The 66,241-nt window shown below is 44.5% G+C and overlaps 1 protein-coding gene across 1 annotated transcript; it reads left to right on the forward strand.

Annotated features, from left to right (window-relative positions):
• Positions 1-251: 251 nt before the first annotated feature.
• LOC142497663 (paired box protein Pax-6-like) lies at positions 252-41,170 on the forward strand. Its single transcript, XM_075605759.1, has 8 exons — positions 252-496; positions 16,538-16,699; positions 22,720-22,878; positions 31,898-31,980; positions 32,626-32,776; positions 34,262-34,359; positions 35,540-35,687; positions 35,981-41,170. Exons 2-8 carry the CDS (start codon positions 16,585-16,587, stop codon positions 36,064-36,066), a joined length of 840 nt encoding a protein of 279 aa, XP_075461874.1. The 5' UTR covers positions 252-496; positions 16,538-16,584; the 3' UTR covers positions 36,067-41,170.
• Positions 41,171-66,241: the final 25,071 nt, after the last annotated feature.

The raw sequence follows: 66,241 nt of genomic DNA on the forward strand, positions 1-66,241 counted from the left end.
GCACTGATGCTTTGCCTGATACTGCTGTGTGTCAGAAACAAGCTCAGTTTAGTTACGTATGTATTTGCTGCCCATTTCGAACCCTGACTGGAGTTGACAGGCCTGCCACAAACCTCAGCAGCTATCTCTTCAGCCAACAGACCATGGCTGATACTCGGGGACTGCTGTTATCTTTCCTCCCCTTTTTCCCATCCCTTCATTACTCTTATCCCTTCCCCTCCCTTTCGCTATGCATTCCCCTACTCCCCTCCTTTTCGCTCTCTCCCACCCTTCCCCCAACCATTCTGTAGAATTAAGTTCAAACATGACATTAATGGTTAGTACAAGTGTCACCAAGAGGAACCATCCTGTTGGTTTTCATAGCTCCGAGAACGTATTTATTCATTACTGCTTCAGAGTGGCACAGTCATTTGGAGCGGCTGCCAGCTGTGGTTGAGGAAGACCCGTAAGTGTGGAGATGTGCCCGGGTTCGCAGAAGAGCTCCTGCCTCTGAAAGGTGATAGAACAAACTTCCCTCTTCCCTACTTCCTTCTCTGCTTTTAGTTTATAGCCAAAGGGCTGGTGAACAGAAGATTGAACGGTGCATTGGTTAACGTGCCATGGTAATGAAGTGACTGTACTTTTATGAAATATGCAGTTTAAATTTTTTAGAGAATAAAATAACTTTGATAAATTATTTTGAAATGTATCCCTTGCTTCCCCCCCCCCCCCTCCCAATATAGCTTAATCCTTTTGATAATATTCCTTATGGCCTAATTATACTCTGCTGCATTCTGTATTATTACTTTTTTTTAGCACTTTAACCAAGTACGTAAAATACCAAATTCCATGCTATACGTGCGTGTATGTGTGTGTGTGTTAAGTTTGTAGAATCAAGTCTGTTCTCAAGTGTTCAGGAAAGGCTTAGAAAGTTTTGGTGGGATCCTTGTATATGCTGAGTGACTAGCAAGCTGTTTTCCAGGTAGGAACAAAATATATAATTGCTTAGTCCCTATAGCACAGGAGGGTCACACACTGCATTGGGTTATTAGTCCTGTTTTTCTTCTATGCGCCGCAACTCTCTGTGACAGTGTTTTGACACCTTTTCACCTTTCCACCTTTCTCCCTTACACCGCCCTTTAAATAGCAACATTAGACTTTTATGAAAATAAAAATTTATAATCATGTATATTCACATCACACGGTCAGCGTTTTCATCCCTCTACATATATTAAAACAGGCACTTTGAATCTCTGTTCCAAACAGTTGAAAATATACAGGCAGTATAGTTGTGCTGGTGCAACAGGCAGCAGGTTAAGTGACTTTGCAGGCTCACATGGACCTGAGACCTTTTAAGAGAGCTGTGAAGCTATTGATATTCCCCCTGTGTACAAGAATGTGTTAAAGGGTTTGCCTGGCTGCCCTGCTCCCTGCTGTAGCTGTATGTAAACTCATTGACCCTGGAATATACTGGGTGAACGCTGATGGTAACACCTGCTTTTTAGGAGCTACAGTATGTGAATATTTGTTGAGTCACTGCAGTAGTTTAATTACCAACAGATAATCCTCTTTTTTTCGAAGCAAAAATAAAGTGCGCCAAGCCCAATTCCTGCAGTGTAATAGGTGATTGCGATGAAAGGATTCATAATAACTCAGTGGTAATATTGTCAATGCCTTTGAAGCAGGTGGACATGGTTAAAACCCAAGTGTTCTCTCCTTGAGACCTAGAACAAGTCGCTTTAAGGTTGCTGCCTCAGGCACCAAAATAATCCATAAACTCCCAGTGGAATCAGAGTTATTGTGTCTGCAAATTTCCATGTTCAGCACTGTGTACATTTTCAGTGCCATGGAAGAAAATATATATTTATTAATACGGAAATAATTCTACAATTCTTCTCATCTGTTACCAGCTTCTATTCTTGTGCCTCTTCTTTCCATGCCCCCCCCCCCCCACTTATTTGAATCTTCTTGTTCCTTTTCCTTCTCTCTGTTTTAATGCTTCTTAAGTCCCTACCCCTCATTCCCCTCATTCCTTTGCATAGAACGTATAATTCAATGCAAGGAACTTTCACGGTTTTGAAGGCTGCGTGAATATCTTGTGACATACAGATTTTGAAACCAACTTCGTAAAAAAAATTTTTTACGCTTGGAGATATTTTCTTTAAATGCACCGATCTCTTATAATGAAGCAGAACCAAAAAGTAACACATTGTAATTAAGAAAAATAATAAATACGAAAATGGTACCAACAAGTATCAATACGCTTCCAGCACTGGATTTCAGTACAAACGGAGTATGTAGAGAGCAAATAGTGTATATGCAATAAATAATCACTCGAATGATAGAACCTTTCTGGCAGGTGCAGGTTAAGAGGCATGTTTAATACTCAGGAGGAAATACCCTAATGGAACTGGTTGATTAATACTGCAATTGCATAGTAATTTTTCATAAGCATGGTATGAGTCTCAGGAAAAAGAAAACAAGAATTATTCATACAGGGTGCTTTGTAATTGTTCTAATAGCACGAATAAAAATGAGAAGAAGGGTAGTTAATATGATTCATACGTTAAAACATATGTCAATGCTATTATTAATGGAAGCGCACGGCAAAAAGTACAGTACCTAATTCTCCAAATAATACAGTGTAAGGTTATTAACTTACTTTTAGTTTAAAGTGAACAAGTGACCCATACTATCTTCATCAGTTTGTGCACCAAAATATCTCTCTCTCTTGTGAGTTGTCCAGGTAATTCCTAATGTATACACCCAAAACGTCCTTTTCTACATTACCGGATATATGGCTTTGTTTACCATTCCAGTAGTTTCTTATACAAAAGTATACGTCTTTCTCATAGTGGCTTGTAATGTACATTGATTTTTTTTTTTTAAACTTGTATTTTTATTAGATTTTTTAAACAAATGGGGAAGGAAGGGGTACAAAAAAGAAAAAAAAGGGAAGGGGGGGAACAACAATTTTGTATCACATTTCTTACAAACACAACAGTCACATAAAATATATTACAACATTTGATAAACACCATATTTTACACTCAGCACTCCCAAACCCTCTCTCCTTCCGGGGTCATACCCCTATCCAGCATCCCAGGGCTCCCAGACCCTATCATACTTCCTTGTGGTATGATTCAAGAATGAGGTGAGTTTCTCCATTAATTGAACATCATTGACCCTTCTAATAACCTTCCTTCTGCAGGGCGGGTGTGTCTTTTCCACGCTGTTGCTACAGCGCATCTAGCCGCCGTTAAATGTACATTGAATTTTATAAGTGTAAGGTCCTCTGGTCGTAATATTATTCCGGTTGAAACAGTTAAATCCTTTTTCATTATATTTTCGGCACAGGAGGGTTCTTTAAAACATTGTTTTTTTCCATGCAAAGTGTGATATTTAATTTAAGACCGTTTTCCAGAGTTTTGGTTTAAAATGCGTTGATCATGGTTTTTTCCCCACCAATGATCCATCATTAATTCTACTTTACCTGTCAATCCTAACCCAGCGTCATTAGTACACGCAAAGCGTATTTTCTGGTATGGAAAGTGGAAGTGCATATTGGTTACTCCATTAAATTGAGATCATTTAAGTATTGCAGTATCCCACATTCAGCAGTTTGTGCTACTTATTGCTAGGAATAAATGACCCAGACTGACTCTTCCTCTTTCCATTCTCTCAGTTCCTCCTTTGCACACCTTCTACCTGACAAAGTGCACCGTCCCGTATTTTCTATCCCACACTTACTTTTCCACTTTCTTTATTTTGGAAAGATTCCCCTTTTCTGTTCCCTTGTCATAATTACTGTATACATTTTCCTCAAATAAAGCCCGAAGAGAATGATCCCAATGCATCAGAAATGTAGATTGGTTTTTAAATCAGACCCAATTACAGCCACATTGACCAGTGATGCGGTTTCTTGACCTTTTATACAGTCTGTGTATGTTGATCACCGTCTGGGTTGATGCAGAGAAAGTTGCAACTGCAGTCACATCAATACAGCAACACAACAACACAGCAACACAACAACACAGCAACACAACATGTTTAAGAGGAAAATACATGTATCCATCTGGTTCCGCAGATATATGTCAGACTTCACCTGCCTGTTTATGCCTCACATTCACAGCTGTGGAACAGTGTAATTAGTAATACTGTACTTCATTTTACTCACCAAGCTACTGCAGGTCGTACCTATTTCTTTCAAAGAAATGGCTGTTTCACGAGGCGTCTCCTCCTAGCTGTTACAATGATGCAGAATAGTCACGCTGGCCTTGTCACATTATACATACATTTAGTGCTTCTGCAATCAAACAGGATCACTACTGGTACTTGTGACATGCAGACCACTGTGTGTGTATGTTCAGGACTAGCATAATATATAACCACACGATGAGCAAGGGTTATCGGAGATTGAACACGTTTTCATAAGGAACAGACAATAAAGGACATTAGAAATACTGGTGTAGGCTCTCCGTGGTAAGCAGTAAAGATGGCTGACATAGCTCTGCAGTCGCCAATTTCATTTTGCAGTTGTGAGCCGCTTGAAGCAGTTTATTACTACAGTATTGGTATACTAATTAAATCTATCATCCTCAATATTCTATTCAAGTCATGGACTGCTGGGTTTATATGGTTGACGCAAATGACTATGTTTGTTACCTTCCATCTGCTTTCTGTTTTGTGTGCATACGCTGAGGATGTATGCTAAATATATGTGACATCGCTGCATGCGGAACTAGTGTGACGTCAACTTGCTGTGGCGACAAAAAGATGGCGAGGAGGGTTTGTGTGTAAGAGGGTATTTATTTCACTGGGTCACAATATTCGGGTTGATCCTGCGTTGTCCCCTGAAACGCTGTGCCTCCATCTTGTCACTTGCAATAAAGATACTTACTGGTGAAGATACCAGTATCACTTCCTGATTTCGCGCTGGGATTTAAATGGGCGCCCAATGGAAAGGCACCATGGATAATGGTGCAATTCCCATTGGCCCGCGTGATGTGAGACATTTGAACACCCATTTTGTTTCCCCTGGAGGGGATTGAAATGCTAGTATCTTCACCAGTAAATATCTCGGGAACCTAGGGGGTCCAGGAGCTATAAAAACAGGACCGTTCCCCTCCGGGGACCTCCTGGGTACCATCCTCTAAAGAAAAAACAGAGCAGCCGGAAATGCTACTTCAATGCTTTCATTGTTCTCAAAGTTTATAAAAAAGGGGCAACAGGATATAAAAATATATTTGAATGGAGTCATTACAATTTCCAAAAGCCTCGAGCCAATAAAATGTATGTTGGCATTAATACTGGTAATGATTGGGATGGGAATGCCTTCCAATGAGCCTGCCTTTAAGGTAGGGGTGGCCAACTCCAGTGCTCGAGTGCCACCAACAGGTCAGGTTCTAAGGATATCCCTTCTTCAGCACAGGTGGCTCAATCAGAGGCTCAGACAATTATTGAGCCACGTGTGCTGAAGCAGGGATATTCTTAAAACCTGACCTGTTGGTGGCCCTTAAGTACTGGAGTTGACCACTCCTACTTTAAACCCTTTGCTGGCAGAGAGCCTTTCAGCACTGGTCAGGGCCCACAGGAAGCCAACGGGTGAAGTGAATCAGAGAATAGAAATTGGGAAGAATAGGCATATTGAGAAGGAGCGGCTCAGTGAGTAAAGACACTGGGTGCTATGCACTAAGCAGTGATAAGTGCTTTTAAGTGAGATACATGCCTTTATATCGTGATACTGCCTGTTGTGAGAGTCACAAAGCAGTGATAACTGCAGTATCGTGCTATAATGTCTTTTTAGCCCACTTAAAAGCACTTATCACTGCTTTGTGAATCTCACAGCAGACAGTATCACGCTATAAAGGCATTTATCTCACTTAAAAGACTTATCACTGCTTTGTGAATATCACAGCAGGCAATATCATGCTATTATGGCTTTTTATCTCACTTAAAAGCAATTATCACTGCTTAGTGCATAACCCCCACTGACTCTTAAAAACAATGACACTGAGTTTGGATCAGGGCAGCCTGGTTTAATTCCCGGTGACAGCACCTTGTGACCCTGGGCCAGTCACTTTATCTCCCTGTGCCTCAACCACCACAATCATAGATTGTGTCTGTACTAACTAACGTATAGCGCCCTGGATAAGGACGCTATATAAATGTTGTTATAAATAATATATGCTTTATTACCTATACATACAGTGCACATGAGTTTCAGTGTATTACAGTATTTCTATGCACACGTGCTCTCTATTATCGGGGACCTTTTTCACACTAAAGCACCTCTGGTGTTGAGAGGGACTTTCCTGATTGCCCGTTCCTTGCCACTATTAGAATAGAGGCCCAGCACTAAAAGGATGTGTCTGAAAAGGAACCATTGCTCTGTACAGTCCGTAGGAGAGTGGTGTGATAAAGCTTAAGTTTTACTTAAAACATCAGTCTGCCAATATTTCCAACAAACTACTTGTCGATATTTTGGCAAATAGAATAATCCCAGCATTTATATTTGGCTGTAATTACAACCTCTATTATTCCAAACAGCAATTTTTTTTGTTTCCAGTTCTATTTTTACTGCAGTCAGCACACTACTGGGTGCTGGAAGAACAAGTGCGCTCCTCTTTGGTTTCAACATGTGGGTGCTGAGTTTACCTTGCTGCCCTCGGCATTATCAACTAAAGCCATCGGCATATAGCAAACGCGTGCCATGTGCAAGTCTGCCCTGACTCTGAGACAATGGGACATTAGCCAGGTTCCCAAGATATTCCACACTTTCCATGATAACTCTACTACTGAGTATGATGCCAGAGGGCAGATCCCCAATGCATACCATAGATCCAGCCGTCCAGGTCATAGCTTTTGTGCCCCATTGACAAGGTGGTTTTAAATACCTTTTCCATATTGGAGGCTTGCCAGGTAATAGGGATTGCCAGACATATCACATTCCACCGCAGAAGTATCTATATGATTGGTTGGTTCTGCAGTATACTGCAGTATAAACTGTAAACAACGGTGGACCTGAAAGTCCTTACATACACACAATGGAATTTACACATCAAAGCAACGCAAAGTGTATTTTGATGCACTGTACCACTTTATGCTTCTTCTGGGCGTTTGTAAAAAAAAAAAAAAAACATGGGTGATGTTACTACTTTTCACTCGCATTGTTTGGCGGGGAGACTTACACCATTAAAAACCTGGCAGACATACAGAAACGCTGAGACAGAAATACAGAGGCTCTGACAAAACATATATTTTCAGCTGCCAAAAATTAAAATTGCGAGTCACTGGAAGCAGGTGAATCCACCGTCAATTAAGACTGTCAGGGATAAGGTTAATGATATTATGATTATGGAGACGCTCACACGCTTTCTGGAGGATAAACAGTCTGGCTTTACAGACATATGTTAACCATGGATTTTCCACAATACCCAATCGAGGTTAGTAGCTAGTAATATGCTGTTAATGACGGATTCACTCAAGTATGCCACTAGTCCTAATGAACCCCTGTAATGTAGCAGTCTAAACCATGTACATGTGCATTATGAAACGGTAAACTATACATTGGATTGTAAATGCACCTAACCCCCTATCCCACGCCCTCTTTTTTTTTTTTAAATTTCTGTATCCATAAATTCCTTACCCCTATGAAAATGAAAAAACTTTGAGTTACAAAAAAAAAACAAAAAAAAACAAAAAACAGGCAGACATGATAACTTAGGGTAAAGGAGAAAAAAAAAGGCGCCGAATTTGATGCATCCCATTACATCCTGTGTGTCAGCATGTAACTTCCACCTATCTCCTACCACTGACAGACCCTAAATCACAAGCAGAAACTCTGCAACATTGGAGTCATTTGATGCATTTACACCTTGTCGGGATTAATTTTGTTCCTAATTTTTGCTACACAAAGACCCCCATATATTTTATTAATAAATGCTTTTTTTTTTTTTACTGTGTTTTAAAAAGTTAAGGACAATGGGCAGGTAATTCTCAGGACTTGGGAGTGCGTAGTTTGAGCAGATCAGGGAGAACTACGCCATTCCGAAAGATGGCAAAGATGGTTTCTGTGGGAGAAGGAAGGAATGTGCTTTGTACTACTATGTACGTGAAGAGGAATCTAACCTCCATGGCTGTGATTTCCAACTCCAGACCTCAAGAGCGTGCCACTGGTCGGGGTTTAAGAATATCCCTGCTTGATCACAGATAGTTCAGTCAAAAGGACTGAGCCACTGACTGTGCCACCTGTGCTGAAGAAGGGATATGATTAAAACCTGGCCTCTTGGGGGTTCTTGAGGACTGACGTTGGGAACCACTACCCATGGGTTAAAGTGTACTCAAGATTGAAATAGACATTGTTATGTCCCTTTTTAAGACGCCTTTGTAAACTTTCTCGTAATCATTTCCATTTATTCTTATATAGGAATATCCTTTAAATAGCTGGTTTAGATTCGTTTTGGCCACTTTTACATTGTATGCCTTATCCTTTTATAGTTATATTTGGGAGAAAGGACCTTGTAATAAAAATGCAGTTATATATATATATATATATATATATATATACATATATATATATATATATATATATATATATATATATATATATATATATATATATATATTATAGGGGTGCCAGGTGTCAAGTATTAAACCGGACTGTCCTGTATTTGGACACTATGTCCAGTAAACAAATAGAGGTAATTGTGCATACTGGACATGTATGTGTATACCATTATCACCTCTCTGGACATAGTGACCTAACCGGCTTGGGGGGCCGCAGGATTTCCCCAATTAGGCAGAGAGCAGGGCTGTTGCTAGGGGGCCGGACAGCTTCCTCCATCCTGATTGGCTACTGCTGGGTAATGTAGCCAATCAGGAGGAGATGTCAGGAGCCTCAGGGTGGGGCCAAGGAGAGGAGGAAATAGCATGGAGCGGAGAGGTGTGTGTGATGTGTCTTGAGTGCGTTGCATCTTTCACCATTGTGTCCACTATTTTTGGAGAAGCCACCTGGCAAACCTACATACACAATGTGTTTTTTTTTTTTTTTAATAAATCAGTTGTGTAGTATTAGATAAACCTTACGGTCTTTCTGTATTTTTATACATATATTTGTATATATTTTTTTCACTCTTTATGCCCTTTTTAATTAGTTAAGTGTCCTTGGGTAACTATAGCAACCATTTAGAAAAGCACAGCACTTTCTCTTTTGAAATAGGCAGACATATTGGGTGTCCGGGGGAAGCAGGATCCTCGCCGATCGATCACGGGAGAACAGATCGATTGGCAGCTTACATAATTACGTTGCCTTAAAAAGGTATAGAACTGTTGCATTTATTAAAGCAAAACAAAAAAGATGGCAACAGAGAACGCCCCTTTAATGAGAACTGGAATGAAAAATAAAGTGAATGGTGTATATTCTTAATAATGCTTGGATGTGCTGTGTTTCCTAATACAGGCATACCCCACATTAACGTACGCAATGGGACCGGAGCATGTATGTAAAGCGAAAATGTACTTAAAGTGAAGCACTACCTTTTCCCCACTTATCGATGCATGTACTGTACTGCAATCATCATATACGTGCATAACTGATGTAAATAAGGCATTTGTAACAGGCTCTATAGTCTCCCCGCTTGCGCACAGCATCCGTACAGACAGGGAGCCGATATTGCTGTTCAGGATGTGCTGACAGGCGCATGCGTGAGTTGCCATTTGCCTATTGGGCGATATGTCCTTACTCGCGAGTGTACTTAAAGTGAATGTCCTTAAACCGGGGTATGCCTGTACATCTTCGGAGAGTCTGTTCCTTAGGCTAAGTCCCCGCTAGCGCTGAGCGGGCGGCGCTTGCGGAGGAGACTTACATATATAGATATATGTAAGTCCCCACTCACGCGGTGCGCGCGGCGCTCGTGCGCATGCACACACGCTCAGCCGCGATCAGCGTTAAGATAAACAAAAAATCTATACTTACTCGCGCGCTCAACTCACCGCAATGCCGCCCCCCCTCCCCCGCGCCCAACAGGACACCTGGCGCTGATGCTTGGAGCGCTCTCCAAGCATGAGCGCGCTCAGCGCCAGCGGGGACTTAGCCTCAAACATGATGTGGTAAGAGACAGCGTATGAAGGTTGTAACTTGTATCCAATATATTGTACAGAACTGCAGCCTTGGCCACCCTGATAACACAGCGTATCATAGACGATTCAAACAATATTGGCACAATGTATTTCAGTATGACCCAATATTATACCAAAATTACCACTGGCATTAGCTGTATCTGTAGGTGTGGCTGGTTTATCTTACCCTTAGGAGCTTGAAGGACAGCAGATCACTTGGTCAAGGGGTGATGCAGGTAGACACGAAGAGGGGGGGGATGTATAAAAGACTTCTGGCTGCAAAATTGGAGGAAAGAAACTGCTCCACATTTATCAAACCCCCCAACAATATCGAAAGCAGCGGGAGTGTTTACTTTAATAAATATATATAGTGCATTTTTTATCTGCTCAATATTTCCCTTGTTTGCACTTGGAAGACTTTCATATATTATACCCAACTTGTGCAGTGGCAAGAAGGGTACTGGGGTTTAGAGGAGCTACTAACCATAAAACCACTAGTAGGATGTGCTAAATTGGAATATGAATGAGCTTTCATTATAAATAAAAACTATTTTCTTGTAACTACTGGACTTTTCTTGTATGTCATTCCTTTTGCTATTTTTTTTTTTATATAATAGAAATTGCATGATATTGGCTATTGACTATAATACTAATCCAAGCCTACATTGCTCTGTTCACAGCAAACACAGGGAACTGGACTTCCAGCTCTCCGGGACAGAGATTTTACTGAAATATTTACTGTAATATCTGTAGTCATTATTCCACCTTATTGTAGGCTTCTGTGTGCATGGGCATGCTGTATAAAATCGTACCTTATTCATCATAAACAAGGACTACTGGATGCATTACATAGTATGAGTGACCAATCTTACATGTGTATGTTTATGACAAGACTGTAACAATGGTATTTGGGACCAAGACTACATTTTTTAAGATGCCAGCGACTGAGCTCCAGATTAGAACCAACACTAACACCACCCTAACCCCTGTCACTAGTTTTAAATACCTGGGCATATGGTTTGACTCCCACTTAACATTCGGGATGCACTTTGATACACTGACAACCGAGACCTATGTCAAACTAGGTGTACTTTACAGGAACAAATCCTCCCTAAGTCTCCTGGTCAGAAAACGTATCGCACAGCAGATGCTAATGCCAATTATTGACTATGGAGACATAGTACATGGCTCAGCACCTCAAACCCACCTTAGCAAACTTGACACCCTATACAATTCAATTTGTCGTTTTGTTCTCCAATGCAACTACAACACACATCACTGCGAAATGTTCAAAGAACTAGATTGGTCATCACTAGAGTCTAGGCGCAAAGTTCACCTTTCCTGTCTTGCCTTTAAATTCTTTATGGGCAAGCTACCCAGCTATCTGAACAAGCTCCTCACCCTTACCACTTGCAGCACTATTCACCTGAGATCAGACTCCAAAAGACTGTTCATGGTCCCAAGGCTCAACAAAGTATCCGGACGTTCATCCTTCTCTTACCGTGCACCCCAAAACTGGAACATCCTACCAGAGACTCTCACATCCACCACCAGTTTAAGTTCTTTCAAATCTAAGGCTGTCACACATTTTAATCTGGTCTGTAACTGTTTCATTCGCCCATAACATATACAGTATTTTCTTTAACTGTGCACGCAATGTCTTGTATATAATGTATACCCTGCTCATTTATGTAACTGTATTTGTAACCATGTATTATTTGTCGTAACTCTGTGCCCGGGACATACTTGAAAACGAGAGGTAACTCTCAATGTATTACTTCCTGGTAAAATATTTTATAAATAAATAAAATAAATGTTTAATCATGTTCTGTACTTAATGCACCACAGGATGCATCTGTATTACATCTCCAAGTGTTGGCCAGCTCTCCCACGGCCCCTAAAAACACATGTCATCTTTTGGGAATCATTTTACCCCAGATGGGATTTGTTCTGTTGTGTAAATAAAGTGGGGTCTCTAAGGTCCAAGTTGAAAGAGACAATCCAAAGAGGTGATTGTGTGCAATTTTTTTTAAACATAGGTTTGAAGCATGGGGTCTTTGGCGCTGAACCCTATTGATTTCAGCTCCCGGGGTCCCCTGCTTCCGGAGATATTTACGTAGGGGGTGCCGGTAGCTGCTCCGCTCAGTGGATCACGTAATTGACGCTTTTCAAAGCTCCGGAGAGCTGCGGGCCAATAGGAAGTCGTGACGTCATCCGGTCGTGATGTCATCCGGTCGTGACGTCAAAGGTCCACATGACGCGGGAGCTTTAAACTTGCAGGAGATACCGGCACCCCCTTGGGATGTAAGTATCTCTGGAAGCAGGTGGTCCCCGGAGCTGAAATTAATGGGGTTTAGCTCCGGAGACCCACTGCTTCAATCCTCTGTTAAAAATGAAGAAAAAAATAATAATCACAAAACAAATCGCCGGCTTGGATTGCTCCTTCTAAAGTAACGCGGCGAGTGACAAAAAGCGCACAAAATTCCAAAGACAACAAAGTGTGTTAAATCTCACAAACACAAAAATAACCACCGTTTGGGTCTGAATGGGCCTTGGTTATTTTTGTGTTCGCAAGATGTAATTTCATATATTTTCTTTTCTTTGCAATTTCATGCGCTCTGGATCTTTTCACTGTGGTAACCCGATCAGCGTCGTTCTTATCATACATGTATTGCAAGTATTCTCTGTGATGTGGTAAGGCAGCGGTACGCAAAGTGAGGAGCGCGACCCCCAGGGGGGGTGCGAGACTGACTGTGGGGGGGGCGTGGGGTTTACAGAGGCCCCGCACGCTTCACGAAGGCATTTCAATTAAATGACGCCGCGAGATCATGTGATGTCACGTTCCCATCGTGCCGTCGGAGCCGAGGTAAGCGGGGGTGGAGGGTGGGGAGGGCGCGGAGAGAGGGGAACCGCCGGCAGGGGGGCGCAGGGAAAAAAGTTTGCGCCCCCCTGTGGTAAGGGTGCGCAATGCATTGCTGATTTTTCTGTTCAAAGTGATGCAATGGACATTTTTATTGCAAAATGAACGCTTAGAGGTCTTAAGGAAATGTGTCTCTTAGCAACTATGTATCAGTAAGCTATTTTTATTTGACCTCTTTTGCCCTGTTTGCATCAGCTTGTGCAAGGATGCTCAAATCCAGTCCTCAAGCCTGAGGTCAGGGTTTCAGGATATCCCTGCTTCAGCACAGGTGGCTCAATCAGTCCCTGCTTTAGCAGAAGTGGCTCAATCACAAGCTCAGTATTCAATATTTGTTTTTGTGCTGTTCATTAAGTTAAGCCTTTTAATACGTTTATACATAGCCCACTTTAAGTAACTCCACTAAGTATCAAGGTAAAAAGGGTGAAATTATGGGACAAAAACACTACAAGTGTATCGAAGAAAATGTGCATTCAAAGCACTAGTATTTTTTCTTTAATAAATCGGGTGCAATTTCTGCCCCATAACGTATCACTTTTGCCTTGATACATGTTTTCGAGATCTCTCTGCAATGAGGTTTATTGCAAACAGTCATCTAAACTAACTAAGTACTGCATGAGTAATTATGGCTGTCAATTCTTAATTACTGTCGTACAAAGTGCGTTGGGGCACATTGCCTTAGCGCAATAATTTTCTACTTTTTACATACAGTAGACCAGGGGATGCCAACCTTTTTTCAGGCCCACACAAATATTTGGTGGGACACTGTCCTACTGCCCCCCCCTCCCCTTCTCATTCGCTCATTCAATTCTCCCCCTCCTCCTCTCACTCAATTCTCCTCTCACTCAATCCTCCTCCTCTCACTCAATTCCCCCTCCTTTCACTCAATTTCCCCCTCTCTCACTCAATCCTCCTCCTCCTCTCACTTAATTCCCCTCCCTCACTCAATCCTCCACCCCCTCCTCCTCCTCTCACTCATTTCCCCCATTCTCTTACTCAATTCCCCCCTCTCTCACTCAATCATCCTCCCCCTCCTCTCTCACTCAATCTTCCTCCCCCTCCTCTTCCTCTCACTCATTCCCCCTCCTGTCACTCAATTCCCCCCTCTCTCACCCAATCCTCCTCCCCCTCCTCCTCTCACTCATCCCCCCCTCCGCTCACGCAATCCCCCCTCCCCTCACTCATTCCCCCCTCCTCTCACTTAATTCCCCCCTCTCTCACTCAATCCTCCCCCCCTCCTCCTCTCACTCATCCCCCCGTCCTGACACTCAATTCCCCCTTCCTCTTACTCAATTCCGACTCAATTAGTGTCATTCCCCCTAAGGCTGGGTCCATGGTGGGTCCTGGCATGCGCACGATAGTGCGAGGGGCTTCACGCTTGGCTCTAGCTGGAACAATGTGTGCCCTGTAGTTGGACGTGACAACGGGGGGCGTGTCGTGGCCGTGACATCACAGAGCTGGTTCGCCCTCATTGGGCAGATCGCTCACGTGCAAGGCATCGCGCGAGGAAACAAATGTATTTGTTTCCTCGCGCATCACGAGCGCCGGCGCCGCTGGTCACACGCACGGCCCCGCGCTCTAAAGACAGCCTCATAGAGACACGTCAATCTGATCGCAATAACAATAACCATAGACGCGGCCTAACATTGCATATCCTCTAACTAAGGTCTGTTCTGGTTAACGCAGGGACTCTACTTTACGTTAGTTAGATCAACTTCAGGCTCTGACTGGGTCATGCGAAGAGGTATTTAACGACTCTCTGTTGGAAGAGAATGCCACGTTGAACTCCGATAACGTGATGTTACGCCTAGGTTCATGAGACATACAGCGGAATTTGTTTTTGCATATAATTAGTGTAATTAGCGTGGATATGCATTAACCACTGGAAAATAACGTCAGTTTGGAGTAATGGCGCTCGCTGATTTAACAGAGCTTTGTGTATCTGGCTGTTAGTATTAAAATGAGAAAATTAAAAAGGAGTCTACTGAAGGTGTTAATCTGAAGTGGGTTATATATTGCCGGTTATATTGGATTGCAATTGCTGCCATCATTGATGTCATTTTATTATTATATATATATATATATATATATATATATATATATATATATATATATATATATATATAGACACACACACACACACACACACACACACCTCTTCTTAATACCAAAGCGCTTCATTCAGTAGTTACCCTCTATTAAACATGCAGCCCCTTTGGGTTGGATACCCTAAGGCGGAAATGTAAACCTGACCCTGGGAAGCTCATGTCCAAGCCATCCTGCCTCCAGCAGGCATGTTACCCTTCAGATCCAGTGCTGAAAGGACATTATATGAAGGTTAACAACTGAGACCACTCTCTGTGTTCAGACACACTTTAACCTTATCCTGTACAGACTTATACTTCTTGGCTCTTGCACCACTTTCTGATCCTCAGGTACTGCATTACTATGAAGAAACGTTTTACATTCTGTCTTTCCTTCACACTAATATGTATTTAGGCAACATTCCCCACGGTTGAATATACTGTATTGGCGACAATTGAAAAAAAAAAAAATCAACATTGAAAATAACACGTGCATGCTCACAAAAAAATAATAATATTGTAATTATTACTTTATAAACTGTCACCTTATCGTTATGTTATTGCACAGTAGATAGTCCTCTGGTGAGTGCTTCCACTTTAATGCATCTTTGGTAAACCATGTTAAATGGAATGGGTGTTACACATTGTTTTTATTCTTCTGCATCTTGATATGTGCATAATACTTTAGTGCAGGGGTTCTTAATTTCAGTCCTCAAGAAAGGTCACATTTTTCAAATATCCCTGCTTTAGCACAGGTGGCTAAATCAGTAGCTCATTCGAAGACTGAGCGACTGCTTGAGCCACCTGTGCTGAAGCAGGGAGATCCTGAACATCTGACTAGTTTAGTAAATAAAGTGCAACGTTTTATCATTGAGGTTGGAGTAGATGGACTAACATTGGTGGAAAAGCTACAGAAAACTTCCCTTCAGCAGATTACTTGGGAGGTCAGATGTGTGAGGACAAATTCCAAATCCACAGTAAGATGAATGCTGAAGATTGGAGATCAATTTCAGAATTTGCCTTCCCAGCCTTTGCTCTTGATATTTAGTAACTCTGCTGTTTGACAAATGCTCACTTAACCCCTTAACCACCAGAAGGGCCAGCAGGGTGTTCCTCGCCATCATTGCAGGAAAAGAGATTACACTTTCATCTGTGATTTATTTGATTCAAAATACACCTATTGACTGACAGGATGCTGTAATGAAGCAGTGGATAACCTACACATATTGTGTTTGAAATAAATACTGTAGGTTTCAAATAATGGGGGTTTGATACATTTCTGTTTGACATCGGGGAAGTCCCTTTATCTGTGTGCACACAAACAGGTATTCATTTCCATTATTGCATTCTACCTTGTGCATATGCCCGTAGAGGTATATTGATGATGTATGACTAAATGACACTATCCTTTGTTTTACCTTCCTGCCTCTCATTGCAGGTTCTTTTGATGTACCTCCTCCTGTTTTGAGCACAGTGGGGCATTCCATGGGGGCTGATGGCACTGACCACAAGATCAGAATGCTAAACATACAGAACAGTGCTTGGGGAGCCAGACAGGACTGGTACCAGGACAGTTTAGTGACCGGACAGCCCAACCCAGGTATTTGTGCATCTTGTGGAGGGAAAAAATACATGCTGATGTTGCTTTACTGAAGGTCTCAATATATTATTGTTTATTTTACCAACACATTCCGCAATGCGGTACAATAGAGGTACAGTGTGATATAAATTACATAAACAGGATGACATACAAGTAAGGACAAACAAGTGCAAACAGATACAGAAGGTAAAAAGGTCCTGCTCATGAGAGCTTACAGTCTAGAGGGAATAAGGGGCAATGATGAAACAAAAGGAACAGTGGCTGCTCATTGTGGGACAGAGTATGCCTCAGGGTGAAGTTTGGTCCAGCCGCACAGCTGGTCCCATTAAGGTTTGGGGGTGTGAATGTTAGGGTGTGTTAGATAGCGTAAAGTTTGGTCCAGTCGCACAGCTGGTTCCAATAGGGTCGGGGAGGGGGGTGGTGGGGATGATAGGGGTATGCCTAATAGGCTTCCTTAAAACAAGGTGAGTTTTGAGGGTGTTATTCAAGGTCTGAAAGTTGGGGGAAAGTCTGATAGTACGTGATAGGGAGTTCCAGAGAAAGAGTGCAGTATGGGAGGAGTCTTGTAGGTGGAAGTGAGAGGAGGTAATAAAGCAGGAGGAGAGGAGGATGTCATGGACAGAACAGAGGGGGCATTTAAGGGTATATGTGGGGTTGAGTGATGAGATGCAAGGGGGGTGGCAGCATAGTTGAGAGCGTTGTAAGACAGACCTAGGGCTTTAAAATGAATTCTAGAGGAAGCCAGTGTAGGGATATGAGTAGTGGATCATTAGAAGTGGAGTGCGATGTGTCCAGGGAAATCCAAGGGTCCCAGAAGTAGCCAGTAAGCAAACAGGAGGCAGGGACACGGACTTAATCAAGAATATTTTAATGTGCCATATGTTCCGACGTTTTGGCTGTACTGTACTGCCTTTTACTAGGTGAGTATTGTACTGCCGAAACTTTGAAACATATGGCACATTCAAATATTCTTGATTAAGTCCGTGTGCCTGCCTCCTGTTTGCTTACTAATATGTGCTCTACTCATCCTGGCATTTCCATAATAATAGTATGGCCTGAGTCGGTGGATAAGGAAAAAGTTACTAGTCTTTAGTCACTGGCTCGTTGCAATGAATGAGGCTGTTGTGCCCACACTACCCTTCCAACAATAGCAGAATAACAGAGGGAGACGTCGGCTATACCAGTGGTATCCCATCTGTAAGACGTTTGCATAGGCATATTTAAGGAAACTTCCCATGTCGGGCTTTATAAAAAGGAATACATCTCCAGCAGTGTTGGTTACTTCTTGGATGTAACTGTACAATACGAAGGGGGTACAGGGGGTTGGGGCAACTCCAGCCATCAAGGGCCATCAATAGGTCATATTTTCAGGATACCCCTGCTTCAGCACAGGTGGCTTAATCATAATGACTGAGTCACTGACTGAGCCACCTGTGCTGAAGCAGGGATATCCTGAAAACATGACCTGTTGGTGGCCCTTGAGGACAGGATGGAGTTGCCCACCCATGGTATAAAGCATTAGTCCAATGATACGTGCTACAGTTGTCAATGGAAGTGTTTCCACCAGAGAGTTACAATATAAGCAGTGGTGCCCAAACTGGGGGGCGCGAGATTAACTGCGGGGTGGGGGGGGGGGGTTACAGAGGCCCTGCGCTTCCTGAAGGCACTTAAATTAAGTGCCGGGGAAGCAGCGAAGGCCTCTGTAAACCTTGCTTACCGTGGTTCAGCCGGCATCTGGAGACGCGTCGCCATGGCAACCCGGCATCATGTGACGTCACGTTGCTATGGCCACGTGACGTCATGACGCCCAGACGCCGGCAACCAAGGTACGGAGGAGGGAGGGGGGTGCGCGGAGAGCTGGACAGCCGGCAGGGGAGCGCAGGGAAAAAAGATTGCGCTCCCCTATTGTAGGAGATAAAAACACACAACGAATACACTTTCATGAGGTAAATTCATATGAAGGTTGTAGCATTTTAGGAACATCAGTTGCAGGGAAGAGACGGGCTGAAGTGCAACAGGTGTACCAGGAGTAAGAGCTGCCTCCCACCAACGTACAATACTGGGGGCTTTTCAACGGACAAATAAGAACAGGAACATTGGCTCCGCACAAACGCTGCCCCCTCTTCAATATGCCAGAGAGTCATCTAGCCTAAGGGAAAGCTGGGAATAATTGTAATAATGAGCTCAAATCTCCCTGCACAAAGGGAAATGGCTTCACAGCGTATATACCTGCTTGGGAATCTTTGGACTGGGCCATTCGCATATGAATGTGGCAACAGCAAAGCCGATTGCTCTGTCGTACATTGCTGGCCCATCTGGCAGCAGAGGGGTTAATGTAATAATGCCACAGTCCTGCTGAACGCAGGAGCCAGGCGCTTCACACCCTGTTATTGCCCTTTCTGTTTTCTTGTTGAGCAGCTGCCTGACACGTTTCTCTTTTTTTGCATATTGTCCCTGGCCGGGTAGATCTCTAACATTTTCCCTTCATACGTCTAGCAATCCCCTGCATGGCCCGGCTGCAGCGAAGGCATTAATAAGCAGCTGTATAGCATACATGAGGTTGGCCGTATCTTGTTATCTCGCGTTTCACAGGAAGCAGGAACACGCACAGTATCTTTTCATCTGTGTTGCACTAGTGAACACGGTGTTAACACTTGAACATACCTGTACATAGCTGCAACCCCCTCGGTTTTGTTGTGGTGCTGTGGTTCTGGCAGGAAGCTGCGAGGCTCACTTTGCAGCCGGCAGACATGCACACGTACTCTGGACGCTGCACAGCTCCCTTTGTCTATCGAAGAACTTGTTGTTTTTTTTAACCTGAACACGTTTGGTATTTTAGTTATTTTTTTTCTTTGACTATCTAGTTTCAGGCAGCAAACCGCTTGCACATTTACACCTTCTGCAATAAAAGACCAGCTGAATCCTGTTTTTAACAAATGAGCTCTTTTCTCTGGTAATTTTTTTTCTTGCATGAAAGTGCAAACGCGGATCTTCGAAGAGGAGGGCGTGAAAGCGGATAAAAACTCATGCTCGCCTTGGGCAGATCTTCCTAATGCATTCCCTTCTAAGGCCTGTAATATAGTGCGTGCGGGTGAATTATAATTGGCTGTGTTAGCCAGACGTTTCTATACTAGGGACGCGCACGGCGGTGAGCGGTGGTGCGGCAGACCAGGGAAAGCACAAGAGAATTGTATTTTTGCGCTGTCGCTGCGCCACGTGACGCTGTGAACCAATCACAGTGCGGTCTAGCGCTGTGATGCCCCCTAGCCGTGCGCGTTACTGCTCACCCTCTACACAGAGAACGCCCGCGCCACGTGCACGTGCAACGCCGTGCACGCACCCGCACACGCACCAGCGCGCACTATATTACAAGCCCAACTTGGCAACCCCCCCATTCTTATTTTGTTAAATACTTATTTGTTAAAATGTTTCTATGTGAACCGAGGGTTCCCCCCGGGATACACAGCTGCCCTGTCTTAACACCAGAGAACCCCAGCTCAGCTGCTATTTTACCCCATCTTTCTTTTTTAATGAAAAGGAACGTACCTCTGAGTTTGCAAATGGAAATCTTTTTTTTTTTTTTTTGCCAAAGTGGAAGTTTGAAAATTTCCCAAACATGTTTTAATAAAAAAAATAAAATATCCCACTTATTTTGAGGGTTTTTTTTTTATCAGTTTCTAAAAAACAAACAAATCCAAAGCCAATCGACTTCTGGCAAAACCAAAACATGATTTTGTTATAGAACCAAAACTATAACACCAGTGACCCACCTTTAATACATTTTAATGTTGCATAAATTAGAGCAGTGACATATTGTGCACCTCCTGCTAGAAAAGATTTGTCCCGCGAACCCCTAATACATAAATCTTATTCCCTATTCCTCACACTATTGGTAACAAAACTGTGTGACCGGTCCCAAGTCGTATTGTGCCCTGTGCTCGTGTGGGAGAACACACTGTTAATAAGGCTGCAAACTGCCTCTCAGGGTCTGTAGACAGTATGGTATAGATTTCAATAACTTCGGGAGCTTCCAAAGTCACACCCCACAAGGCCATGCTGCTGCAGATGCAAAGCATTGTGGGGAGCGACTTTGGAAGCTCCTGCTGTAGTTGACATATACTAACCACGCCAAGGTGCAGTTTGGGACCTTGCTAAGATGCGCTGTTCCATTTATTATCTTGACCTCAGAGCCTGCAATGTTTCTCCCCCATGACCCCCTCCCACCCTCAATATCCCGCAAATAAAGCACATACACAAAGGTCTGGAGGTACAATGGCTGCAGCTTTTATTCAAATACATCAAAAACAGGTAAGGCCAATAATGCTTAAATCTTGGCCCGTTAGCTGGGTCTGTACAAGTCCCAGCCACTCAGCTGACCCCACGTCAGCCACGGGATGGGCCCCAAATACTCTAAGCACAATGAGCCCTGCCCACTCGGCAACCGTGCCACCACCCGGCATTACCGTAACTGAGCCCCATCTGGCAAGGTTACCCTGCACTTACCCCCCTACCAGCTGCCACGACAGAGGAAACATAACCCCAACAGATACCTCAAATATAAATATATGGAATACAAGTATAACGCAGACAAAACTAAATGTAACCACAAGAGGAGGGAGGGAAAACAGTGAGTGGTGCGGCATGATCTCCCGCCCCTCACTGCCTGCCTTTATTTCCGCCAGCCCACCCTATGGAGTGTTGACGGGGAGGGAGGGAGTAGGAGGAAAGGTGGGGGTGAGCCTGGGTCTTGCGGTCATGCCGCACTTTGCCTAAGGCTCCGCGCTTTCTTGATCTCACTCTTTTGCCAGAATATATTTTTTAAATATTGGGGTTGTTGAGTTCAGCATAGTACCACAACTGTTTTATTGACTTTGACCATTGGGTAACTCCACTCATGCAGGAGGAGTTGAGCCACTTGTTTGAGCAGTACAGGTTACTATAGTTGAGGTTATTGCAGCACTATGTGATGAGTAGCAGTGACTGCTGATTGATGGATTTTAACACTAAGAGTGACTGACCTTGCAGCATTCTGTGTTGGGGGGGGGGGGGGGGGGGGGCAGGGGGGTGGTGACTTGTGCCCAGAGAAATCTTTATCCAACGTGAGCCTAGTGTTGGAGGCACAGCATGCCTTGCAGTCACTAATATCAACATGTGTCCAGCAGGTACTGATGCCTGTACAATTGCACGTCCAGCAACCATTTCTGCCCACAGCATGTTACGGCCATCAGGGGAGATGCGTGTTCCCAGCATGTACTGGCTATTATAATGGTGCGTGTAGCTGAGCCCGCAAGTTATGTAAATGAGTTAGACACCACTGAGCAGTGATTTTGATATATTTATGGCTATACACAGTATTGCCTACGTAACTTTTACTAATAAAACAATGGTTATAATGATACTGCTCCTTTACATATTTTCCCATAACGGCCTAGAGTGCCTACTGCGTGGTTTGCTTACCCCACCCTACAAACTTAGACGACACAGTTTTTTGTGGAAGTAAAAATGGTCACAGCTTTATTGTTTAACAATACTATCAAATAACTGTCAGCCATAAACTTAGTCCTTTGTCGTCCCTATTCTCGGTATCTTCCAGCGGGAGGAGCCCTCCTCCGCCCGCCCTATTCTACCGTCAACCGGGAGACACACTCTCCGCCGTGATGGACACTCTCGCCCCTTACTCACGGCCCCGTCATCCGTTCACCCTAGGTCCCCCTTTTCATGGCCGCCTGGGCCTACCCGCATAGGATAGAGCCCAGCTACCTAAGATTGGTGCCAGGGGTGCCGCGACCGACCGCCTGCGTCGGCGCCTCCAGCCCGAACGATCTTCTCCAAGTGTGTAAGAAGCAAAGATTCCAGTCCATGTGATTGGTGTAGCCAGCTGATTGCTCCGTTCCTTCATAAGGACAAGGAGATGTATGTACCGTATAAGGGGCTTAAAAAGTAGCTTGTCATTTTTCCAATCTATATATTTTGGGGTTTGTTACTTTTTTTTCTATCTGCATTTTCTGTGCACTTCGCAGACAGCTGTCAGCAGCTGGATAGCGGTCTAGACTCAGAACACCAGCCTGGAACGGCCAACGATGACCTGGACGAGTCGCAGATCCGCCTGCAGCTGAAGCGGAAACTGCAGCGGAACCGCACGTCCTTCACTCAGGAGCAGATCGAGGCTCTGGAGAAAGGTGAGCTCTTCTCATAGGCTGCAAGGTGATCATTATCTCAGAGGCAGGGCCGGGCTGGGAAAGCAAAGCTGTTGCGCTATGAATACACAAGCGGATGTCTTAGGCTGCGGTCCCAGTGCATGCGCGCCCGGTGGGGGGGGAGAGGGGGGGGCGCGTGCACAGCGCTACACGCGATCTGCGGTCTCCAGGACCAGGTCTCCAGAGGGAGCTTGCGACGGGAGGGGGCATGGTCGTGGATTTGCGGGGGCGTGGCCATCACGTCACGCGGCTGGTTTGCCCTCATTGGGTGAACCGCCGGTGGGGTGTGGCCACGCCTCCGTCGCAAGGTTTAAACTCAATTTCATTGAGTTGTAAAAAACCCTGCAGTACGGCGCGGCTGCACCTTCAGCGTGACGGTGACTACTGGGCCCAGCCCCATTGAGGGGCGGTGCTTACACGCACAGCGCACGCCGTGCGCTGTGGCAGTTACTGGGACCGCAGCCTTACACATTCCCACTCTGGTCCCTGTTCAATACGTACGTATAATTATATTTATATGGCGCCAACCATGGACGCTCAACAACATTATACAGTACTAGGTGGTAAATAATGTACATTACAAACAATAGGAATAAGTGCAACAGGTAAATGAGAACATAAGGCTAAAGGAGACCCTATCCCGAAGAGCTTGCAATCTAAATGCTGTGAGGCCGTGTCTCTAGACTGGCGATTCTCATTCATTTGAATGGTGCTGAGCTCTTTTCCAGCACCGGGAAGTCGCCTCACAGTTTATGGAATAGGGACAAAAATCAGTTGTATGTTTCATTATACAGCGGTAACTGGTTAACACTAGGAACAGTTACCACCGCAGCGATGACGTGAATCTGAAATAACACTGGAATTGGACAGGTGCTATTTAAATACAAGTTGTTATTATTATAAGAATCTCGTGTTATCATGAGATATCATTCTGATTGAATTTAGGGATAACCATGGTATATTTTCACAATACATTTTCTGTATGTATACCTGTATTTATGTATTTATATATTTATATTGTGCCAAACACATAAATATTAGAGTCCAGTATGAAGTCTCCCAGCTGAAAAACTGGGGCAAAACCAATGCAAAAAGAAAAACCCAGCACCAGATTTTGCCCCAGTTTGGTAACTGGGTCACCTTAAGTCCAGAGCGAGATCATGTTACTTTTTAACTCATAATTAAATGGTTTTTTTTAGGCTGGTAGTTAGGTATTACCCTGTAATAAGACCTGGTGTGCTTACAAGCCTCCCGTTGCATTTACTACTAACAGGCTATTTTTACATTTTTGTTTTATTAGTGTAAATTAAGTTTTAGAACCAAAACCCTTTGCCTCAGGTTGCTAATTTGATGACAGGGGGTGCCCCAAGACTTAGAAAAAATCCTCCAGGGGGGTCTGTGCTCACAAAATGTTGGGTACCAGCACTCTAGTGAAGCAGCACTCTCACTCATAGGACAGGGAGTCCCAGGCTAATTATACTGCCACTTTATTAGGTCATTGTGAGTCCCTGGCGACAGCTGCATGTGTTCAGTATCCCGCGAGGTGAGGTTGTTGTGCTCTTCTCCGTTTGGCTTTTGGCTCACAGTTGCCAAAGCTATTAAACATTAGCCCCATAATGGCAGAAGGGGCAAGCAACGCATGCATTGCTTATCCCTCCTGTCCTGATGGGGTTAAGTCGAAGACAAGGTGATATATGGCGGTGCTGTCACTTTACTGCAGCTTCAATATATGTTGCTGAATAGGATTTTACTTTTAGCAAAAGGACTGTGGCAGTGGCCAACTGCAGTCCTCCAGGGTCACCAACAGATCTGGTTTTAATGATATCCCTGCTTCAGCACAGGTGGCTCAATCAGTGGCTTGGTCATTATGACTGAGCCACCTGTGCTGAAGCTTGGATATCCATAAAACCCGACCTGTTTGTGGCCGTTGAGGACTGAACTTGGCCACTCCTAGACTGGGATCCTCCAAACCTGTAACATATTTGGTGATATCTGCGGCCCGAGCTAATGAAGCAGACACTGAAAGTACCAGCCCTGCTTGCAAAGATGTAAGGCGACCTATTAGCATTGGCAGTATATAGCTCCAGGTAAGCTGAGCATTTTACTTGGGTGGAAACAATAATTGCATCGTCTCAGTTTGCATTCACTGCAACCCAGGCTTGCGAAAGGAAGAAGCCTGTAGAGCAGCGAGCAGCAGAGACCGCAGTGCACCTGAGGGAAACCTACTTCTGCTGTGAAACCAACACTCCATCCGCTGAGTAGCAAGGCAGCTGGGAGCTGTGCTTTTACTCAGCAATCAAACAGAAGACGCTGCAGAAAGGGGCAGCTGGAAAGGACAAGCATTATTTACTGTGCATTTAATTAGGACAGACAGAGATATATGCAGCCATACAGATGTGCACTTACATACAGTACATAGCTGCATATACACAATATTAAGGAAAAAAGGGACCCCTTTCTTTCCCCCCGCTCCATCCCCATGAGAATGTGCACAATTGTAGGTTTATTATGTAGATTAACACTATATATAAACACTATATATGAAGCACAATGTGGACAATCAACTGATTAATTGTCTAAATTGATGTCACTGTATTGTGTCAATAAGCACCAGATACACTGCAGTAGATTCATGTTTGTTAAACGAGAAATAGGAGTTTTTCCTTTGTTGCTCGTAAATGTGTTAAACTGTTGTAATTTAATCTGACACATTAAAATAACGTTTGAGTTCAAATTATGGTTCAAAATGTCCTCCTGAAACGCACGTCTGAAGACGAGAACGCGCTGATTTCCCGCTAGGCCCGGGCCTTGGGGGCCTGATGGGAAGGCCCTTACATGTGGTGGATTTCCCACTAGGCCCAGGCCTCGGGGGCCTGATGTGAAGGCCCTTACATGTGGTGGATTTCCCGCTAGGCCCAGGCCTCGGGGGCCTGATGTGAAGGCCCTTACATGCAGTGGATTTCCTGCTAGGCCCGGGCCTCTGGTGCCTGATGGGAAGGCCCTTACATGCGGTGGGTTTCCCACTAGGCCCAGGCCTCGGGGGTCTGATGTGCAGGCCCTAACATGCGGTGGGTTTCCCACGAGGTCCGGGCCTCGGGGGTCTGATGGGAAGGCCCTTACGTGCGGTGGATTTCCCACTAGGCCCGGGCCTTGGGGGAAGTCCCTTACGTGCTGTGGATTTCCCGCTAGGCCCAGGCCTCGGGGGTCTGATGTGCAGGCCCTTACATGCAGTGGGTTTCCCACGAGGTCCAGGCCTCGGGGGTCTGATGGGAAGGCCCTTACGTGCGGTGGGTTTCCCACGAGGTCCGGGCCTCGGGGGTCTGATGGGAAGGCCCTTACGTGCTGTGGATTTCCTGCTAGGCCCGGGCCTCAGGTGCCTGATGGGAAGGCCCTTACATGCGGTGAATTTCCCACGAGGTCCAGGCCTCTGGGTCTGATGGGAAGGCCCTTACATGCGGTGGATTTCCTGCTAGGCCCGGGCCTCAGGGTGCCTGATGGGAAGGCCCTTACATGCGGTGGGTTTCCCGCTAGGCCCGGGCCTCGGGTGCCTGATGGGAAGGCCCTTACATGCAGTGGAGTTCCCGCTAGGCCCGGGCCCCGGGGGCCTGATGGGAAGGCCCTTACATGCAGTGGCCGCTTCCTTGCTTGCACTATCCTTTTCAAAAAAAAAAATCTATTGTGAGTGCTCATTTGCATGTCATTACCCAGAATCCCTAGCTGTAGTGGAAGCATTACATGCTAAGAGTTAATGGGGAAAAGCAGGGTTGCAGACCTGTCTGAGACATGGGAATGGGCTCACACGTGACTATTTTTAGTTGCTGTTTAGGTTAAAATGCCAATTTAATGGAGAAATTCGGAACAGGCTTTTTTTAGTGTTGATATAGCAATTAGTAAGGAAGTTTGCCCTCATTCTGCACATTTGCACCAACGAGCAACATGAGGAGTGGTGGTCTGATGCATGCGGAAAAATTAGGCAGAAGCTACTTTAGACATTGGGAATATTAGGGTGCATCACTCCCTGCATCACTCCCTGCATCCCCTCCTGCATCACCCGTGTCCATCTTTTGCCCACCAATAAATACCACCAGGTCGGGCATAGAGTAAAATGACGTAGGAACTTAAATCAAATGCCTGAAACCTGAGAAACCTGACATGGGTTATACAGGACATGCACACAGTCCTCGTATGTTATATTCTAAGGCCTCCCCTTAAAGTAACAATCAATCCAAGCTATATCCTTCCTACGTGTGTGTGTTTTTTTAAAATAAATTAGTTCTGTAGTACTAGATAATACTTACTACATTTTTATTTTAAAATTCAACTCTTAATCCCATTTTTAATGAGTTTTAATATACTGAGTATCTTTTGATTTCTATAGCAGGTTTTCGCACACTTCCCGAGCACTGCAACATCTTTGCAACACTTTCCTGTTTGTGATAATTTGTTGCCAATATTCCCAGCAGTTTGAGCTGCAACAAACAAGTGATAACCCACTACAAGCGCTAACCTACACTAAAATAATTAAATATGTGAATAAACGTAATTATCAACCATATAGTGAATTGTGATGAGAAAGCAGCCAAGGGGAACTACAAATAACAGATCATTCAAAACCTGATAAACTACATACAAACACAAAATAAGTGTCCCCGGCGCTAGTGTAAACAGTCCAAGATACCGTGATCCAAAAAAGACAGTCTGAGATACAGGACCTCTCCGAATGGATGGATGGACTGGTGGATAAAGTTCCAGATGGGGAAGGGTGTCCTTAAGGTGAAGTCCTCACTGATTCTGTAATAACAGAAACAAAAGGGCATACCAATTGCGCAGTATGTAAAAACCACAAGTCCCTATCTAAAACTAAAAAACCCTACTTACAAGATAGTATCTTGTTGGTACAGAGGAGAGAATCTGTACTTGCGTCCCGTCTACACACGATGATCCACGGACCCCACGTGGTCTGGCGTCTTGCTCCTTCCCTCAGTATGGCGATGGTACTCACAGATATAACCGGTGCAGCACCCCCCTGGATAAGGGAATAGGGAATAGGACACAATAGTGTAGTACGCAATAAACTTTTAATAAAACAATTAAAACACACAAATACCCCACACTTACAATGTAAGGGGGTGAGTGAATGACTCACGGATGCCGTCCGCAACTTGATAGCAACCCGATCAGCAGCAGAGAAACTCACTGAACGCAACACCCGCTGCCGGCGAGTCGGGTGACGTCAGCGATACAGGAGATCCTCCTAGCGTCAGGAAACTAAGGATGCTGAACCGACTCAAAACACTAAGCTCCTCCTCCCTACGCGTTTCATGACTGCGTCACTTCCTCAGGGGATATCGGAGCATAGTGGCTACAGAATTTAAATACAGGCCCAAATGAAAAGGCCTTCCTCCAAAGGGGAGGTACTTAAGATTAATTGGCAGCTATTATTGTATACATGAATCGGCGCTCTAATGATAGAAGGCTAATGGGGTCAAACTATGTAACAATAAATGAACTGAACAAGCTAAATGCCAAACAAATAAAATACAATAAAATGATATATGTAAATGATGTTAAAAGGAGATACGAAGTATACTAGAAGTAGACTTATCAAACAATTTAGACATACGTAATGAACTTATTAGGAATCTTTCAAAAAAGCTGCTAGATTGAATTCAATGTTGAGACCTAGGGGAGACAGAGTTTTTAACACATATATCCAGTAGCTTTCGCGTCTGGAAACTGTGTTCAATCTGTCCCCCCCACGCCAACTGCCCTTGGGATTATCAATTCCCATGCATAATAAGCCTTCTGGGTTTTGATCATGTTTAAGTTTAAAATGATTAGAGACACTATGAGTCTCAAAGCCCCTTTTTATATTATAAACATGTTCGGCGAAACGTCACTTAAGGGGCCTCCCAGTGCGGCCCACATATTGTAGCCCGCACGGGCATTCTAGCAGATATACACAGAAATTGGTTCTGCAGTTTATAAAAGTTCAAATTTCAAAGCTCACCCCTGTAACATTAGATTTGAATGATTTACTCTTTCTACTATATTTGCATCCAATACATTTATGGCATGTATAGTAACCTTTGAGATCGTTAAGCCAAGTTACATGGCGATCCCTAAGACCATCAATTGGACAACTAGGGGATAAGGTGGACTTCAGATTCCTAGCCCTTCTATACACAATTTTTGGTTTATCAGGAAGACAGGTTTTAAGAATCGGATCTCTTAGGAGAATACTCCAATGTTTATTAATCGTCTGGGATATGACAGGAGCCAAACCACTATACTGGGTAATGAAGAAAGGAAACTGGGCCTGTGCTGGAGGAACAGGAACAGTGTCCTTCTTAGAAATTAAAGTGGCTCTGTCAATTATATATGTGTTAAAAACTCTGTCTCCCCTACGTCTCAACATTGAATTCAATCTAGCAGCTTTTTTGAAAGATTCCTAATAAGTTCATTATGTATGTCTAAATTGTTTGATAAGTCTACTTCTAGTATACTTCGTATCTCCTTTTAACATCCTTTATATATATAATTTTATTGTATTTTATTTGTTTGGCATTTAGCTTGTTCAGTTCATTTATTGTTACATAGTTTGACCCCATTAGCCTTCTATCATTAGAGCGCCGATTCATGTATACAATAATAGCTGCCAATTAATCTTAAGTACCTCCCCTTAGGAGGAAGGCCTTTTCATTTGGGCCTGTATTTAAATTCTGTAGCCACTAAGCTCCGATATCCCCTGAGGAAGTGACGCAGTCATGAAACGCGTAGGGAGGAGGAGCTTAGTGTTTTGAGCCGGTTCAGCATCCTTAGTTTCCTGACGCTAGGAGGACTTCCTGTATCGCTGACGTCACCCGACTCGCCGGCAGCGGGTGTTGCGTTCAGTGAGTTTCTCTGCTGCTGATCGGGTTGCTATCAAGTTGCGGACGGCATCCGTGAGTCATTCACTCACCCCCTTACATTGTAAGTGTGGGGTATTTGTGTGTTTTAATTGTTTTATTAAAAGTGTATTACGTACTACACTATTGTGTCCTATTCCCTATTCCCTTATCCATGGGGGTGCTGCACCGGTTATATCTGTGAGTACCATCGCCATACTGAGGGAAGGAGCAAGACGCCAGACCACGTGGGGTCCGTGGATCATCGTGTGTAGACGGGACACAAGTACAGATTCTCTTCTCTGTACCAACAAGATACTATCTTGTAAGTAGGGTTTTTTAGCTTTAGATAGGGACTTGTGGTTTTTACATACTGCGCAATTGGTATGCCCTTTTGTTTCTGTTATTACAGAATCAGTGAGGACTTCACCTTAAGGACACCCTTCCCCATCTGGAACTTTATCCACCAGTCCATCCATCCATTCGGAGAGGTCCTGTATCTCAGACTGTCCTTTTTGGATCACGGTATCTTAGACTGTTTACACTAGCGCCAGGGACACTTATTTTGTATTTGTATGTAGTTTGAGCTGCAAACTGCAACAATAGATAATGTTACCTTAGTAATATAAGAATACATTGTAGCTGCTGAGTTACACTGATTGAAGGGTTGATTTGAAAGGGAAAGGAAGCCATTTAGTGAACCCTGGGAAACAGGATTTTGCTGATTGATCACTGGAGAACCAATCGATTGGCAGCTTAGGTAATTAGTTTTCAATAAAGTTAATCAAAGGCTGAATATATTAAAACAAAAAAATATATAATTTTTTTAAAGATGTTTGGATTGTCTTTTAATAGCCAGATTGGCACTATCGCAGTTTACAGAATAAACCCCAATGACTTATTGCTGCAGTATCTGAGAACGATTTGATGGAGAATGTAGAAACTGTACTCGAGCTGAAAAACTGCAACATGGGGACACACACGTTTGGCATTCTCTGTCCGACCTTTCTTCTGCTGCTCAGTGACTACTAGCGAATGTAGCACAGCACTTCCTTCTCGGGTTCACCTTTCTGGCAGTGTTACTTCTTTTGCATCTCACCTGATAATCTTTACACTGGGGAGATGAGCTCTGCTGCGTGGAGCTCAGGCGTGAAAAATCTGCTGGTGAAAGAGGAAGTGTGAGCTGGGCACCTGCCACAGGATGTCTCAATCAGCTTCCTCCCTTTGTGTAAAGTCTAAAGCATCTAGAAATGCTACAGTCATTGGATGATTGGAAAGTAGATATCGAATGAACCCACTTGCGGTGCGGTCAGCCGCTTTGGGGTATATTGAATTAGCCCCTAAGAGTTATGTGAAAGGTCGTTTAGACTGCAGTGCGCCTCAAAGAAGCAACAAAGGTCTCCTCCCAGGTCAAAACCAACAATTTTAATGACATGGGTAGCTCTGCTGGCTGATGCTATACAGCTCAGATGCACTGACCCCTTGCAGACTCACTCACCATAACAACCTCCTCCTGTCTCTGTAAGTTCTCCCTAATTACCACTTAGATTGTAAACTCTTCAGGGCAAGGACCCCCTTTCTTATTGTTACTTCATGTCTGAAGCGCTTATTCCCACTATGTGTTATATTATTATGTCACGTGTATTACTGCTACGTACATAAATGGCGCCATATAAAGATATACTTACATAATTCATTCAGATTTATTGTCATTTGCCACTGACTGAATCATATAAAAAAAATCGGAAAATTAAAGCACCGGTTGTAAATGACTGCGGGTCACATATAATATTTAAGGCCCCACAGCTTAACCCCTCCTGCCAGAAACCGCACTTTCCATGCGGCAGCAAAACCTACTCCCCAGCTGCATTCTGTACCTGCAGGAGCCTGAGCGGGGACTCTGGGAGACTAGGGAGGAGCAGGGAAAATATGGGAAAACATTTTCATATATTATTTGACGGTCATAAAAATAACTAGGAGCATGATCGGTCCCTGGGTCTGGAGGTGTGAAATAAAGAATTAGCAATGGAACAAGATACTTCCTTTTGTCTGAAATGCGACTTATGAAAGGCTGCATGTTTAGTGGCTCAAACTTGTTCTTCTGTGTTTTGCAGAATTCGAGAGGACTCATTACCCCGATGTTTTTGCCAGAGAGAGATTAGCAGCAAAGATTGATCTGCCTGAAGCCCGGATTCAGGTAAACCCTGCCGTTCCTGCTGTGTAAAAGTATACGGAGGAATAAATAATCAATTCACTGCTAATTCAGCTTTTCATTAGGAAATGATGCAGTTATATGTAAAATATCTGGGAGAAGGAGGGGGAAAAAACCAGGATCATTGTAATGCTGCATTGTCACTTGTGGATCCTTTATCTGACAGTACCACTAGTGCAGGAGTGGCCAACTTCAGTCCCTGTGCTGAAGCAGGGATATCCTTAAAACCTGACCTGTTGGTGGCCCTTGAGAACAGGAGCTGGCCACTCCTGAATTAACACCTCTGCCCAGCTTCTCTGAAGGACACCACTATAAACCTTCCTCTTATTTAAGTCCCGCTCTTACCTGCTGGCACATCGGCCTGTACAGTGAGCCTGGTGAAACTTTGTGATAACTGTGCACACTGTAACTTCATGCTGTAGGGCTCTATAAGTTGGCTTCTTTGTATTAGCTTTCTGCTTCTGGATCCTGACGAGGTAAAACAGAATTGCATTGATGAATGAGGGGAGGAGGAAGTTTTTTGACGCATACATTTTAGTCTTTCTTGGATCGAGTCCCGTTAAAGTGTTTGATGTAAATGGGAGTTCTCCACACCAGATGCATGGTCTTACAGCTTGCTACATCTTACAGGTTTGGTTCTCTAACCGGCGGGCGAAGTGGAGGAGGGAAGAAAAGCTGCGCAACCAGCGACGCCAAGCAAGTAACACCTCCAGTCACCTCTCCATCAACAGCTCGTTCTCCAGCAGTATGTACCAGTCCATTCCACAACACAGCAGCTCAGGTAAGAGCTAAAGCAGTGGTCTTGAAACGGAATACATGCAGACATAACTGGCAGTCGCAAAGAATTCTGGGTATTGGGTATGGGATCTTAATACAAAGAGCAGAACAGCAATTCCCAAAATAATTTACCAAAACACACAATCTTCCCTCTTCCTACTGTAAGTGCAGGGAGGCTTCGTATTAACACCAAAAGGGTTGTGTTGGTGCAGTGCTCCGTTTTTTGCTCTCAGTTGCATCTTATGCTTGTTTGTCCGGCTTCTTACATCTGGGGCAGATTGTTTAGCACAAATGTTTACGAAATCCCGTACTATTTACAAAATTCTCCTCCTCACTTTGAAGTATTTACATTCTTCTGCCCCTCCTTACCTCTCAGCCCTAATTTCTCACTATACACCGTCCTGACTCTTGCGTTCTGCTCAAGGATGTCTTCTGTCTACCTCCTTTTGTATCTTAAGCCCTCTCCCACCTAAAAATTCCCTGCCCCACACCTCTGGAATGCCCTTCCCCTCAATATCCGACTGGCACCCTCTCTCTCCATTAGGACTTTCTTAAAATACACCTCTTTAATGAAGTATATGGGTAGCTTCGTGGCTGATACTATACATCTCCTTCATTGACTCCTTGCCGATGCACACTTACCAGAACACATTCCTACTATCTCAAAGTTCTCCCCACTTACCACTTATAATGTAAGCTCTTCGGGGCAGGGGCTCCTTTTCTTATTGATTTATGTCTGAAGCGCTTATTCCCATTATGGGTTATAATATTATGTCAAGTGTATTGTAAATTGCTGTGTACGTGGATGGCGCTATATAAACAAAGACATACATACATACATACATACATGCATGCATGCATACATACATGCCTACATGCATGCATGCATACATACATGCATGCATGCATGCATACATACATACATGCATACATACATACAACACTTCAACCCTTTTGGATGGTTTGGTGCAAAGAAATGGGAGAAAATGTATACATTGTGTCAATGTGCGCGGTGTATCGTTTCCTACATTAACTCAGTCACAAGAATACAAAGTGTCTCTGATTAAGCTCTGGAGATTCTATAATGAACCTACTGAGCGCTGTTATACAATAGGATTTATATCACCCTTTTATTCACCTACTGTACTATGCACAAGCTTTGCCTGGCTAGTATTTTCTGAAATGTTTTATTCTCCCTACACACATTATAAACAAATATTTAATTTGCATGAATATATATGAATTCAACATATTGTAGGACCGCCATAAAAAAACAACAACGTTTACCGACAGTCAAATGAACACAGTACATAAGGTTACAAAATACAGATGTTCTTTGAGTTCCAACAGGTGTTTAATACACGTCTAGTGGATGTTATATTGATCAAAAGGAAGTTTTAAAAAAAAAAACCAGTGTATCATGTGCCTATTATGGTTTGAAATAAGCGTGTACATATAAGAATGAACCCTCATGTTCTGTATCTTCTAGGTGCAATGCTGGGCCGGAATGAGGCCGCCATAACAAACAGCTATGGCTCCCTCCCTCCTCTTCCAGGCTTCACCATGACGAACAGCCTCCCCATCCAGGTGTGTTCTTGTACAACTTCCGTGTTACGTTAATTGTTAACATCAGAAATCAGGGCTCGCCAAGCTCAGTTCTTGAGAGCAAACAACAAGCCGATTTCTCTAATTAAGGCGTAGTTGACCAATTCACCAAGACCACTTGCTTAGGTATGTATGACCCTGTAAACCTGGCCTGTCAGTGACTCCTGAGGACTGAACATGCTATACAGTACATTTAATGCCTTGATACAATAAAGATACTCGTGACTTGTTTTGCGAGAGACAAGGAGCCTTATGGTTTAAAGGGGTAATCAAAGATATAGAAACAAGGAGAGGTAACCGCACTCATAGGGGCTTATTCTGTAAGCTACGTTAGCGCCGCACAGAGGGATTGAGCAGGGTTGTTGCTAGGGGGCTGGGCAGCTTCCCCCATCCTGATTGGTTACATTACCCAGCAGCATCCAATCAGGAGGTGGTGTCAGGAGCCTGAGGGTGGGACCAAGGAGAGGAGGAAACGACATGGAGCAGAGAGGTGTGTGTGTGTCTCGAGTGCGTCTCTTGAGCGTGTGTGTGTGTGTGTGTGTGCATGTGTCAAGTACGTCGTTCCTTTCACTATTGCGTCCAGTATTTTTGGAGAAGCCGTCTGGCAACCCTAAAAGAGATGCAAGAGGAAAGTGATACAATTTGCATCCATTTTGCTCCAATACATCATATGATTGTACTATACATTCACTGGCAATACAATGCCAATGTATAATAGTATTAGGAAATGATTAGGAAATATTTTCTAATTAGAGCTTAAGTTTGGAATATTTCTCAGTATGAGAGATTTCCTGTGTCCGAGAAACCTTTTTGATGGGATTACTTTGTTGTTGTTATTATTATTATTATCATCGTTATTATTTGTAAAGCGCCAACATATTGCACAGCGCGGTAGAATGGGGAACAAGAGTTATGTATATTATAAAACAGTTACATACAAGTGAGGACAAACATGCAGACACAGATACAGAGAGGTAATGAGGGCCCTGCTCGTGGGAGCTTTCACTCTACAGGGAATGAGGGACAATGTTGAAAGAAGAAGGTAAGGTGGCTGCTCATTGTAGGGTAAGGTGTGGCTCAGGTTTGTTAAAGCCTTTGCTTTTGAATCCTACATCAAGAGCTTATTTCCTTATAGTGACATTTCTTATATATACCTTTCCAGCCAGTGGCCAGCCAGACGTCCTCTTATTCCTGCATGATACCGCCTAACTCTTCAGTGGGCGTGCGCAGTTATGATGCGTACGCTCCTCCTCAACTACAGACGCATATGAACAGCCAGAACCTGGGATCCAGTGCTCCAGGTTCTACGGGTGAGTGCACGTTCAGGGATCAAAGCAGACTTAACAGCATGCAAGGGGTTAAAACATATTGGGGGGCTTCAGTACCATCGCTTAACTTTAGACTAGGTGGCCTTATCCCCTTGCAGAGTAGCATTTACATGGTAAGTCATCACAAATGGACCCCTTCATTTGGAAATTAAGAAGCGTTTTTGACTCCACGGTGCTCTTTCACCAGTATGGAAGTAGTTCCAACTAGTATAATGTGTAAGAAGCACATATGTTCTGCATCTTTCTCCCTTTGTAATCCTCCTTTCTGGCTGCAGGGTTAATTTCTCCTGGAGTTTCTGTTCCTGTCCAAGTCCCGGGAGCTGAGCCGGACCTCACCCAGTACTGGCCAAGGCTGCAGTGAAGCAAAGAGGACACTGTCTTGGTGGAAGACAAGGAACTGAGGACCATATCATGTAGGCTTATGTAATGAAACATGTAACACCCCTATCAGAAAACGAAGGACTTTGTGAAGGTCAGAAAGAGCAAGGCGATATCTTACATCTCCCTTCATAGCCAATGTCAGAGGCTTTGCTTTCATTTGTTACGTAGACTTACAGTACATATTCTTCCTGGATTCTGTATACAACCAAAATGCCCAAAACCCAACCTTAGCGGGGTACTGAGAAGCGGCATCTGAAGGTGAATGAGAAGCAGAACATTCAGAATGAAGATTTCCACCACGCAGTTTATTCTACCATATTAGTTGGGAAACAACGCTACATCCCATCTGATTTGTGTTCTGTACTAATCAACATTTCCTAATTACCAAGCTGCAAAAGTGCAGGCCCAGCATAACCTATGGCTGCAAACAATTGTCTTCCTGCTGCACAAGACCCAACAGTGGGAGTTTTTCTAAGCACCTGCTACTGATGTATTATCAAATAGGGGGTAAGATATAGGATTTGATGCAGGTGCAAGGCATACACTCTGCTTAGAAGACCCTCTGTGACTAGAAGAATATTAGATAGTCTTAATTGCAAAAACAGTGATCCATTGCAGCTGTAGTGTAAGTAAGATTGACACTTTAAAAGGCACTAACATGAAAATAAACACATCTTGTTTTTTTATTGCTGGAGAGCTCCACCATGTATGTCAAAATAATGCTTTCCAAATAGATCTGGTAGTGTAGGATTTAATTATCTCGAAGTGCTTCAGGCGTATACAAGCATTTAAGCCCACCTGGAACCAAAAGAGTTAACATACTCTATAGAAACATTTCTGGAAGTTCAAGTCACCATTGTTCATTGTTCTACCCCAGTTGTTGAGCTGCATTAATACCCTTTCTCCCTATGTGCTTTTTTATGTTTTGAGCCCTGTTCTATATCACAGTAGTCCCCGCACTTTAATGATCTCATAAATAAAACCTCACACACTCTCTGTGTAGCAGGTTTATGTCATGTCAGCAGCATTGAGGAATCTGACACTGCTACTCAGGCAATTAAATTAAAGCTGGATGATCCAGGACTTCATTCCAAGGCTTTAAATCAAAATATGAGCCCCCAGTGACACGTCAATGACTATGACATCACAGAAACGGGTATTTTTTTGGTGCTATGACATTTCAGTTCACTGGCATCAGCACTCGGTGAAGAGTTGAAACCTGGTGGACATAAGGAAATTATTTGAAAACAAAGGCTGGCACTTGAATTTAGTATATTTGGACACTCCCAGCTACTATGACCTTCACATACAGAAGGACTGGCCATTTCAGTTCTAACTTTAACAGCTTTCTAATCTGTGACCCAGTAGTGAACCCGCAGGCAAAGGCCCCATTGCCAATGGTGGAGTTAAAGTTTCCTTGCTCCTAGGCTTGGCCTGGTTGTGTTTCTGCATCGTTATACATATTGAAACAAAACATGTATTTATGGAAGGCAAATGAAGGACATGTATTAAGTAAGGTTATCTATGGAGACTGTTGTGTTCACAACACTTTGGTGCTCTTGAAGCAAACTAGATAGTTTGCAGGTTGTGATATCTTCTATTGGAGAACAATTAACATTGTCTTGATGAGCTTTAATGAAAGAACTTTTAAGGATACAGAAATTCCTTCTTCAAACATCAGTGAAAAGACTTCAGTACTCTTGAAGGGTTAAAAACGGACAGCATCTTTATACAATGTTCTTATTGATCCATATTTTAGGATTATTACCAACAGCAACTGAACTCAGTCTTGTTTTAATTTATTTTGTATGTAAAGATCACTTTACAATCGCTACTCTCAGCATGAAAAAGGAGATGATATATACAGTATATATATATATACATATATACAGTATATATATATATATATATATATATAACGCAAGCTTTTGCTGAGTTCCTGCTCTGACACAGAAGAATCAACCTTAGATAATGCCGCATGGCCCAACTTATACACGGACTATAAGAAAATATCTCCACTGGAGGCAGGAACAATTGCACTGTATGGGTATTTGCTGATACCTTGCACTGGCCAGTGATGGGTGGACACAATGAGGCCACATTAATATGGACAATCTGGGGTAACCTTCCGCATCTATTGTACTATGTAGATATTGTCTGAGAAACTCTGAGATAAGACTCTCTAGGACCAGGTCACATACATGTAAACTATAAACTGACTGATGTTTTGTTTTCCTGCTGTATACATCCAAATGCATGCTGTATACAGCCCTTTTTTGATCACATGCTGACAAAGGTAAAAATGTACATTAAAAAAACTGGGCAAAGTCAACCCAAAGTACCCTTACACGTTGCTGCATGTGCTAAATTATTATTTATGCAACATTAATGCCAAAATACTCCATCTGCGACCGATAAAAAGGACTACTTTGTTTCTCAAATGGAAGAATGTTACAAATTGTGTTAAATATTTTAGATTCCCTTTTGTGTCCTTTTTTGAAGTTGACATATCTTATGTAAACAGTATAAAAAAAATAAGCTGGTCATTTGACATTAAATTGGCACTTGTAGAAAGAGCATAAATGCAGCAAACTGCAGTACTTTGCTTTGATTTTGCACTTCTGCCTGTGATACGCAGTGTGCTTTGTACGGAGCAAAAAAAGGCAGAGGGAGAAGTTACTTAAAGGAGCAATCCATGCTGACAATTTTATTCTTGGTTTTATATATATATATATTTGAAGCATGGGAGCTGAACCCCATTAATTTCCCCTCTGGGAACCCCCTGATTACGGAGATACTTACCTCCGTAGTAGGTGCCGGTAGCTGCTCCGGCTGACTAAGTTGGGCTTTAAAGTTTAAAGCTTTCGCATCATGCGGCCGATTGGAAGCCGCGCCGATGACGTCACGGTTTCCTATTGGTCCGCAGGGCGGGAAATCTTTGATCATAGGCCATATTGTGAACCCTGGCAGCAGAGGAGAGCGGCTACCGGCACCTACTTCGGAGGTAGGTATCTCTGGAAGCAGTGGGTCCCAGAGCTGAAATTAACAGGGTCCAGCTCCGGAGACCCCCAGCTTAAATTATATATATATATAAATTAATTTGCAAATATCGGCTGGCTTGGATTGCCGCTTTAACAGATCCATTATAATCACATTTTTGCCAGTTGTTTTTTTAATCCATTGACAAGCTGCTTTATAGTAACAGGCCCTGTATGATACATACCTCTCTTGAATGTTTAAAATGAGGCAAACAATTGGAAGAAAAGGTAGAACTCAATACATTCTATTCCTGTATGTGTGGCACTCCTAACTCTGCCTATGAGCAGTGTCTATATTATTGGCTAATGCAACAGAACCAAAACAAAAACAAACCTTTAAAAATAGTTGTAAAATATTTGACATGAATCTTTTAAATCCCTTGATCCCTACTGGAGCTTGATCTATAGCCATCATTGTCACTCACTGTTACCCTCTTAGAGATATATTCACACACATTTATGCACGATAACAACAAATGCTGTATAACAGGAGTGGCCAACTCCAGTCTTCAAGGGCCACCAACAGGTCAGATTTTCAGGATATCCCTGCTTCAGCACAGGTGGCTCAATCAGTCCCTGCTTCATCATAGGTGGCTCAATCGGTCCCTGCTTCAGCACAGGCCACTCAATCAGTCCCTGCTTCATCACAGGTGGCTCAATCAGTGGATCAGTCTGTGACTGAGCCACCTGTGCTGAAGCAGGGATATTCTGAAGACCTGGCCTATTGGTGGCCCTTGAGGACTGGAGTTGGCCACTCCTGCTGTATCGTTTTATACAACATCGAAATTCATAGTGATCATTGTTCTTCACGTAATGAATAAACAAAGTTATTGTAACCTCGCTGCTCTTACAAGGTCATAAGAAATGTAAAGGTAAGGCTCCTCAATGAGGAGATGATTTGATGTTCTTCATCGTCACGTGGCACCAACATACAGAGTGGGTACGGTTGAAGGATGAAGAGAATTAGGTTTGCTATGTGAACGACTAGATTTAAAACCTGTGTCGGTTTAATTGGTCACTCTACGTCAGTGTTTCCCAACTCCAGTCCTCAGGGAACCCCAACAGGTCAGGTCTTAAGGATATCCCTGCTCCAGCACAGGTGGGTCAATCAGCGGCTCAGTCATTTTCACTGAGCCACCTGTGCTGGAGCAGGGATATCCTTAAGACCTGACCTGTTGGGGTTCCCTGAGGACTGGAGTTGGGAAAAACTCCTCTATGTTATCTCTGTGACCCAGCCACACAACAGAACCTCGGGCAGGGAATCACTACCCATATATTGTACAAATAAAACATTCCGTACAGTGTAACATTTATATATAAACAAATGATCAATAATTAGGGTTGTCATCTAAACCCAGGCCAGGTTGACAGGGACTTCCTGGTCAGGTTTTACGTTTCCCATCATCTTCATTTGAACCAATGGGCTCTAAATCATCACGGAATGCCATGGGCTAGCATTAAAAACACCACAGAATCAACCTGTTCTGCTGACCCAGATCCAAACACACCATAAATATTTTCTAGGACTGGCAGAACAGAAACGATTATGCAAACTGAAATGAGAGGAAACCCCTGTTTGCCTTACTAGAAATATAAACACCCACAATCAGTCTGAAGCCACCTGACTCCAAACTCTGTATAACCGCGCACACAGAACGTACGGCTGAAAAGGTGTCACAAGCTATTATCAATCTACACCGCCCTGTTTTAACGGTGTTAAACCCAGTCTTGTTTTCTGTAAGGTCCTGGGGTGCGGTGGTAGGATAGTGGCTGAGCGGGAGCATGGATTTGAATACTATAACATAACCCCTACCACGCTGATTGGCTTCAGCACAATGCAAAAAGCACGGAAAGGGTTAATGTCAGATACCAAAATACACATTCGCAGCTTTGTTATGTATGATATTTTTGCCCCTGGCCACACACCCCTGTGCAGTGTGTCAGATACAGTTTGGTTAGCATGCTCTTCCCTGCTGTTGATTAGTGTATAGTGTGACCTGGCCTCCCTGTGCTGTGCTGTAATCCTATTAAACACTGCTCTCTCTGCTGCTGTTTATTTCCTGTAGTGTAACCACACAAAGTAGGGTGCGGTGTCGGGTGGATGTGAGTGAATGTACCACAGTGAAGAAGAAATAAAAACACAGCTACTTACAGTCGGTTCTGTTCCTAATAGCCCCGGTCCAATAATGTATCATTCATGTTTATAAAGGTTACTATCAATATTGGTTTCTGGTTTCATGTAAGAATAAAAGGGAAAAAAGCAAAAGGATCACTTTGGGTAGTATAATCCTATCCTAGGACCAACTTCTAATTGCAGTTGTAGTATATAAGCTTGTAAATCACAGATACATGGGACAGGATTCACTAAGCAGCAATAACGGGTATTCAAGCCCCAGCCAGTGTTCACTCAAATTCACTTGAATGGCAACTGACGCGGGATTGACCTATGCAACCTAATATTAAAGCTTAGTGAAGCTCCCCCACGGTGGGTACAGTACATGCATTATTGTGGTTCTGGCACCTACCTCTGAAATAGCTGTGTTTAATATGAGACCCAGTGCCATCTCCATAATCAGTATGATAATAAAGATCTAGATCAGGGGTGGCCAACTCCTGTCCTCACGGGCCCCCCAACAGCTCAGGTTTTAAGGATATCCCTGCTTCAGCACAGGTGGCTCATGTGCTGAAGCAGGAATATCCTTACAACCTGTCCTGTTGGGGGCTTTTGAGGACTGGAGCTGGCTTCTCCGTATCTAGTAGATGTTTTATCAGCCCAAACATCCAATGTTCCCAAAAAAGAACGGTTTGATCACCCCAGTGTGGTCCTGAATAAGTCACATTATCCCACTTTATCTTACTGTGCCCCGAGCAGTAATAATTAGGTTGCAGTGGTTTGTTGTGTCTTATAATCACACCGTACATTGGAAGTTGGGCTTTACAAATGACTTCAGCGAGTCCATGGATAATGTAGCCACAAACCGTTGCATATTTGCTTTGGGCATTCTCCATATACATAGGGAATATATCAACTAGAGGTCAAGTGCCATCAAAAAGGGCCTGTGCCTGATATCAACACATTCTAGTGCTGAATATTGAGGTCCAAAGCCAGAGTTGTCAGTCTCTAAAGATTGAAATCATGGAGGATTTTAAGGTTATTGCCCTAAAAATTGTCCTTTTAATAGAAAAGTACTACATTTACAGATTGTACTGAGACTACAGCGATACAGACATCAGTAAACGCTGGGGAAAGGATCCCCTGCCCTGAAGAGCTGACAGTCTAATCGTAAAGCTGGACTAGGAAACACATACTGCGTAGCTATAGTATTAGAGACGTGTAATGCGTTCCAATTTGTCCTGCAATTTTCCGCGTCCGTTTTTCTTGAATCTTTGCCGTTTTTAGCAAATAGCAACATTCATGCCTTTTGCTTAAAATGTCAGCGTTTCCTTGCGAATTTAGGGTCATGCGATCCGCACTTTGCCCCTTTTTTGGAGTGAACTTTTCCATTTTTGGCAAACATTTTTTCCGAAAAGAAATGGCAAATTTCACCTGGTTCACAAACTTTGGCAAAAAAAAAAAAAATATCCACATATCTTTTATATAATATATACTCCACATCATCATTAGAGAACATGAAATTCTACTGCAAACTGGAATATTTTGAGATATTCCAAGTTCTTAGATTCACTTCTTTCCACCAAAGAATAAAAAAAAAATAAGAGGTCGCAATGAAGGGGTAAAGTACAGGGCGTACAGTAGATGTATTTACATTCCTCACTGCTCTTTCAAGCGCTGGTTTCCTTCCAGGGCCTTGCTGAAAGGTCATGTTCTCTTTTTAAAAATAACCTCTCTCCCTTTCTCTCCCGCTCCCTTCACCCATTCTGTGCTCTGCCCGTGACACCGCTGCAGAGGGAGCTGGCACAGCGGAATGGGTGTTAGGCGACAGGAGCTGAATCCTGGGCCTGGGGCATTGAGCGGGGGAGGTGGGAGCGAGGGAGAGAGAGGAGGGATGTCAGAGACGATAAACATCACCTCGACATCCCAGGCTCGCCATCCGCGGTTGCCTTGCTTGTTGGTTTTGAAGGCACAAACGGCGTTGTCCTTGCTGGAGTTGCAGGATGGTTCCTTTGCCATGACGACTGTGGGTGAGATCACAGGGTCAGCGGTACCCATCCGAGAGCTATCATGTCAGTGGACCAATGGTTTCGTGATGGTCCAAACAAATATCACCTCTTAACAACTGCTGTTAGCAGGTTTGGAAGTAGGTCAAGTTCTATACATTTGAAGTCTAGATCTAAATCACAGGTGTCAAATTATTAAAATCACCATGGAAACCATCCAATTCCTCTTGATAGGCCAGTGTGTCTAAAAAGTCCAAGTCACTTAAATAACAATGTGCAGATTAAGTGGTCATTTCTTTAAGTAGGGGCAGTGGTGCTATAAAAAACAAACACCTTTTGGTGCCAAAGGCAGGGGTGTGGGGTTGCTTAGCAACACTGATCATTAAGATAAGAAAAAGTAATGACAGAAGATGGTAGTGGCAAAGATGAGAAAGAGATACAACTGTAACAGTATCTTGCGATACTGTAAGATGTATATAGACTAACTACACACAGCACAGGCAGAAATGAAACCATGCAAAACAAGTGCATGTTGTCCCACAGCCTTGTTCTCTTATCATCCTGTTTTAACAGCAGGTAAGCTATACAAATAGCCAAGCGCCGGTCCAGCAGGAAGAATCTTTCTTGCCTGCTGTTAGCCTGATTAGCAGTAGGACTCATCCTGAGTTCCTCTTATTCAGTGACACACTGCAATGCAAGATATATAGCACACTGCAGTGACATTCAGTGACACACTGCAGTGACATTCAGTGACATAAAAAGCCTATCGTCTCTCATGTCTGTTTCCCTCATCATTCACAGAGAGCGATACAAGCAAGGTGTATTGTGGGTGAGTCAAGATACTGACTCTGTTAACAATGATGCTGAGTTTGAAGAAGGGGAGCCTGGTTCAATTCCCGTTTCAGCTCCGTGTGACCTTGGGCAAGTCACTTTATCTCCCTGTGCCTCAGGCACCAAAACATAGATTGTAAGCTCATATATGCAGGGACTGTGTCTGTAACAATTCCTATGTGCTGTGAACCGTGCACTAAACTGTAATTATGAAGCACTTTGAGTCCCATTGGGAGAAAAGCGCTATATGAAATAGAGTTGTTATTATTAATAACAGCTGAAAACTAAGAAAACAACAAAGTACTATACTATGAGTGGAGCACACAGAAATCACAAGAACTCTGACTAGAGGAGAAAGGCATCGGGACCGTACTGATGGAAAAATGTGCATCGGGATAACCACAGAGGAACACTGAGGAACACTGCTGTATTTCTCTATCTAGAGTACACCGTGTTCATGAAACAAGGGACCCCTTTAGTTTTTCATCATATCTTATGTAACGGGTATTCCCCCCCCCCCCAATCGCAGATATAGTGTGGGGTGAAAGGGAACATACAATGTTACCAGGTGTGGTGCTTTACCTGTTGGCTCGCAGGAGGGCTGAGCTTCCGCCACGGGGAACCTGGGGCAATTATACTAGGTGTAATCACTTACATCGGTGCAGCGCCTCCACCTGCGATGGCTCCCACCAGAGGGGGAGTGGTTCCTCGCAGGACAATCACAATAATCACATACAACTGAAGGGGTAATAACTAATACTATTTACTGAGAACATAAGATAACACATATCATGACAATACTACCATAACAAGTGTCCCTCTCTAGAGGAGACACTTACTACTGCGTCGCGCAGGACGCTTCCCCAACACCAGGTGATCCCACCCATTGTCCAAGTAATCCCACCCAATGTCCCGCACTCTTACAGAGAGAGGCAATGGGTGACTGCGCAGTCACAATTACACTAAGGGCCCGTTGGTGCACTTATGACTGTATAGTACCTGCCGAGCACTCCGGTGCTCGGATCAGCAACAACTTCACAAAGGGCCAGACGCGTGATGATTCCGTCTGATCCCAACCGGGTGATATTCTCTGTGGCCCCGACTTGAGCCCGAACTCCTTCACTGGAACTGCAGCGTCCACTGAGTCCCTACCTAACACTATAACAACGTGACACACACTGTACTATAGGCCGTCCCTACAGCACAGCATCCTTAGGTGGCTTAAGGAAAACTCCTAGGGCCTGCGGGGTTGCCTATCCTATGCAGGTAGGTCCCTGCACCCACCCTACTCGTAACACGGGCCCTGGGCTATGGCTCCCCGGATTGGTTACCGCTATGAACCCCCCAGTTGCCTCATACTACGCGCAACGCGGGCCCTGGGCTATGGCTCCCCGGATTGGTTACCGCTATGAACCCCCCCAGTTGTCTCACGTCGCTTACCTCCTCTAATTCCTGCAGCAACGCTCTGCAGACTAACACTCAGCCCACTTGTCCCTCTCTACCCTTTCTGTTCCCCAGCTCTAACTACAGCAAGTGACAGGGGTCCCTAACCTGAGGGCTGTCCCTGGCAACACTCACTAACCTAGTGGGGAATCAGGGCTAACTTGGACCTTAGGGCCGCTGGCTTAGTGCAGGGAGTCCCTGACTCCTGCACCCTACCTCCTTCCCTGGGCTGCTCCTGACTCTCACTGACTAGCGTGGGCTCAGCACGTGAATTGTATCCACTTGCTTTTAGGAAGCTCCTAGACCCTATTGGCTCCCTGGCATCAAAGGGTGCGCGCAGAGGCTCATGGGACTCGTAGTCCCTGCCTAGAGCCTTTCCTAATAGGCTAGGGCTTCGCGGGCTTTCTGTGCCTTGTCCTGCGCCTGCGCAAGCTATCTGGGGCTGCCTCACTGTTTCCCTACCTAATCTCATGCTCGCGCGACTTCTCCCTAACTCTGGGCTATCTTCAGCGCATACGCGATCACTGCGCATGCGCGAGTCTCTCTCTAATGGCGACGCCCTCTCCGCCCAGCTCCGAGAGTGCCGGGATCCCCGTGACGCGCGTACAGCCTTGGCAACCGGCCGCACGCATCCCCGGCAACCCCCGAGCCGGAGCCTGACCGCCCTCACCTCTGCTATCGCCGGGCGGAGCCGCCATTGGATGCGGCGGCACCCGCGATCGGCAGCTAGGTGAGGGGGGTGCTGACAGGCTGAGGAGACCTGGCTACATCCTCGCCCTGGTGAAAAATCCAACGTCCCCGCTTGGGTAACGCCATCACTCGGCACAATTTTACACAATGAAAAATTGCATGGAATAACCGGCACACTTAACAGGTCGACTGTAACATCCCTGAAACATGGCACATCACCTCCAATAATACCCGAGGCCAGCTGAGTATCAGCTGCTTGCTGAGACCACTTGTGGGGTGTCCCTAACTGATCGTGTGGGGGTACCTCACTTTTGCGTCCGTGAGCCTCCCCTGGGTGGATCTCTCGGAGAGCACACTCTGGGATAACAGTCACTGGTTCCATACTCATTCCTCCCCCTAGTGGACGGAAGAGTACAATGTCTCTTAATCCAGCCTTTACCCGGCCATCCACGGCATGGAAGCGGCAGGCCAGGAGGCCAGGACCTTTCCCGCGGTCCACTACATGGTGAATGGGGCACTCCTTTTTGGGCTTACAGGAGGCAACTTCTACTACATCACTCGTAACACAGTCCTTTTCCCTAAGTGCTTGTGAGGCTTCCACAGGGAAGCGAGAAATGGACAATGTCATTTTACTCAAAGTCTCTGGTTCATCCTGCAGGGGGTAAAGGGTAGATACCTTACCACTGCAGTGATTCACGGTGGTCAACATGTCCTCGGAGACGCTGTCAGTTCCCACCTTGGCTATCTTGAGGCCTGTCCACAACACTTCTGGGACAGTCCACTCACTGTCTTGAAACTCGGGAGCGTTGGATCCCAGTCCTGGGACCATTTGGGTTGGAGCGCACAAGCTCTCACCTAGATCAGGAACCGTAACTCTGGCCTTTTTCACGGCCACCTCCATCGGAGCCTGTGGGGAGCAAGGAGGTTCCTTACCACTCTGCTGGCTTGCAATGGGTTTCCCTTCTTCTGGAATACTGTCAGGTATCCTCTGTGCTTCACTGGACACCACGAAGGAGCTGACTGTTCTCTTCACCTGAACGGTAGGCGGTAGGTACTGGTCCGTTTGCACCACTGGACAGCTATCTTCTAAGGGAGACACCTCCGCCAGGACGCGATGCCGAGTGGAGCCATTCGCCCTGGTGGCCAGACTTAAGGAGCTATCGTGCTCCGCGGTTACCTGGAGGCTCACCCCCAACACCCCTGGGGCAGTCAACTCACCCTTGTCATTGTCAACAGGTACTGATCCCAAGCCTGGGACCGAAGGTACCTCTGTAGGCCAGACTGGCCGTTGTAAGGCACACAGGCCCATATCAGGATTCACTGCCACTGAGGTAGTTGGCTTGATGACTTCACTAGAGTGGTCCGCCGGCAGGCGCATCACCACGAGTGGTTGGTCGCTGAAATCACTAAAAGAAGATGGGGGTACAGACACCTTACCCTGTGATTCCTCTATCTCCTCTGTATCATCGCTGGGGTGGTTCGCCGGTAGGCGCATCGCCACCGATGGGACTTCAACCTCTTCACTGGAAAATTTTGCAGACGGCAGCAGTACGGGCTTCATGCACTGTGCCCCGCAGTCTTCACACCTGTCTCCCCAGGCCAAGGTACAAAGTGGGCATTCATATCGATTACAGACACACCGTATGCACCCGTCCTCGCTCTCTCGTTCCACCTTGCGTGCTACCATGCGCTTGTATACATCATACGCCCTGCCACTAGACATAATAATGTCTTCTTGTAAGCACTGACACAAAAGAACGGACACATCCACGGCCTTTGTCCGCCAGACTCCAAACTGCAGAGGGGATATATATCTGCATATTGTACTTTCCTTATGGGGAACAGAAATTGCTGATTGCTGTTCACTGTGCTCACTCCCCCTGGTGGAATTTAAAGGAGGGGCGGCACACTCTTTCAAGGACGGGTTCTGGCTCTCCACTGAATCACTCACATTGCGGGGGCGGGGCTCTGGTTTTCCCGCCAATCCCGGACAGATTTCTGCAACCTTTTTCTGAGCAGCCTGGCAGTCAGAAGCACATGTGCCATTTTGAGTGGGCGGGAGCCGCCATTTTAGGTGGGACTCACTGTTAGCATTCACTGCTGCAGAAGCGTCCATTTTGATTACAGTTCGGTTAACTACACTGCAGCTTTTTGCATAGATCATGAACTAGTCCTCGTCCGAGGGCTTGGGTATATTCAAAACAGGGGGAACAGTGTCTAAGCATATGTCATATTTTGTGGTCATGAAATAGGTAAGCATCCGGCCGTCATTATCCATCTTAAAGTCTATCAGCCGGGCAGTGGCCAATCCCGGACAATCCCGTACGTGGGTGCATACTGTGGAGACGCCCATATTATGGGATACTCACACGACCACTGCAACCACGCGTCTTGGGGACACGCTGAGCTCTAAGGCCCAGTCGTGGACGTTTTGCTCTGACGGCATGGGCATGATGGTGGTTAATTCGGACAATTTGGAAAAAAATGAAACAGGGCACCCCAGGTCGATCTCAGCAGCGCCTCCAAATGTAACGGGTATTCCCCCCCCAATCGCACATATAGTGTGGGGTGAAAAGGAACATACAATGTCACCAGGTGTGGTGCTTTACCTGTTGGCTCGCAGGAGGGCTGAGCTTCCGCCACGGGGAACCTGGGGCAATTATACTAGGGGTAATCACTTACATTGGTGCAGCGCCTCCACCTGCGATGGCTCCCACCAGAGGGGGAGTGGTTCCTCGAAGGACAATCACAATAATCACATACAACTGAAGGGGTAATAACTAATACTATTTACTGAGAACATAAGATAACACATATCATGACAATACTACCATAACACGTGTCCCTCTCTAGAGGAGACACTTACTACTGCATCGCGCAGTGTCCAAGTAATCCCACCCAATGTCCCGCACTCTTACAGAGAGAGGCAATGGGTGACTGCGCAGTCACAATTACACTAAGGGCCCGTTGGTGCACTTATGACTGTATAGTACCTGCCGAGCACTCCGGTGCTCGGATCAGCAACAACTTCACAAAGGGTCAGACGCGTGATGATTCCGTCTGATCCCAACTGGGAGATATTCTCTGTGGCCCCGACTTGAGCCCGAACTCCTTCACTGGAAGTGCAGCGTCCACTGAGTCCCTACCTAACACTATAACAACGTGACACACACTGTACTATAGGCCGTCCCTACAGCACAGCATCCTTAGGTGGCTTAAGGAAAACTCCTAGGGCCTGCGGGGTTGCCTATCCTATGCAGGTAGGTCCCTGCACCCACCCTACTCGTAACACAGGCCCTGGGCTATGGCTCCCCGGATTGGTTACCGCTATGAACCCCCCAGTTGCCTCATACTACGCGCAACGCGGGCCCTGGGCTATGGCTCCCCGGATTGGTTACCGCTATGAACCCCCCCAGTTGCCTCACGCTACTTGCAACACGGACCCTGGGCTATGGCTCCCCAGACTGGTTATCGCTATTAACCACCCCAGTTGTCTCACGTCGCTTACCTCCTCTAATTCCTGCAGCAACGCTCTGCAGACTAACACTCAGCCCACTTGTCCCTCTCTACCCTTTCTGTTCCCCAGCTCTAACTACAGCAAGTGATAGGGTCCCTAACCTGAGGGCTGTCCCTGGCAACACTCACTAACCTAGTGGGGAATCAGGGCTAACTTGGACCTTAGGGCCGCTGGCTTAGTGCAGGGAGTCCCTGACTCCTGCACCCTACCTCCTTCCCCGGGCTGCTCCTGACTCTCACTGACTAGCGTGGGCTCAGCACGCGAATTGTATCCACTTGCTTTTAGGAAGCTCCTAAACCCTATTGGCTCCCTGGCATCACGTGGTGCGCGCAGAGGCTCATGGGACTTGTAGTCCCTGCCTAGAGCCTTTCCTAATAGGCTAGGGCTTCGCGGGCTTTCTGTGCCTTGTCCTGCGCATGCGCAAGCGATCTGGGGCTGCCTCACTGTTTGCCTACCTAATCTCACGCTTGCGCGACTTCTCCCTAACTCTGGGCTATCTTCAGCGCATACGCGATCACTGCGCATGCGCAAGTCCCTCTCTAATGGCGGCCGGGATCCCAGTGACGCGTGTACGGCCTTGGCAACCGGCTGCACGCGTCCCCGGCAACCCCCGAGCCGGAGCCTGACCGCCCTCACCTCTGCTATCGCCGGACGGAGCCGCCATTGGATGCGGCGGCACCCGCGATCGGCAGCTAGGTGAGAGGGGTGCTGAAGTGCTGGGGAGACCTGGCTACATCTATATACTTCTCGCTCAATCCCCATGAAAATGTGCACAATTGTAGGTCTGTTATGTAGATATTAACACTAAATAAGAAGCACTATGTAGACAATCAACTGATGTCAAGTTAATTGATGTCACTGTATTATATCAACAAGTGCCAGATACACTGCAGTAAGTTCATGTTCATTAAACGGAAAATAGGACTTTTTCCTTAGTAACTCGTAAATGTGTTAAACTGCTGTAATCTAATCTGAAACACTAAAATAAAAGTTTGAGTTCAAAGTGTGTGTTCAGAATGTTCTCCTGCTGAAACGCGCGCCCAAAGACGAGAACGCCGCTGTCTGATTGTATAATCCATAATGCGTTGATCCAGCTGCTCTCACTCCTGAACAATACATTGTTTATGAATTACAACCTATAATTACTCAAATTTTCATGAAAATGTTGTTATTTTTCTGCAAGATAAGACGAAAAATACATTTTTATGAACACAGTGTGTGTGTGTGTGTGTGTATATATATATATATATATATATATATATATATATATATATATATATACACACCCGCTTAGCCATTAAGACCAACCTCCCACTGATGATACACATCAAGGTTGAAACATGTCTGTGAGTGAGTTCAATGGCTTTGCATCTCATCCCAGCCTCTGTCTAAAAGCTGTGTTTAAAACAGCATGCATTGGCTTGAGGATTTGCTTGTGTAATACGAGCTTGAGACAAAAGGTGGCACTGAGTGCTCATTTGCATGTCATTTCCCAGAATCCCTTGCTGCAGTGGAAGCGCTGTATGCTGGGCGATAATGGGGAAAGACAGGGTTGCAGACCTTTATAAGACATGCAAATGAATATACAGTAATATTTACAGTTGCTTTATGCTTTACTGTGGAGGGTTTTTGTCACTTTTTTTACCCACCATAACCTTAATATATATATATATATATATATATATATATATATATATATATATATATATATATATATATATATATATATATATTTTATAGGCATACACACACAGATATACATATACATACACACACAGATATACATATACATACACACACAAATGTAACTTAGAAAATGTGTTGGAGCAACGTGGAGAAGAGAAATTTACAACCGCAGCACCTGGAAGATCATTGGGTGAGGTCTTCATCCCCAGCAGTGGATTGACAAGGGCTGAAGATCCTTAGACCTCAGTTACCATCAATTATCAACTGCACGATACTGTATTGCCCCCTATTTGGCCGGGTCTGCAGCTGGCTGTTGTGTATTAGGGCAACTGTAAAATACATGTATCCTAAGACGCTCTGAGGATTTTCCAGCGCACAGAGAAAATGTTTTTATTATACAATGTGGCATGTTCATACAAGCAGCAGATAATCTCAACGGCTTATTGAAAAACAAACATAATCTGACCGTAAACATTTTCACATAAAATAATTTTCATTCCCTTTATACTGCAGATGCTGAGAGGAACAAGTGATGTTCTTCGTTAGCAGACACACATATTGCAAGTCCCAGAACCCACAAAAACAGAAAATGTCCCTTACTTGATCTCTATAAAACAGATGCTTACTCAATATATTCGAAGTATTGCACACATCCAAAAGCAAAGGATAGAAGCTTTATTTCCCAGACTTGTCCTCCAACTCCTAGGCTGAGCCCGATAGATATGTCTTTTTTCAACCACATCTACTATGTGACTATGAAACTCTTCCTAATTACTAATGGATTCTCTTTTTTTTAACTTCCCCACTGTTTAAATGATCTAACAGACTTTCTTGGTTAGTAATTTCATATACCCCACCCTGTTATTTCCTTTGTGGTCCTTCCTTGTGTCTCTACTTAGTATGTTCTTGCTATGCCTCTTATCTTCTCTCTATTTTTGCTACATCCAGTATACAGTATGATCACTATACGTTAGTGGTGGGGTCCTAAAAAATTAAAAAAAAGGTGGAGGAACTCTCTTTTTCCCCACAACACCATTTTAAACACGACAATTTAAACACCAAAATTCATTTTTTTCCGTTTTATAGTACAAACAAACACAATAAACAGAATGTTTCAGGATTCCACATGCTCCTCTGCTCACCATCGTCTCCCCCACACGCTCCTCTCCACACCATCGTCTCCCCCACATGCTCCTCTGCTCACCATCTTCTCCCCCACACGCTCCTCTCCTCACCATCTTCTCCCCCACATGCTCCTCTCCTCACCATCTTCTCCCCCACACGCTCCTCTCCTCGCCATCGTCTCCCCCACATGCTCCTCTCCTCACCATCTTCTCCCCCACATGCACCTCTCCTAACCATCTTCTCCCCCACATGCTCCTATCCTCACCATCTTCTCCTCCACATGCTCCTCTCCTCACCATCTTCTCTCCCACATGCTCCTCTCCTCACCATCTTCTCTCCCACATGCTCCTCTCCTCACATCTTCTCCCCCACATGCTCCTCTCCTTACCATCTTCTCCCCCACATGCTCCTCTCCTTACCATGTTCTCCCCCACATGCTCCTCTCCTCACCATCTTCTCCCCCACATGCTCCTCTCCTCACCATCTTCTCCCCCACATGCTATTCTCCTCACCATCTTCTCCCCCACATGCTCCTCTCCTCACCATCTTCTCCCCCACATGCTCCTCTCCTCACCATCTTCTCCCCCACATGCTCCTCTGCTCACCATCTTCTCCCCCACATGCTCCTCTCCTCACCATCTTCTCTCCAACATGCTCCTCTCCTCACCATCTTCTCCCCCACATGCTCCCCTCCTTACATGTCAACCTCATCTGCTTCTCCCCCACATGCTCCTCTCCTCATCAGCCTCTACCCCACATGCTCCCCTTCCTCACATGTTCCCCTTGTCTTCTTCACCTCACATGTCCCCTTCCTTACCTGCTTCTCCCCCGCATGCCCCCCTCCTTACCTGCATCTCCCCACATGTCCCCCTCCTCTCCTGCTTCTGCCCACATGCTCCCCTCCTCTCCTGCTTCTCCTCCACATGCTCCATCCTTGCCTGCTTCTCCCCCACATGCCCACCTGCTACTCTCACACATGCCCCCTCCTCACCTGCTTCTCCCCCACATGCCCCCTGCTCCTCTCCCACATGCCCCCCTCCTCACTTGCTTCTCCTCCACACCTGCTTCTCCCCCACATGCCCCCCTGCTCCTCTCCCACATGCCTCCCTCCTCACCTGCTTCTCCCCCACATGCCCCCCTCCTCACCTGCTTCTCCCCCACATGTTCACCTCCTCACCTGCTTCTCTTCTACATGCTGCCAGTGTCTCTCACATGCTTCCCACCTCTTTTACTCTCTCCTCCCCTCCTCTTTTGCCCTTTCCCCCTTCTCTTTTACTCTTTCCCCCTTCATCCTCTTTTATACACACCAGGCCCTACCTTGGGAACGATCAGTGCCCAGCAGGTGATAGAGGAGGGTCCACCCAGGTGGCGGATATAGGAAGTTGGGCCTGACTTCCGACGGCGGCAAGACTTGCTGCTCTAGACCAGGGGTGCGCAAAGTTTTTTTTGCTGCGCCCCCGTGGGCTGGCCCCAGCGTTTCACCCCGCAGCATCATTTGATGCGCGTTACCATGATTACGCATCGCGTCACATGACCCCACGGCGTCATTTGACGTTGCGTTGTCATGGCGACGTGACCAGAAGCCAGCTGAATTGCAAGTTGAGGTTGCAGAGGCCTCGCGCGGTCCCCCGGCATTTAATTTAAATGCCTCGGGGAAGAGAGCGCGGGGCGTCTGCAACTGCTGCGCCCCCCAGAAAAATCCCGAGAGACCAGGGAGAGCAGGACATCATTTAACCAGTGAACAAACAGGAGGAGCCCTCGTCATTCGTTTCGGCACAGAATAGGGACTTTTTTCTTCTTAGAAAATAATAAAATAATAGCTAAATAGGTTTTCACAAATATATAGTGTTTTATGGTATTTTCCCATATGGTCAATAATCCAAAAAAAACATATATCCAACTTTTTTTTAAATTTTTTTGTCAGTATTGCCTGATTAAAAAAAAAAAAAAAAAAAGATCTACCTTTATTAAATCTCTTTGGACTATATTTTAGAAAGATGTAACCGCTATTTAAATAAGAGGGGGACAAGCTTTCTATAATAGAAAAAAAAAAAGGTATAATTGCATGTTTGTAAATAAAAAGTGGTGGTCCTGGAGTGTCAAAATCAGAAAGTAGTGGTAGTCTGCGTGTGAAAATAAAAAGCAGTGGTACTGCATGCCCCATCACACTTTTACCACTGGATATAGGTTTATACGCGCACCCTCCCTATCTGTTCCCCTGCATCCATTCCTATGCCTCCCTATATATGTCCCCCCCTCTTCCCTTCTCTCTCACTTTTCCATTCCTCTGTACACAGTCGTGCCCCTGAGCGCCAGGAAACTGTCAGTGTGAACTGTAGCACGGTCACCTCGAATCAGGCCACTGGAGCGAACAGGAGGAGCACTAATTGCCAGTGCTGTGGGGAGGGTTCAAGGAGAAGGAAGGGGGGAGCGGTAGCAGGGGGTAGATACAGTATGAGTGTAGCCTCAGGTTATAAGTTTCAGACATTAATGCAGTCATATATTTCCATCCCACACACAGCTGCATTTACAGCTCCTTGATTCCTGCAGCCTAGTGACAGTGGGGAGCAGTGAGAGACTTAGCACAGTCTCTGAAGTGAGACCTTTAAACATTCTCTTCAGTCGATTTAGATTGCAAGCTCTTCGTGGCAAGAATTCCCTGCTGCAAATAATCCCCTTTATATTTGGACGTGCGGAACCCTGTATCTTCTGTACGTTGCACGGCTTTATAATTATATTGTAAAGGTCTGCATACACGAAGTAATGAGAAGCTGCAATTACAGTACCATTAATTAGCAATGTAATTGTATAACATTCCCTTGATATTGCAGCTATTAGAATTAATCCCTTCACTGTAAGATGCCTTGTAACAGATTGCACTGGGATATATTTCAGACCATGTGATGTTATTGTGTCTGTTTATACTCCAACAATCTGGCACACACATAGAAACAAAGCCAAAAATGCACAAATTACATTATTTTAGCATTCACAGGGCTAGGGCTCCTGAACCTCCTCTGCGCCTCCTTACATCTCAGTCCTAATTTCTCGTTTTTCACATCCTGACTCTTGCGTTCTACTCAAGGATGTCTTCTCTCTACCCATTTTGTGTCTAAAGCTCTCTCCCGCCTTAAACCCTTCTCACTGACTGCCCCATACCTCTGGAATGCCCTTCCCCATAATATCCGACTAGCACTCTCACTATCCACCTTTAAGACCCATCTTAAAACCCACCTCCTTAACTAAGCAAATGAGTAGCTCCGTGGCTGATACCATACACGATACATAAATCTTGGCCCCCTGCACTTACCAGAACGCCCTCCTACTGTGTCTCTACAATCTCCCTACTTACCAATTAGACTGTAAGCTCTTCGGGGCAGGGACTCCTTTTCCTAAATGTTACTTTTATGTCAATACAAATGTTATACTTTTATTTATATTATTTTGTCACATGTATTACTCCTGTGAAGCGCTATGTACATTAATCACGCTATATAAATAAAGATATATATACATACATAGTGTGATATTCAACACGTAGTGATTTTTTTAAAATTATTTACACCCACAAACTGTAAAAGTAACTTAGAGAACAAAATCTTGCAGTCTTCCCTAGAAAGTATCATGGAAAATGAAGCACTCAACTTTTCTTATTAGTGCCCATCCGTTATAACCAATTGATTTGCACATATTTTTTCAGGCACACGTACCTGTCTCGGAGAGCTCACAATCTAATTTCTGTGGCCAGAAGCATTGGGAGAGGGACTTGCCCAAGCTCATCCGCAGCTGGCTCTAGGTTTCCGAGCTGGATGTTGTTACTGACAGCGAATGGTTAATCTATTTCTGTTGGAGAAGCCGCACGTGGATCGAGTAACGAGAACACCGCAGGTTTAGAAGTAGCGAGAGGAATATTAAAGGGATACTCTTTTTTTTTTTTTATATAACAAAGTCTTTTTTTTTAAAAACAACAACTGTTTCATCATGTAAAAATAAAAAAAAATGTCACCTTCCCTTTCAGGGCCAAACAAGAAAACAGGTGGGACACACCCAGAAAGCCACAAGTATCAGCATTAGTGTCCCGGAAAGGTGCAGTTTAACAGTGAACAGGGCTGCATTTGTTTTATTCGAACCTCTCCCCTTTTGATCCCTAGTAGAACTAGTTCTGGCCACAAGAAAGGAGTGGGGGTGACCCCTAAAGGGCCAGGTCCACGAAGCTCTGTTATTGACTTAACGAGGCGGTAACTTATGTTTGCATCATAAAGTGGTAACAGGTGCCTTCAAAGCTCAGTAACACTGCTAAGCGTTACTAGAATGAACGTTAGTGCTAATCATTTGCAAACGAGTGTTCGCTCTAACAAAGCCTACTCACAGCGCTCAATTAGCGAAGGAAGGGATTTAACGATGCGCCAGTGGGTCGTATCTAAGGCCGCGGCCAGGGTGTAGAGACACGCGCATGCGCGCTCGGCACGTTTAAATACCTTGTTCCTGATGGACGCGTCCTAAGTGCTGAGAGAGAGAGAAGAGAGAGAAGAGAGAGAAGAGAGAGAAGAGAGAGAAGAGAGAGAAGAGAGAGAAGAGAGAGAAGAGAGAGAAACAAAAGAAAAAAAACCACAACATTACGCTAATTAATAGCCTGGTTAAAATCTCAGTGTCAGCTCCTTGTGACTTTGGGCAAGTCACTTTATCTCCCTGTGCCTCAGGCACCAAAAACATAGATTGTTAGCTCTACAGGGCAAAGATCCATGCCTGCAACAATTCTATGCACAGCGCTGCATACACTGTCAGCTCTATACAACAACAAAAAACCCCTATTATTATTTGAGGCATTTGTTTGTGATGTCAGTGTCCAGAATTTTACCACTTTTCTTTCTAAATAGATAAGATGCAAAACAAAGTGTTATTTTTTATTTTAGTCGTAACTTTTTGTACCTACCCACAGTGATTTAGAAATGGCGGCGGAAGTATATGCACCAGTGCCCACAGTGTTATGGGGCGCATAGTCCTGACCCAACTGTGGTTTTTCCTTTTTAATCTTCCCTGGTGGTTAACAGTTGTGCAATGGCAGGACCACCGCTACCGCTAAGAAATCTGGGGCACAACTTTTCACTGTCTGACCCTGCTGATCACCACGAGCAAGGAAAAATGGCAACATCAGAATCCATATGTAGGAGACGTGCAGAGGTACAACCAGGGAAAATAAAATATGGGGGAAATAAATCATGGCTTTTATTCAGCCCGTAGCTTCAAACAATACATATTTAAGAAAGCAACCAAATAAACTGACAGCCTATCCCTCTGTTAGGGATAAGTCACTCTCCCAGTCCCTGTCTGCAGGGAGGATAAGCCTCTTGCCAACCCATGACCCCAAACTCCAAAGTGTTACCTGTAAGCAGGGTACCCTTATGTCAGTATCTAGGTTGTGGCCGTTGGGGGCCACCCTCTGGCGGGTTCCAGAGTCCGCTGCCCAGGGGATGTAGAGGGTCTGGTTTCTGGCTATCTTGTCGGCAGCACAGTTCTTCTGTGAGATATCTACTGCTGTTTAACCAGGAGGCTTTTCTACCTGACTGATGAGCCAGGTGGAGACTGGCTAATTGTCTGTAGCTGAAATTAACCAGCTCCTTGCTGGATTCAGCCAGATACAGGCCTCCTATTTGGAGCCTTATTTAGACATGGGTTAAGGCTCTGTCACATACCTCCCCCGTTTGTGGGAAGCTTGGGCTAGCCATGGTTGAAGCCCATCCCTCCACTCTCACTCGAGATGTACCTGCGGCTCGAATGAGAATTGCTGGAGAGAGAACCCCCAGTCACTCTTTCTCCAGGTAACCAGTGTCTCTTCCAGAAGGTGCTTGAAATCAGCGCGCTTTAGTCGCTCGAGGAGGACTTTTCCCAAGCACAGTCTTTCCATGATGTGCTTAGCTTGCTCACCTCCACGGAGGACTCTTCGCTCAAGCTCCATTTTACCAAATCTTTTTTAAAATGCTTGGCCACGAGTTTTTCAATGCGTCAGGCAATCTTTTCTTCCCTGAGATTAGGATGACCACCTGCATCGGGTTCAGTATCAATGATCGCAGGTGGTTCAACCTGGGCAGATTTTTTTTTATCACCTGTGATTGACCCCTGTGGGTTTTCTGTTTGGTAGTCGGTAGACTTATCGTCTTCCTTCGTCTTCCACGCTGATCAATTCTTCTGTGTGTCGGGAAAGCCCAGTGGATGTCTGGCATGGTATCTCTGCTATAGTAGCACTGTCTTGAAGCTCCTTCAGCACCAAGGGACCCTAGTCCACAGATGTTCTATCCATTACAGGCTTATCCACAACAAGCATGATCCCCTTATCAGTACAGAGGTCATTTGCGTTTGGTTCAGGATACTTAAATTCCAGTACATCAATTTGGTTGTAGTTCTTCTCACACATAACTGTTAACTGTGGCCTCTATCTTTTGTAGTTGGCAAATCTGTAGCCGTGTGCCTTTTTCCCTTCCAAAGACGGTACAGTTCTGCTTCATTCCAGCCAAAAATGGAATCCTTTTAGCGGCTATTTTCATCGTGAGGAATCTGGATTCGTCCCTGTGGGCACGGTAATATGACTGGATTTCTAGTGCACTTCTCAGTTGTAATTCGATTCTTATTTCCTGAATTTTGTGGAAAGCCGATTGTAGCACTGAGACAGTATTGCGGGTGCACTTATAGCAATGCACAGCTTGCTTGGTTATAACGTAGGACCTATATCTGGATTGAATCACACCAGCAACTTCCTTCATTTTCCTGTAACACCTTTGCTGCAGACACTTCCTAACATTTAACTGGAGTAAAATTACACAATGCTTCAAATGTTCATAATTCTTTCTTTGCCGTTGCATTCTCCCTATTGACTGGAGCAGGCAGGCTGCTTTATTATGGCCACACAGCTGATGAGTTTTCATTACTCTGTACAGAAGGTAGCTTGTATGATGAGCGCTGCTGAGCGTTTACAGAGATACCTTTCTCTCTCCAATCTTCCTTGGATAAGAGTTCTGTAGTATTTTTGAAGTGTTAAAAGACTTCTCTTCTTTCTTTCAGAGTTGGCTCTGATCAGAGATAGTTCCAACTGAAGACATAGGGACACTGTTTTAACCCCTGAGGAAGCTCTAAGTGAGTGAAACGCATAGGGTGACTGTCCAGCATGTTTGAAGACCCCCTAGGTGTGTGGTGGACATTCCTGAGGATCCTGGGCCGAGATTTCATTCTCCCTTCCCTGAACTGGACATCTTCCCCTGTGGACGGCTGTCACATGTGGCATATCAGCGAAGGAAGGAGTGCTGCAGCTTTTCCTCCACTGTCTGACCCTGGGTGGTCTCACTGCCTGTACACACTACTTATTTGTAAGAGTATTACTTTTATTTGCATTCTATATAAAGCCATCTGAACTATCCTGTGTCCTCTCTTCTTCTTATATGGGAATCCTACCCATCCTACCCACCTGGTTCTGAGGGGTGTCCTCTGTGATTACCTCGAGAAACATCTGATTTGGTGACTCCATATAACCACACTGCCTATAATAATCATCGCAATTGTGAGTGAGATACCTACAAAGCTTCACTTTTTAGTTAAAACCAAATTGAACGATATATATTTTTTCTATTTTCATAACCGTGGATGTATTTGTGCTCCTGATTTCCCCGCCTTTGTGTACCTGTCTGGACTTGGATTGAGTCCATTTTCAGAGCTGCATTACCTCCAGTTGTATAAATTGTATTATTATCACTAGTGTGTTCACTGGGTTTAATACACTAAACGGTATTTGCGCGTTAACTTTTTCCGCCCCTTCCTGTACTCAGCCAGATATAGGCCTCCTATTTCGAGCCTTATTTAGACAGGGGTTAAGGCCCTGTCACAGTTTTCTGAAATAGATCTGCGATAGTTCCAACTGAAGACATAGGGATTTGCTCGAACTGAGACCGCTGAGCTCCTCACTCCAGCTGTGTACTGAGTGCCTGAACCTCTTTCCGAAAGACCTCCTCTTGGTAGAGAAACTGTGAAACTCTTTTTGGAAAACTGCCAGCTCTGCACAGAGACTGCGAATCTCTTCCCAAGAGACTTTGAGCTTCATACCGAGGCCACAACTCCTTTTGAGCGCTTCCCAGTTCTATACCAAGATGGAGAGCCTCATCCTGCTTATCCTCCATGGCAGTAAGTTCAGCTTTCGCCGTCCCTAGAGCTGTCAACATCTGGCGCTGTAGTAAACACGTGTTCCTGGTCTGTTGGCAGCGCATCTTCAGGGTTTGTCAAGGGATCGTCACTCACTTGGTCCAGCTCAGCTTCCCTGGTATGGTTGGTTGAGGGTTTATCACTGTCAGCACCGGACAGACACTTCTTCAGGGTCCACAACTTCTGCTTTGGGCCCTCTGGAGATTCTTTCCTTCCTGTGACGAATCCTCTATTTGTTCTCTGCACCCCTTTTTTACCGTGGGATCTGTGGGCGTCTGTCCTTTCCTGGTTTGGATGACTGTCCCATCAGGGATACTGGGGTCTCCTTTTTTGATTGAAACTTCAGCAGTTTCCCTGCACTCACCATGCTTTGCTTGCAGTTACAGTAGCTGGCGGAAATATTTAGCGTTCAGCTGATCCTGCTCTTGCTGCCAGCGTTCCCATTCACGGTCATAGGGACATGACTCATCCGGGTGAGGCTCACCACAGCCAAAACATGCAGACATTTTTCTGTTGAGTTTTGTTTCTGGGAGCACATGAGAGACATTCTCATCAAAAGTTCTGAAGGGACACTCTCGTGGTGCTGAGTTCATTACAGACATTACTCATTTTGCCCTCCATTCTGGCACTTTCAGGTGTATTCTTCACACTGAGGCGCTATTGCGGTAATATGTTCTGGATATGCTAGAACAGCTGGTAGTCATACAGGTGGGGCGGACTGCACTTGCAGAGTTCGTAGCTCTTGCAGATGTCTCTGTAGACTTATTTTTTCTGAGCAGCCATTTTAAAAACCCATTTTTTTCTTTTTTTCGCACATGTGGTGGGGTAGACTTGGATGACAGAGTCAGTACCTTGTCTGGGTCACCATCGTCGCAGTCCTCCCAGTCAGACTGTGGCATTGTGGCTTTCTCCAGTGCAGTGTAGCTTTCCTGCCTGAACGTGTGGCCCTTTAATTCTGGTTACTTCTGCACATGGTTCTTTTGTTCTTGGGTTTGTTGCTCAAGCTGTTGCAGGAACTGAAAGCAGGCAAGAGCACAATTTTTTTTACCTGTACGGTCTCTGGGGCCCCTTTGAAATTCAAGGGCCACCTCTCATCCCAACTTCTGACACCATATGTAGGAGACATGCTCAGAGTTACAACCAGGGAGACATATTTGGGGAAAATAAACCATGACTTTTATTCAGCCTGTAGCTTCAAACAATACATATTTAACAAAGCAACCAAATAAACAAACAGCCTATCCCTCTGTAAGGGATAACTCACTCTCCTAATCCCTATCTGCAGGGCTGGGAGGATAGTCCTCTTGCCAACCTATGACCTCAAAGTCCAAAGAGGTACCTGTAAGCAGGGGGCTCTTTATGTCAGTCTCTGGGTTGTGTCCTTTGGGGGCCACTCTCTGGCAGGTTCCAGGGTCCGCTGTGCCATGGATATAGAGGATCTGGTTTCTGGGTATCTTGCTGGCAGCACAGTTCTTCTGTGGTCAAGACAACTGTTCCTGTGAGTCTCTTCTGGTAACACAATCCCTCTGTGCTCAATAAATCTCCCCTGCAGTTTAAGTAGGAGGCTTTTCTACCTGACTGATAAGCCAGGTGAAGACTGGCTAATTGTCTCTAGCTGCAATGAACCAGCTCCCTGCTGCACTCAGCCAGATACAGGCTTCCCATCGGGAACCTTATTTAGACAGGGGTTTAGCCCTATCACACCATAGCTACTGCGATTTGCTATGGAAGGGGCGTTGAGAGGGCAGGTAGGACTCGGGGACCCAGAAATATGCTGGCACCTGTGTCCACTATTCTCTTGTTCTGCCACTGTTTGGAAATTTAATTTATTTGTTCATCATCTTTCTGTGTGAATTATATTTAATACCTGAAATATTTTGGATTCTCTGTGAGCTCAAGAGTTCTGATTGGAATACTCCTGAGCTTGTCTAATCTAGAGATGTCAACCTCCAAAGGCCAAATTGTGTGCGTTTTGGACCAAAGAAATGACATATAAGTATTCACTTTTATCAGTGAGGCGCCACAGAAGTTTACGGCGTGACCGTTGTTTTAATACCAATAGTAGAGACATAATTATTAATGTAATCTGCATCTAGAGTTTCGAATATTATGAATAATTTGTGATATGTATGAATATATTATATGATATTATTGCACACATCTGCATATCAATGCATTGTTTGCCTTTTTTTGTTTGTTTACTAGACTTGTTTCTGTAATTATATGCATTTCGGGCATTTTATACTAATTTATAACATGTATAGGGAATATATATATATATATATATATATATATATATATATATATATATATATATATATACATATATATATATATATATATATATATATATATATATATATATATATATATATATATATATATAGTGAACTGCCCAGTCTTGAAAGGGACAACTTCAAACACTTCACATCAAAAAGCCTAAAATAAAGAGAACAGCGGAAATGTTCAGGAAACTGTTTGTTTGTTTAATAGTGATAGGAACGTTGCAGGGTGGAGAGGGATATCCTCCACTGAATAACACTGCATCTTGTAGGACTCCTTTCTTTATGCATGCAGAGAGGCCTCATAGAGCTAAAAAGGGATGTTGCCTCAAGAGGTTCGAGGCTCAAGTCTTGGGTGGAACTCATTAGTTTAACCCTTAAACATTGCAAGGGAACATGTCCTTTAGTACCACAGCAGCTGGGAGGTAACCCAAATCCCTTCAGTGCCATTTCATTAGAGGTCTATCATTTCTGTATCATATTTCTCATCTTCGTGGCAAGAAGGATATTTTTCTCCAGCAGAATATTGTTACAAAGTACAGCATCTGTAGTCCTAGAATATGTGGGTATTTCCTTGTACACAGGTTTTATTCACTTTTATACCACCTTGTCCTAATCTAACGTGCAATGTCATATACATATGCTGGTTATATCTCAGTGGTGTTTAAGGAGCGAGATGGTGACATATTCACGTTTAAGAAACACAAAATATTCCACGTGGATATGTAGAAATAAGAACTTGGCTCGGATGAGTATGGATGCAGAACAACATTTGTTTGGCTGATTCCAGATATGTAGTTGTGGATCAATTCAGATTTATTGAATCATTTGCAGCATTGAAAACAAAGACTATCACACACTTTCTAGGATGGTTATCTTAAAAAAGGTAACTCGTGTGTTTCTAAGGATGGGAAACGCCATCTCTTCTATGCTCCAGGAATACCTTACATTAATCCCTGCACTCTAAAGTCCTAGAAAATGTATTTGATTACATAGTTACATAGTAGATGAGGTTGAAAAAAGACATCCATCCATCAAGTTCAACCTATGCTAAATTTAGACCATGTAATGTAGCATGATATCACTGAAGTGATGTTTGGCATTGTGTGGTATTGTGTGGTAAAGACTATTTGAGGACTAAGCTATACAGTACTGTAAGTACCAATAGGGAATATTTTGGATTGCTGGCTGGCTTATCGCACAACATATGACGCACTAGGCTCTTTCGTGTGGACAATAAAAGGGTATTCTTTGAAACGGTCCGAAACATTGATAAACTACACAAGAAATTATTAGCAACACTGAAGTGCCTGCTGATTTAGATGTATGTGTTTTGTGATCACTGGATCTATGAAGCACCAGTGGAAATGATCCCTGATTTTGCGAGTGCACCTCCCATTATGTATTATGCTGGCACATAGAGAAGGAAGCAAGGACACAAACTTAATGTATCCTCCCATCCTGAGCCTTTTAGGTATATTCAGTGTGTGAGCCATGAAGTCATGCTGTGTACTACACAAGGAGGCAGATGCAACGGAGGAGACGATATCAAATGCGGGAGCAAGAAACGGATGGGCATCATGATGGGAAATCTGTATATGCTACATTATAAAAGCTAGGAATCATGCATTGTGCTAGCCATACTGTAGCTCGAGTAGAGATGGGTCCCGCATCGGACGCTGCCTTTGGTCCGCTGATTTCTGGGAATCAGTCTCAAAAAGGGTGATTCGTATTTCCGGATATTTTGTTTTTCTATTGTTGACAATCCAATCCGAGGGCGGATTTAAAAAAAAATAATCCGCCCACGGGTGGCGGAATCCACGGGTTGGTTTCTTAAAAAAACGTGTGGATTGTGTCCAATGGCGGTTTTTAAATTAATCCACATACATTAAAACTGGAACAATCCATCAACGGATTTTACACCACGCGACGGATTTTGAATGGAAAGCTCGGGAAATTCCGGGAAACAGATTTTGACAGTTTTGCCCCATTTCTACTCAGGAGTGGCTAACTCCGGTCCTGAAGGGCCACCAACAGGTCAGGTTTTCAGGGTAATCCTGCTTCAGCACAGGTGACTCAATCAAAATGACTGAGCCCGCTGACTGAGCCACCTGTGCTGAAGCAGTGACATCCTGACCTGTTGGTGCCCTTGAGAACTGCAGTTGACCACGCCTGGTGTAGCGCATCCATTACGAGCAATGGCGCTTCACAAAGTGTGTGACATGTTAGCAATGCATGGCTATCAAACCCACGTTAACTTCTCTACGACCTGTACGATGACCACCAACGTAGAAAAAATTGCCACATTTTTGTGTCAAATGTGGATGGGGAATTGATGCCTAAACTGGCACACATGTTTATTTCTGCCTGGTACTTTTCACACACCCTTATTCAGACTCTCCCCCTCTCCTCCACACACCCCTCTTCCTGTTTACGCACAGAAATATTTGATTGTTCAAGTAAACATCTGGCTTTTTTTTTGCCACCTATGATCTCACTTCCTTCTGTACAAGCTTCCTCTATGGCAGGAAGCCCTTGTCCTATCGCTTCCTGCCATCTCTGCTTCTCTGTTTCCTGATTGGCCACTTGGTTCCCTCCGATAGCTGAGGGAGGGATCAGTTGTGTTTTTATTTGGAGGTAAGTAGGGGGGTGATTATAAAAAGTGTCAGATACCAGACTTCTGAGGCAGGTCCTAAATATTGGCACAAAGTAAGTAACCAAGGTAAGAAATAATTACTGTATTTGTTAAACCCTTTGACTTCATCTATATAGTGTGTGTATATGTATATATGTTATATTTTCTATTAAAACATTATTATTATTAGTGCTGTAGGGTGTGACATGCTGTATACAGAATTTTTGCAGGCACAATGACCATTAAAGCAGCAATACTTTCTATTTTTCTTTTTTTATTATTATTATTTTTATATGTAAAGCACGTGACAATGTATATAATTCTACATTCTTACCTAAACTTGCAATTATGTGGTGCTCCTGTTATAAATCTGTCAAAATCCTGATTGTGTGCCTAACATAGTGGCTGCTTCGTTCAGTGTAACTACAATGCACCCTTATACAGTATTACTAAGGTAACATTATCTATTGTTACAGTTTGCAGCTCAAACTGCTGGGAACATTTGCAACAAATTATCCCAAACAGGAAAGTGTTACACAGATCTTGCACTGCTTGGGAGGTGGGTTAAAACCTGCTATAGAAATCAAAGGATGCTTCAAAATGGC

This window comes from Ascaphus truei, chromosome 6 (assembly GCF_040206685.1).
Source record: "Ascaphus truei isolate aAscTru1 chromosome 6, aAscTru1.hap1, whole genome shotgun sequence".
NCBI classification, from domain to species: Eukaryota; Metazoa; Chordata; class Amphibia; order Anura; family Ascaphidae; genus Ascaphus; species Ascaphus truei.

Coding starts and splice junctions, on each gene's coding strand:
- LOC142497663 (XM_075605759.1), top strand. CDS start 16,585: ATGGGGGCTGATGGCACTGACCACAAGATCAGAATGCTAAACATACAG. Junction 31,981..32,625: donor TGCCTGAAGCCCGGATTCAG/GTAAACCCTGCC, acceptor TACATCTTACAG/GTTTGGTTCTCTAACCGGCG. Junction 32,777..34,261: donor TCCACAACACAGCAGCTCAG/GTAAGAGCTAAA, acceptor TGTATCTTCTAG/GTGCAATGCTGGGCCGGAAT.